Source organism: Podarcis cretensis (assembly GCF_951804945.1).
Source record: "Podarcis cretensis genome assembly, chromosome: 8".
In the NCBI taxonomy this organism is placed as follows: Eukaryota; Metazoa; Chordata; class Lepidosauria; order Squamata; family Lacertidae; genus Podarcis; species Podarcis cretensis.
The window spans coordinates 48,055,518-48,127,606 of NC_137177.1; the positions used below are offsets into that span (position 1 = coordinate 48,055,518).

The 72,089-nt window shown below is 41.7% G+C and overlaps 1 long non-coding RNA gene across 1 annotated transcript; it reads right to left on the reverse strand.

Annotated features, from left to right (window-relative positions):
- Positions 1-4,699: 4,699 nt before the first annotated feature.
- LOC307222773 lies at positions 4,700-46,768 on the reverse strand. The gene is made up of 5 exons (XR_013841871.1): positions 46,381-46,768; positions 33,558-33,740; positions 29,382-29,451; positions 8,408-8,590; positions 4,700-7,727 (listed from the first exon to the last, which is right to left on the reverse strand). It is a non-coding gene; the product is annotated as an uncharacterized lncRNA (long non-coding RNA).
- Between the last annotated feature and the right edge of the window lie 25,321 nt (positions 46,769-72,089).

Genomic DNA, 72,089 nt, shown 5'->3' on the forward strand with positions numbered 1-72,089 from the left:
GCTCAGTATTGTACACAATGACTGGCAGCAACTCACAGTCTTACTTGGAGATACCAGGGATTGAAACTGGGACCTCCTGCCATTGAGCTGACTCCTGGTGTGTGGCTACAGCCAAGTAAGCAGTGCTTGTTTGTGGCAGGAGAAGTGGAGCATAATTGCCTCTCCCTCTCCAAATCATGCTGCACATGTGTGTGCATGCAAAACCAACTGAAATCACATGTCCATCTGAAAATGGCACAGCTACCATTATATGGCATTGCAATTGTATGAGTATACAAAGCTATCACTGTGCCCATATCATCTTCTTTCAAATATGAATCATTGTGTGTTGTACTATGCTTAGTTTTTGGGTTTTCATCTGCCTCCTTCCCTTCCCTTCCCTTCCCCGCCCCATTTTTTTTTTTCATGTTGCAGCTATCCACATCCCACTGAATAGGATCCCCCACCCTCATCCAAAAAATAATAATCTGAATGGCTTTTGTTTGCACTATGCATTTGCATGTAATGGATTCTGCTTAGGTTGATTGGAAAAGTGTAATTAAAGGAGCTGTATTTAATGTGGAAATCTGGGTTTTCTGCTCTACTGGATGAGATTACATAACAAAGGAAGAACTGTGGCAGAAATTGCTCTGGCAAAAAGAAAATCAGTTTGGCCAGCACACATCAAAGAAGATATCTTTTGGCAATGGTTCAGACAAAGGAAAATAAAACGTCAAGAGAATTTGGTTTGCAGCTAAATGGTATGTATAATTAAAGAATCTGGAAACACATACCTCATAGTATCCCCTTGGCATAAGGTCCATGTCCCTTCATATAGGTTTGCAATGAGAAAGATTCACTAGCCGACAGGGATGGGGCAGAATTTTGATTCAGTTTACATTGAAAGGCAAGCTGATCTAATTTGCACTTTTGATGCGAACATGCATTAAGGAAAACCAAACCGTAACACTATCCAAAACAATATGCAAACCTGATGGCAACCATCCTTCAAGATGTGCATCTCTCTAAAGTTTGCAATGTGGTTCTCCAGTCAAGTGTTGTGTTCAAAAATGCATCTACTAGGATAATACCCATACTAGAAATGCACATATTTGTGAAGTTAACATACAAACTGCATTATATGTGGGGAAATTGATTTGCTGGGGGGGGGGTAATTAGAAAAAACTGCATATAACAGGATATAGAGAAATTTGCGCTAAAATTGTGATTAATTTTCATGAGTACTTAAAAGAAGAAAGTGCAAACTGATGAGGAAATGTGGCGAACCAAATTTAAGATTGGGAAAATGAGAAACTGAAATGGGCAGATTTGCCAATAAACGTTGAGAATTGGCACCCGTGACAGGTTCCCATTCTGCATACATGGTGGCTGTCAGCTTTCAGAACCAAAAAATCTCCACTGTTAATCATGCTAACAATCCACTTAGCAAATGGAAACAAGAATCATTAGAACACTGCCATTTGGAGAGATAATATATATATCTTCTGCATAATATTCATTAAATGGTCTATGCAAAAAAAGAAGAAGACGAAATACATTGTTGCATTAATCAGAAGAGAAATAGCTAAACCCTGCATTGTATTCCTCAATTCATGTATGACTGCTTAAGCTGATTACAACAAAATCTAACAGACTGAATATTTTTCATCTGAAGGTTAAATTCTCAATTAATTTTCCAGCATGTTGCCGTCTCTAGTAAGTGCTGCTGCTAATTGCACTGAAACAATAGCATTCTCTGTTTGAAAGGGAGTGTGTGGATTCCAGACACTGTCAGAGATCTAATGGGCCCAGAAGTGTTTCAGTGCATATAAGAATTGCTCTATAAAGCCACAATCCAAATTCCCAACCCCACTTGCTTTTAAAAGATGGCTTGTGTGGTAAGAGAGCTGTTTATTGTACATTTTCTTCTTTTTAAAACTTGAATTCAGAGCTTTAAATGACTGCTATTTACAATAATTTCTGACAAACCCTTTCTATGAAAATTACTGTGTACTGAAGCCATTCTTCTTTCTTGGAGTACAACAGAAATATGATTTCTAAAGCATTTTTTCAGTTCAAAACAATCAGGAATAGGAGCAAAAAAAAGTGTTATGTTATTTACTGGTCAGGGGTGTATTATTTTTATTTTTGTTTTATTGGAATACTTCCCGTTTTCAGTTAACAACTGTTAAAGCAAGAGTCATATTGAGAACAGAATCTCATGAGACCATTTTCATTGAGTGCATCACTTAAGGGTTATAGGCAGGGGGTTGCCATGTTTGAAATCCAGCATACTTTGATTGACATAGAAAACTAGCAGGCATTATAATAATATATTAATGAAATAATATAATATAAACACTGTGTTTGATTGTGGCCACATTTTTAACCTACCTGAAGAGAGATGCTGTTGTTTAAAATTAAAGATCATAATTTTGGGGGGAAATAAATAAAACAATTGTGTGTGTGTGTGTTGATGTTTTCTTAGTCTTCTTAAGCATATTTTTAATTTTAACAGCTTGGAAAATTATGACGGCTAGTGGGGGGAAATACAAAGGATCAATAAAATAGTATCAAAATACATTTTAGTCATCATCTTGTGAGCTGGTACATTTGGATATGAGCATTTTGATATGCAATACTTATGTTTATAATATATTTTATTATATTTTTAATACATAACAGCGTTTAATTTTGTATCATCAATGCCATTCCTTATATATGCTACATATTTGAAATAAGTCATATATATATATATATATATATATATATATATACACACACACACACACATATATACATACACACACACATATAAATATCAATAGACTATATATACACAATAAACAAATAATAAATAGCAAGTACGTCATATTTTGTATTTTCAACCACCTGAAAACCAGAGATGAGGAATATATACCCTCCAGATGTTGCTGGACTCCAGCTGTCATCATCCTCCACCACTGGCCACACTGGCTGAGTCTGGTGGGAACTGGGGTCCACTAACAACTGGAGGAGCACAAGTTTCCCCTCCCTGCTTTAAAGCATTGCAGAAGCAGATGAGCCAGCCCACCCTTCACTGTTCCAAGTTCTTTTCATACCTATTACAGCTGACCTCCATTTATTTAGTCTTTCTTTATCATCTCCCTGCAATCTAGTTTATTATTGCTAACTCGATCATTGAGATAAAATATTCTAAAAAATTTAGCACATATGTATTTAAATGGAATTTTTCAAGTGGATTTTTTTATTTTTTTTAAAAAGACACATTAATGCAGAAACAAGTATGGGATCAGTGAACAAATATGGAAGTGACACCAACTAGAAATAAACTGATTCAAACGCCTATAACCGTGGTCTCTTATCTAGTGGTGTGACACACGTCCACAGACAGCTGTGATTATACTTTCATCCTAGAAATCTTTCCATGAGGAAAGATTAAACAAAATGGGTATATTGTAGGGATGGGGAACCTCAGCCTGGAGTCATTTCTGTCTGGCCCTCAAGACTCTCCCCTGGGCCACACCCACATCCCACGTCCGATCCCTCACTAAGTTTGCTTTGCAGTCTCCTTTTGTTTACTTTGTTGGAATGGAAGCTTTCCTGATAGAAAACTTAACTTCTCTCTCTCTCTCTCTCTCTCTCTCTCTCTCTCTCTCTCTCTGTGTGTGTGTAGAAACTAGTTTATTGTACAAAGGTATAATTCACATTCATTGCTGTGCCCCCTTTTGCCCTTTTGTCTACCCACTACTGGTATGTGGCCCCTGCCCAAAAGGCTGAATAATCATATTCACTGTACCCACCCTGGTACAGTGAATATAGATGTTCTAATAATAATAATAATAATAATAATAATAATAATAATAATATATTATATTATATTATATTATATTATATTATATTCATAATAATAATAACATGGCGGGAATAAGTCCTAGTTTGCAAAAGAAAGGCAGAAAGTATGGCGAGCCGGTTGGGACTATGAAGAACATAATGGTCAAGATCCAAAGAAATGAATTACATACCAAATTCTATACCAAAGAAATGAAATTATTCCCCCTAGCAAGATTTAGAGTTTGGTTTCTCCAAAAAGAAGCTCTCCAAGTTGCATGGCATCAAAATAGAGTTCTAAATGTCATTTTTAATATGGCACTGGAAACTTTAAATGATAAAAAGTATTTTTTTAAAAAAAATGCCATAAGGAATGTGAAGCTCTCAGGTGCAAATCTTTAGATTCTGGCCAAGGAATGGAAAGGAGGGGCAGAAAATTAAACAAAAGCACTGGAACAAGCATAATGTTATAGTTGTGACTCCACGTGAACATTTCAAAATTAATTTTCTTGCTGACAGTACCCATCACTGTAATTCACATTAATTTGGAGCATTCGTTTGTCTCAGACTAGCCAATCATGGGAACAAGTGAAAGAGCATCATGATTTCCAAAAGAGTAGCAAAATATTAGTCTACATTGCCTGAAGCCTTTTTACAGATTAAACAAACACTGCTATAAATGCTATCTGGGAATCAAGTAGCATGCGTAAAATTCATGGTGGTGATTCTTAAATGAAGCCATTTTCATGCATTTGAAATGATGTCAAACTCTTATACAGGATTACACTAACTCACCTGCAACATGAAATGTACAGCCAATACATTTATTTTTTTAAAATATAGTTTAACATCTTCTTCTGGATTGCAATCCCTCCTTAGTTATGTTTCCCAACCAACTCACCCAAAAGCAAGGCACAGATGAATAAAAGGTTATGGACTAATTCAGACAAATATATAAGATAGCATCTTCTTCCACCACTGACTGACCTGTGCAATACATTAAGCAGAAGAGGTCTCGTGCATTGCCCTGGTCATAACAGAGACTAGAAGCATAGGAGCCAATTCCTACGGGCTGAGATCCCTTCAGCTGCCCCATAAAATATTTGAGGAGGCTGCCCCCCCCCAAGGTTTATGGGCATTACCATTCAAATGGTGTCCATGCACCACATCTTGTGATTGATTATGTGGCATGGGGCACCCCTGACTAGGAGGGTGATGGCATGAGACAGTAAATTCTTGGTGTTTGACCCACAACTGCTCACACCCTTCCAAGTGATTTTCAGTCTGCCCCCACTGTAGCAATATTTATGAAAAGGCTACAGACATTTTTATTTGGCCCGGCAATTGATCCACGAAGCAAATTTTTTTTCTGGGGGGGTGGGGTGGGGGGCTACAGATACAATGGTCGCTGCCTATCCTATTTGATTTGATTTTGTGGTTTTAGTATTGTTTTACTGACATATTGTGATTTTACTATTCTTGGTGTTCATTGTCCTGTGCTCCAGACTGGAGGAAGTTTGGGACAGAAAATATTCAATAAATCTATAAATCTCGAGTTAAGGTTGTTTGTGTTCCACAGTGCTTCTTCCAGAAGAAGTTCTATACTTGCCTGTAAATTTTGTCTGGGATAGGTGACAGAAAATTCTACAATAGGTAGCATGTTGTTCGTAAACCTCCATTCATCTCACAACAGCACTCTTAAACTATTCTAACTGAAACTTTTCTCACATTGTAAATGACATAAACACATTATTGTGAGTTATAAAAGAGCCTGCATGGAGGAACGTTCCAAGATAGGTAAAGATTCTAAAGGGGATGATAAATCGATGGAGAAATGCACAGCACAGTGGAAATTGCTCTTCAGCAATTTGGACCAGAAGGCTAGAAAGATTTTACTCCAAGCAGAGACTTTTATAGCAGTATTAAAGCATGTCCAGCTGTCATTGGATAGCCCCGCTCCTTGTGGCCTCAAAGACAGAGATAACATAGCCTGCCAATTGTGTTAGGTGAGTTTTTCATCCTGAGGGCCACAGTCATCATGGGCAAACTCCCAGGGGCTGCATGCCTGTGGTGGGTGGGGCCAGAGGAAAAACTGGGAGGAGCAACAGACTTGACTCTTTGTAGAGTAGGTCACATGAAAGCCAGACGTTTCTACAGGCACATCACTTCAGCTGCAAGAGGCGCTACATAGTTCAAGGACATATTCCAGCCAGGGAAAAGCAACAAAAGAGGGCTGCAGAGGGACATGGTGTGGGGAGAATCCCAAGAGCCTTACAGAGAGGTTTAGAGGGCTGTATTTATCACAAACACCCCAGCCTGAGGTTCCTCTTCAGCCTTCCAAAGAATGGTTTCCAGTCCTAGCAATGATTTCATTAAAACTTTGGCTAGGTCTCTAAAGATTATGCTTATTCCATGCTACTAGGTGCCAAAATGGGAAGCAGGGGTGTAATACTGGCAACTTTCAAGATGTGTGTTGTTTTGTGTGATTGTGGGTATTTTCCTCCTAGGCATAGATAGTATCAAAACAAGGTTTACTTTCTTTTTCTGTAGTATATACATTTTGAATAATTTTTGGACATACTCTTCCTCTAAAGTACACATTTTTGTGCATTTTTCAATGCTTCCCCCCTAACATGAGCACATTTTTGTGTCCATATTTAACTGAAACTGCAAGTTCCTGCATTTTCCCTGATCCAAGACAATCCTTTATGCATGTAAGGGAGGGGGATACACAAGTCAGGAGGAATGAAAGGCTCGATGAGGGTGTGAACTGAACTGGCCCATGATCACAACTTAAGCCATTACAATCAGAAACGGAAGCACTAATCAATGGAGAAGCGGTTTTTGAAAACTCACAAAAGAGAAATAATCAAAACCATTAAAAATGCAATCACTTCCAACTGACTGTGCCTTTGTTTGCCTTTGCTTCTCCCGTTGACCAGGTAGACTGTGTGAGAGAAAGCAGGCAAGTCAACAGACAACAAGGAAGACCCACTCACTGATATCATCTTGCCCAAGTGTTCCCCAAAACCTGAATCTGGCACCAAATTAGACCCCTCCTCTGCTGCCTACCCACTTTTAACTGGCATATAACTCCAGCAGCATAAAAGCAATTTACTTTCCAGACACTGTGCTTGGCCATCTCATTGATTAGAGCTTCCTAATTATTTTCAAGTGATGTTTAATGGAAGAAAATACTTTCAGGATTAGATTTGTCTCATTAGCAACATGTAGCATTTCAATTAAGCCCATTCACTGTATCACCAACCATACATTTTTCTCAACCGCTGCTTCTCACTTCAGCCCTCCATTCCATTTTGACCAGCTTCTCATTGCTGTGCTTCTGTGCATTTTAATTGAAGGATTTCTTAAAGCTGGATGGTTTGACACATGTACTTTATGAGATTTTATAAAATAAAAATAAAAAATAGAGGGGAGAGAGAAAGAGATAAATGCTATTGGAAGCAAAGTGGAAAGAAAAGTCATCTGGAGGTGAGAATAGAAAAAACTGCAGGGGTACGAATGATGCACGGAGCTCTCTAAGGAAAGAAAATTTGTTCATGGTGCACTTCGCAGTGTGAATCATGCTGTTTTTCAGATAAGCTGCAAAATAAAGTTTAGCAGGGCATGTTGTTTTACAAGTTGATGATGATCTTTAGGGCCGTGTGAACTTTCAGTGCAAACAATCTTCTGGCTTTGATTTGAAAACCTTTCCTTTTATTTTGCTTCGCTGTTGCATAAGATGTACTCCTACCTCTCATTTGGGGATTTATTTATTATTGTAAGATACTCAAGGTCCTGCTTCTTTTCTGAACCCCCACTTTTTGCCCACAGACATTTCCCACACATAATCTTCAATGCCAGCCCTCTTGTAGGCACACCCATCCACATGTTTTGCATCCTTCCACATAGAATGCCTGGAAGAAAATGAAAAGGAATCCTTAAATAATTCCCAGGATGATGTGTTCAATATTGCAAGAAAATTAGATGTTTCCTCATTGTAACTTATTTACATTCAAATGTTATTTTTGCCTCTCTAGGCTCAAATGTCCATTCAAGGTCACATACAATATATTGAAACCCATTATTATTTTTAATATTATTTGTTATATTTGCCTATTGTTTTTTACAAAAATCTCAAAGCAACTTCCAGATCATTAACATAGAAAATCCACAACACAGAATAAAACACAATAATAAGGATATTCATCCAGCAAGAATAAAAAGGGCAAATTCTACCCCACTAAAAATAAGCAACCAAAACACACATTGTGGTTGCTAATTCCATTTTTAACATTGGATGTGTTAGGTCATTACCTTCCCTTCTGAAATGGTGGGTGTGTAGAGAGTACAAAAGAGAAAAACAACAGCTGCCAAGATTACAGCTAGAGTATGTAGGAACATAGCAGTCATAGCTGTCAACGTTTCCCTTTTTAAAAGGGAAATTCCCTTATTCTGAATAGGATTCCTCACAAGAAAAGGGAAAAGTTAACAGCTATGATAGCAGTGATGGCTGATCCATTAGGGCAAGTGGGGTGCTTCCCCACCAACATCAGTCTTCCCTCAGCCAACCCCCAGCCCATGCCTTGTTACTTACATCCAGTCCAGGTGGTGACACCGGCTGTCAGATCCCTCCTCCGTAAGTCTCAAAGTTGCAATTAGGCAGGTGTATGGAGAGAAAGAAACAGAATTGTTTGGTTCTGCCTATCAATCACTCTGGATTCACTTCCTGTTGACTTCATTATCTTTTGTCTTACCAGCCTCAGTGGACACCAGCCACCTGTGGAACATAGGAATCTGCCTTATACCAAGTTAGCCAATTGGTACCTATAGCTCAGTGTTGTCTAGATTGACCAGCAGCAGCCCCCCAGGGTTTCACACTGGGATGTTTCCAGCCCTACCAGGAGATGTCACTGAAAACTGAACCTGGGACCTTCTGTATGCAAAGTAGATGCTTTACCATTGAGCCACACCCTTTCTCTGTAGAAAACTGCCTATTTGAGAACATAAGTGCAAAAACTATGCATATCAAGTTACTAGAACTACCTCTTTATTTTTAACAGTGCTAAAAAAAATTTTTTTTTACTAGCATCCAAGTGTCAGTGCAAACAATAAATATTGCAGACGGCTAAATGATTCACATGGGCTCAGAGTTCTCTTGAAGACAGCAGCTCATGCCTACGAAATAATTCCAGTGCTGCCTGTGTGTATTCTAAAGCCAAGGAAAATGGAGTTTAAGCCTCCATTTTGGCTCCTCTCCAGGTTTCCAATATCAAATAACTTGAGTTCAGTTTAATGCTATGCTTTCAGGATTACCTCAGGATATTTGATTTAATGGCAAACTTCTCGGGCACAACTCTCTGCCATCTTTTTTTTTTCCCCTTTGGAAAGGAGAAAGTTAGGAGGACCTATTTTATTTTTAATTAATTTTATGGGGTATCATGTTCAAGGTCTTGCACCTTGGTAGCTTTCCATGTATTCATAAGTGTTGTGCTTTAAATGGTCTCCGTAGTGAATCGTTTACTGACTTTCCCTCCATTGTCTTCTCTTTCTGTTAATTCTTTGGCACAACCTTGAAGGTTACAAACTTCCTTTATGTGTGCATCTGTGTCTTTTGTCAAAGTCTACTAATGCGATGCAACATGACGCATCAGTGCATTCATTAAAGCCACAGAGCAAACTTAAGGTTTCTTTCCCTTCCTGTTATGGTTAACAAGGTGCTCTATATTGCATTTTAATCTTGCTCATCTCTTGCCCTGCCCCTTGGCCATTGTGATTAGTGCCGAAAACACAATCCAGAATCGATCATTTGCAGTTTGCCTTATAGTGCTGGGGTCCCAGGGTCACATTCCCTTCTGTGCAACCACCTGAGGGCCACATATGCCAGCAGTGTGTTCATCCAGAGGTAACACTGGCTGGAGCAACCAATGTATAAAACATATACTGTACATATATTGCACAGTAGGGTAGGTTCTAGACACACTCACACACCCCTCTCTGTGCTCTGTCTAGGCAAGCAAGAGGCATTATCATAGTTCAATGACACATCCCAGCCAAACAAAAGCAGCAAAGAAGTTTTTGTGAATCAGGGCCAATGTGGGGTGGTGAGAGGGTGTGCAAGGAGAGTCCCAAGGGCCAGAAAGAGAAGCTTGGGGATTGCATTTGGCCCTCAGGCGTGAGGTTCTCCACCCTTACTTTTGTAAATAAATTACTAATGGAAGCTGCCTTGTGCTGGGTGAGACCATTGGTAATTCTAGAGCCCTATTGCCTACAGTGCCTCTCTCCAGGGTTTGCAGCTGAGTCTTTCCCTGTGCCCAAGGTTCCTTTTGGACCTTATACACTCAAGTTTTATTGTCAATAACTGAGCTGAGGTCCCTCCTTACATAACCAGCAGCCCTTTCTTTAGTTACACTGAGTCAAATGGCTCAGTGTAGCTCAAGAAAGGGCTATAAGTCAGATGGCTCAGGTGGTGAACTGTGGGGGGCAGAAGATTGCATGCCTCTAGAGCTAGCCGCTATACAACCCATCCACCTTATCATTACTGTACTTCTATCACTCACCTCCTACTCTTCTTCTTGCTGCTCCTCTTTTCTCCTTCACTCTGAGGAAAGGGTGTGAGCTTGGTGATTGGTCACCAAGAGAATCCCAAGTACCATCCTCACTTCCCTGTGGTGGCAGCAAGTTACTTTTTTAAAAAAAAAACAACTTGTGACAGGGGCAGGGAATAAAAGAAGCAGTGGTTGAAGAGGAGGATGAAGAGGAAAAGCAGAAGTGTCAGGGAGGAGGAGAAAGTCATGGAGAGCAGGGGGAGGTGGCATAGTCTACTCAACTTAGGTGGCGCCATGTACAGCACCAGCTCTACTTTCCCCAATATGCACTAAATGGCTGCCGTGTTTTTTAATCAACCAATTAATATGTTACAAATTGAAAAAGTTTACAGCAAAGTTTACAGGAATGGGAACCTGTGAGTCTTCAGATGTTGCTGAATTACAACTCCCACCATTCCTGATCATTGGCCATGCTGGCTGGGACTGATGGGAATTGGAGTCTAGCTGCTTCTGAGGGGCCAAAGGCTCCTCATTCCTGGCTTTACACGATGTGCAAATCCCAGAGTGGAAACTGTAGCTTTGGTAGGACAATAGGGGTCTCCCAACAACTTTCAGCACCTTTAACTACAATTCCCAGGCTTCTTTGGGAGGAAGCCGTGCCTGCACAATCATACCGCTTTAAATGCATAGCGCAGATGGTGCCTAAGTTTATATAGTTGCCTTTTTTATTGCATTCCTCCATGCACACCTGGTATGTATTTGCCAGATTGGAAGTCAATCACATATGGAAATAAATACCCACTTCTGTTCATAACTTTTCAGGAGAGAGGTTTTGGGCTTCCAATATGCATAGAAAGCAGAGCACCAGCTGTGTGTGTGTGTGTGTGTGTGTAGCCTGCTTTTCCTTCTTGTTCTCCTTTTGATAGGGTGCTGCAAAATTTATAAGCCATATATGAGGCTATGTTAAGGGTTTCCTCTGTAGTTTATGATTCTATTACAATTGAGACTTCACATACGCCATAATCCTCTATTTGATAGACTTGGCCAGCTGTACACCTTAATCAAAGAGGCATATATGACATTCAGGAGTGTGCTTAGAATTTGAGTGCAGTTGTTGGGGGACAGAGACAAAGGGAAAAAAGCTGGAGATTTGAAGACTGCATCAGCAATAAAATACTGAAACAATAGGACTCTGGCGATGTTCTGTCAGGGTTAAAATGATATGTGAAAGAAGCACCTGGCTTGACAGTAGTACATGTGAAGAGGATCTAGGAGTCTTAGTAGACCACAAACCTAACATGAGTCAACAGCATTATGCAGCAGGAAGAAAATGGTAATGCTAAACTTGGTTGTATCAACAGAAGTATAGTGTACAGATCAGGGGAAGTAATACCACCACTCTAGAGTGCCTTGGTCAGACCACACTTGGGACAATGTGTCCAGTTCTGAGCATTACAGTTTAAGAATGATATTGACAAACTGGAACATGTGCAGAGGAGGGCAACCAAGATGATCAAGGGTTCGGAAACCATGCCTTATGAGCAACAGTCGAGGGAGTTGGATATGTTTAGCCTGAAGTAGAGAAGACTGAGAGGTGATATGCTAGCCCTCTTCAAAGATCTGAAGGGCTGTCATGTGGAAGATGGATCAAGCTTGTTTTTTCCTGCTCCAAGAGAGTAGGACCTGAACCAAAGAATTCAAATGACAATAAAGGAGATTCTGACTAAACATTAGGAAGGAATTTTAGATGGTAAGATCTGCTCTACGGTGGAATTAGCTGTCTCGGAAGGTAGTAGAGACTTCTTCACTGGTGACTTTTAAATGGATGTTGGATTGCCATCTGTCAGTGATTCATTAGCAAGGGGGTGGAGTATGATAGCTGTATGTACAACAATAGACTCATAGAAATGGAGAGTTGGACGGAATCCTGAAGGTCATCTAGGCAAAGCATGTCTTTCTAACTGCTCACAGTTCAACCATTTAATTATCTGTTCTGGGACATTTCCTGGCATCGACGTCAAGCTGACTGGTCAATTGTTACCTGGGTCTTCTCTCCCCACCACCACCTTTTTGAAAATGGGCACAACATTTGCCCACCTCCAGACTGTAGGGACCTCGCTTGTTCTACTAAAATTCTCACAACTCTGTGAGGCAGGTTAAACTGAGAGACAAAGTAGCCCAAAGTCACCCAGTTAGCTTCATGGCTGAGTGGGGATTTGAACCCTGATGTCCCAGATCCTAGTCTGACCCTCACACCTAGGAATTGGGAACTGTTGGCCCACTATACATTGTTGAACTATGTCTCCCATCAGCCCCAGCATGCATGGCCATTGGCCAATGGGCATGGGGTGTTGGGAGTTGTAGCTCAGGAACACCTGTAGGGTCAAAGGTTCCCTACATCTTCTCTAACCACTACACACACTGGCTATATACATCAGATCGAACATGCAGAAATTGGGTGGCTGTGAATCCCATGTTACAAAGAACAGTGTTTTGTTTGATGGGGTCTCAGAGGACAAAGATCTATTTGACAGAGCCCTCTATTTGAAGTATTGTCTGCTCCAAGTCCAATTTAAAGATAAACAACTCTCAGGAGAGCAGTTGCTTTGAATTTTCCCACCAACAGCTAGCAACTGGACAGCAAACTTAGCAGGCACAAAGGTCAGGGGGCCACAGTCTTCTCCAGTATGACAAGATGTTTTATCAAAACAAAATAAAAAAAATCCTTCCAGTAGCACCTTAAAGACCAACTAAGTTAGTTCTTGGTATGAGCTTTCGTGTGCATGCACACTTCTTCAGATACACAGAAGAAGTGTGCATGCACACGAAAGCTCATACCAAGAACTAACTTAGTTGGTCTTTAAGCTGCTACTGGAAGGAATTTTTTTATTTTGTTTTGACTATGGCAGACCAACACGGCTACCTATCTGTAAGATGTTTTATATTTCTAACAAAATTGTAGCCGCAATTTCTAAGCTTACATCTGTATATGAGAATATGCAAATTTTAGGCAAATTATTGCCCTCTCTCTTGACGATGTGTAAATGGCCACCTTGTATGACAAAGGGGCCCTGCTCTCCTTTAAGGTACTCAGATTCTCATGCAATTTAGGGCATGAGTTGGTTGGTTGATTTGGCACCTCACTGCTGCAACTGGCACCTACATTTATGCTTTGGAAGACCGCCGAGGCGATACTTTAGCCAGGAACTGAAACATGTGTGGGTCAGTGGCTCTCTGCCTAATGCAGCCTCACTTTATTGGTGCACTGTAAAAATGACTGGGGTCATTCTGTTAAAAAAAAAAAAAAAAGCCCAAATTGATACCAAGTTCTTCTTCTCCTGGAAACTGCTATAAAACACATAAAACAATGTGAAATAAATCTATCCTTTTCTGCAAAGCAGTATGTTGCTTTTTGAACGCCAGCTTTATGTAGCAACATGACATCTACTCATCAACAATATTTTAGGAGCTCGTTGAAATAATGAAATAGCTTCCATTAGATCCATTAAATTTTTTATAAATTATACCTGCAGTTTAGTCCATTAAAGTGAGAAGTGATGAGTTGCTCTTAGAATATCAGCTAGACCTTCCCAGAGAACATTTAATTATTCAATTCAAGAGTTTGTTTATTTTATTTTTATTTTTATTATTTTGCATAGCTCTGTATACTTCTACTTAGTTCTTTAATCTGAATGAGTGTGACTCTTCCTTATAAACCAAGAGTGAGCAACCTTTTATCTGTTGAAGGCCACATTAAGGGAAAACCTGTCACGGGCCACATGGCAACAGTCATGACATGATAGCAGGAGATAGAACCTAAGATGACAAAGGTGTTCTGGATTAGGAGTAGGATTGCAGAGGCAACCCTTCATGGGCTATGCAGTCAGAGACTCAGTTTGCGCAAACTATGGCTTAACATGACTATGTGAGTTCCCAGAGAGGCTGCTGAGTTCCTCCCACAGTCCTTCAGCTGCTGCACCAACCAGGGTTATGTCATGGTTTGGCTCAACCCATCATCTCCTCCAGACAAACCATATGCTGTAAACTAAGAACAAACTTTCAGATTTTTGGACCCATCGCCACCAGTCAACGTGGCCAATGATCAGGTATGATGGGGGTTGTAGTCCAAAGCACCAGGTTAGGAAAGTTTGGCCTATGGTGATCCATTCCAACCTTCTCCTTTCAGGGACTGGCTGGGTGAGGAAGAGTGGTGTGTGCTGCCTGCCCAAGCACCCTCCAGGCACGACTCAGAGGAAGAAGACTTAGACCCAGGAGAGTGGTAGTAGGATGCTGGAGACCAGTAGGAGGAGGGAACAAGCTGGGAGGTGGTAGAAGCAGGAAGCATGAGTGATCATGGGGAGTCAGAAGAAGAAAGCCATTCAAGGACAGTGGGGTTGCTGGGGGTCTTATTGTGAGCACAGACTCTGAAAGAGAGGACAGAGAGGAGCCAGGGACTGTTTCAGTTTCACAGCAATGGGCTGGTCACTCTAGAGCAGCAGCTCTCAACGTGTGGGTCCCCACATGTTGTTGGACTACAACTCCCATCATCCCTGAGCTCTGGCCTTGCTAGCTAGGGGTGATGGGAGTTGTAGTCCAACAACATCTGGGGACCTACAGGTTGAGAAAGGCTGCTCTAGAGCGAGTTCTCCTCCCCTCACACTGAGAACACAAGAGCATTGCGCATTGCTGAGCAATGCTCACTGTAGCTTACACCTGCCTGCGAGGTTTAGTCTATTTGAACTCTGTTGTGTTCTGACTTTTTTAAATGAAAAAGTTGGTTGTACCTTGAGTCTCAATCTTCCCTTTGACCTGTGCCTTCCTCACAGCCCTGACATCTCCCCTCTTACCAACCCAGGAAAATTCTGAAGAAATGGACCAAGGGTGCATCCATCCACTTTAGCTAGCCTTAAATTTCCATTTCCACAAGTTTGTTTCAATACATCCAAGTGAACAAATAGGGTAATTATAATCTATTAAGAAATGTGCTTGCAAAACATTATTGGCTAATTCATTTTTCTTTTCTTTTTTATAGGCAATCAAGTGAGAAACTAGAAATAATTTAATATATTATTGTAAGGTTAGTCGCACTCCCATAAACAGTTGTACAGAAGACTGCAAAATCAATTGCAGAAATAAACGCATTTGCAATTAAAGTTTAGAAGAGTACGTAAAACAAGCTCTTTTACTCCTCACAACTCTTTAAATCAAACTGACTCACGCTATGGGTAAGGAGAGAAACCTTCATTTGTCCTCAATGGTGGGTTTGGCCTCAGATATGTTATTCCCCAGCCCAGCCCCCTGCCTAGGTAGAGTCTGGGGAAAGTCTGAGGGAAATGCTATTTTTGCATGTTTCAGTCATCCTTTAGAATATGGTAGTTAATGAAGTGCCCTCCACATGTTGCTGAACTCCCATAAAGTCCAGCCAGGGTTGGGTGAATTTCTCAATTTCAGTTTGTCTGAGTTACACATTTTTGCAATATTCAGTTACCTATATTTTCACACCAGTTAGCTTTAATGAACGAACAAACAAACCAGTCCTCTTGACAATTTAGCAGCATTTTATGTGAATTTCTTCTGTCAACATTTTTATATGCAATTCCCAGTAACATACACATTTTTACAAAGTACCTTCCTACTATATAATGCATTTTAGTATGTTATTTTCACCAATATGTGCATTTTATACCCTAGTATATACTTTTTTTCTTTTTAAGCACTGCTGGCTGGCCAACTGAATTGCAAAATTTGGCAAAGTGCAAATTTTGAAGGATGTCTGTGCATTGTTTCAGGAAGTGAAAATTAGATATGTTAACCTTTACAAGTGAAGTAAATTGAATCCACCACCCACATTCCTAAGCATGGTCAATCATCAGAGTTGATGGGAATTGTAGTCCACATCATCTGCAGCAGCTCTAACTGCTTTAGAAAATCTGATGACCCTTGGGGTTCCTTGCAACTCTACAGTTCTGTGATTCTTGGTCTTTATGACTGATATCTTTTTTAAAAAATTCTCACCTTAGTTAACTTAAACACAGCAGAGTTGTTGTGGAATAGAGGAGTACTCAAGCCACAATGCCAAGGGCTATTGTTGCTGATTCATGAGCTCTGGGACTGGGATCAAGCTTGAGGAGATACACAGGGGAACCAATTGAAGTGCTGTTTTTCCTTTTTTATATATACATATTTATTAAAGTTTTTGAATACAAATGCATAAATAATAAACAACATTACTTATATCATAACATAATTTCATCACTTCTTTGGACTCCCTCACGTCTCCCGCTCACACTTACATCGTTACAAAAAAAAAAATTTCCAAGCAAATTACCCTCTTGTTTGCAATCTTATCTCCACTCATTTAAATAAAAACCTAGCAATTCTCCAAAAGGTTTGTATTTTCCTTAATCTCACTTCTCGTCAAATTCAGATCTAATTCAGTGGTAGGCAATTATTTATGATCTAGCATCCTTCTTAACATTCAACCAAATTACAATATTTTTGTAAATAAATCTTGAATTTCCTCCAGTCTTCCTCAACCCTCTCCTGTCCCAGGTCTCGGATTCTACCAGTCATCTCGGCCAGTTGCATATAGTCCATCAGCTGCTTCTGCCACTCTTCCAGTGTGGGTAGATCTTGAGTTTTCCAGCTCTTAGCGATGAGTATCCTTGCTGCCGTTGTTGCATACATAAAAAATGTTCGGTCCTCCTTTAACACCTTCTGGCCGACAATACCCAGAAGGAAGGCCTCTGGTTTCTTAGTAAAGGTATACTTAAATACCTTTTTCAACTCATTATATATCATTTCCCAGAAGGCCTTCACTTTAGGGCAGGTCCACCAGAGGTGAAAGAATGTTCCTTCGTGTTCTTTACATTTCCAACATTTATTATCAGACAAATGGTATATTTTGGCAAGTTTAACTGGGGTCATGTACCATCTATATATCATTTTCATTACATTTTCCTTCAGAGCATTACATGCAGTGAAGTTCAGCCCAGTGGTCCACAACCTTTCCCAGTCCTCAAACATAATATTATACCCAATGTCCTGAGCCCACTTTATCATAACCGATTTAACCATTTCGTCTTGTGTATTCCATTTTAACAGCAAGTTATACATTCTTGATAATACCTTAGTCTTTGGTTCTAACAATTCTGTTTCCAACTTCGATTTCTCCACCTGGAACCCTACCTTTTTATCGTTTTTAAAGACTTCTTTAATCTGAGCGTAATGTAACCAGTCTCGCACTTTATCCTTCATTTTCTCCAAACTCTGCAATTTCCAATTGTCTCCATCTTTTTCTAATATTTCCCAATATTTTGGCCATTTGGCCTCCATATTGGGTCTTTTTCGGGCCTTAGCTTCCAGAGGTGAAAGCCACCTCGGAGTTTTGTTTTCCAATAAGTCTTTGTATTTTGTCCAGACATTAAATACTGCTTTCCTGACAATATGGTTCTTAAAGACCTAACTGCTGTTTTTCCTTAGCAGCTTGTTGGACCAGGCCAACCCTTCCCCCAATTCCCTTTCATTTTCCCCCAATAAGTTTCCAGCAAAGAGGAGGTGGTACTTATCAATGAGAATGCCTGGAAGAGAAAGTTGCCACTGTAATTTTTAAAAAGTGTCAATCACGTCAAGCTTCTATTCTCCCCAGGATAAACACAGATCTATCAGAATAATGGTGGGTTTGGTATTTTGTCTGCTGTGTTTACAGAGTACATGTGTCATTCTTAGCTTATCAGATAAAGGTTACTGCTAGGAACAAGGTTAGCTGTCCAGAGACAGAGGGAAGAGCTATGCTGAAAATAGAACAAATGAAAAATTAGAATTCATAATAAGTCTCATTATTGTGACAATGATTTTTTTTTATTCGTACATCTTTTTAGGTTGATACTTTTCATAGCATAGAACTACTTCCGACTGAAAAAGAAAACTCTGATTACAAGAAAGTACAAGTCTTGAACCAAAGCTCAAAATTACTCAGATTAAAATGTTCCTCAAACAAGCCTATTTCAAAACTCCTATGGGGTCAAAAATCTCTATTTTCTGCATTATTTTACTGTCTATTGCAGTCCTTTGACACACACACAATTTTAAAAGCTTTTAAAAGCTTTTATTTCTTCCCCCTTTAAATCTGAGTCATGTAGTCTTTTAGACACTATTCTGTGCAAAAAATATCTACCAGTTTTTTTCAAGTTCTACAGACAGAAGTCAAGGCCAAAGTCAATACAACCTATTTATTCATTATGAATCTATTTGTTGCATTTCTATCCCAATTTTTCTCCAAGGAGTTCAAGGTGGCTTGCATGTGTCTACCCCTCATTGTTTGACCCCACAGCAATGCTTTGAGGTAGGGTAGGTTGAGTCACTAACTGGCCCCAGGTAATTCAATGAGCTTCATGGCTGAGGATTTGAACCCAGGTCTCCCAAGTCCTAGTCCGACACACTAACCACTATGCCACACTGGCTTTCTACACATAGGGAGACTCACAGGAGTGTTATTCATATGACAAGTTGAACTGCTGATTAAAAAATACTTGCAACTTAAGGGATATAGGTAGCACTTAGGAAAAGATGCTGCAGTACAGGGTGCTTTGTTTCCATGTGTCTGCCAGCCAGCCAGCCAGCCAGCCAGCCAGCCATGCCTTCTTTCAGGATACTCCATTCCATTCCTCCCTAGTTTACCACCACCACTCCAAATGTGCATGTTCAGTTCTCACTGGGCTCAGTTTTGGTCCACCCCTTCCCCACCAGCAAAGAATGTTTGTACTTTGTCAAACCCTCTAAGTTTGTGGTTATCTTTCATTTGTGTGTAGATGATATCATTTTGGCAACAAAGCCACGTTTCGTTAATGTGTCTGCTATTAGCATATGAGTTTTACACAGGAAAAGTGCAAATGTGCACGCAGACATACAAAGTTTACAGAGTCCTTGATGAGCTATCTTGCCTGGCTGATGGCGGGCAGGACTGCCTTTCAGCAACTCTATGATGTAGGTCATTATTACTATCCTATACTACAGGTGGAAGTCAGAAGCTGAGAAATAGTGCCTTGCCAAAGGCAACTTGGCAAGTTCTTGTCAGAGGTAAGAGAAATGAACCCAGGACACATTTCAGCTCATAGCAGACGACTCTTTGTGTACAGCTGCTGTAGCACTCTACAGCAGTTAAAATGGTACAAAAAAAAGGTATAATGGAAATCTCTCTGCTAATATACTAACATTAGGAGTTTAGGATGCAATGAAATAGCCATCAGAAGTGACATGAAGGCAATGGAATCAATCAGGCTTACTACCCTAGGCAAGCTCAGAGGCAGTGCCAGTGATCTGAGCTGAAACAATGAAGTTTTGTGACTAGAATATTACTGATTTAAACTGCCCAGGGATCTCTTGTGGGCTTCTGTTGCCAGTAATCCAATATAAGTTTTACTGGCTCATTACTGCCAATTAGATTAGCCTTTTACTTTAAATAAATTATTGAGAGCTGACAGTGAACAATGCAAACTTTTACAAAGTGGAGCATTAATTAGGTGTCTCACTCTTTGTAAACCTCTCATTTTGAAGAGGGCTCAAATAGTCCCATTTTCTCTCATTTTAGAAAAGCATTGCAGTAACAAGACAATCACTGTTGTAGAAGAAGAAAACCATTTGATTTAAGTTACTCTTTCAAATTGCCTCTTCTTGCTTAAAATTCCTCTTTGGGAATGTAGGATGGACTAAACTGGCGGGGGGGGGGTGGATTAAAAGGTTATGTCATATTAGCTTAGGTTCTAAATAGATGCACACATTCTTAAATCAAATGATGTTCTTTTTTAAAATGTCTCTTGGGAAACTGGCCATGCCAAGTTGGGCATGCCAAATCTATTCTTTACGGAAACTGTATTTTGTAATGTTGGTAGTGCCATCTCTCTCACACTCCCTCCCTCACTAAGGGTCAAACTACTCATATTCTCTGGGAGTGTCTTTATGGTATAGCATAAAGAAAGTTCTGTGTTCAAAACTTCTCGGTAGCAAGTGATGTGACAGACTTCTGACTTAGACCATTGATTGTTTTATTGGGGCTTGGGTTATTCAACAAAAGAGGTCAATTGAGTAGGGGAAACTCAGGTCCAGTCAGGTTAGTCCACGTATGTCATGTTAAGTTCTGGCCAAGACAAATGGGTTCCCTACAGCAGATTCTGATGAGCAGCGATCAGGACCATAGATAGCTCCAAAGCATCCTGTTAGCTGAGCTGTAGAAATATATGTTTATAATATATTGAAAATCAATTTTAAAAATTTTATTTAAAAACAAAAAAAAAATGTTTGGTGCCTCAGGTAGCGCTTGACCTTCCAGTTACTCCACCTCCCCGGGACTCACTACCATCTTTAAAGGGCCTATGGATGATCCTGTAGTCATATGCTCCTGCATGGCTGTGGAGCAGAAGAAGCTACAGGTAAGTTCTCCCCCAGAATCTGAGGACCATGGGACAGCTACATCCTCAGACTAGGACGGTGTAAAAGGGGATGGTGAAGGTTCCTTCCAGAGAGGGGGACCCGTAATTCTTCCAGATTTGAATTCTATTTGAAGCAATGCTGGGACTTGAATGCAAGGAACATGACATTAGAGAGCCACTGGTAGCTGGATAAATAGTCTCATCTACTTTGCATGCAGAAACCCCAAGGTTCAATCCATGGCATCTCCAGGTAGGGCTTGGAGAGAATGCTGGCTCAATTACTGGATAGCCACTGCCAGTCAGACAATATTGAGCTAGATGGACCAATGATCTGACTCACAATAAGGCAGCTTCCTGTGTCCCTATGTTGCATGATTTATTTATTAATATTTTTTAAAAAGGAAAGTAATATGTATACTAATCTGGAGACAAAGTTCTTTTGCACTTTTTAAAATGCAATTTTATTTCCATGAGCGACTTGGGGCGGGGGGCGGGGAGGTGAGTTATAAATTTGAAAAAGCAAATAAATGTTCCTTAAAATCACTCCTTCCTACCGTATACCATCCCATCACCTATGCTGAAAGCAAATCCCAAAAACTTGGATAGGGTGTTCCCCCCTTTTTTTCTCGCTCTCTCTCTCCCTCCCTCCACCCCCCACCCCCGTCTCTCTCTCTCTCACTCACACACACACACACACACACACAAAATTTTAAGCTCTCAATTAATACACTTCTAGGCTGCAAATCTTATCATGCTTATCTTAATTAACCTGCCAAAAAAAACACCTTGCAAAGATCTTTGTTTTAGATCATCTAACAGTTCAGCTCTTGAATCGCTTATCCAGCACGTCCAAGTTCATAGAAGATTCTTTAGCAAAGAATTCACTGCTTTTTAAGACTACAGATAACACTAACTTGTGCATCAGCAAAATGTGGTGATGAATACTTGTTATGCTGCTTTGATTTAAGTGGATATTTTATGCACACATTCATGTTTTAATGTCCTTTCTCCTGGCTGGAATCTTCAGGAGCAGATGAGGTGGGGGGAAGTCACATACAATTTGCAAAAGTCCCCCACATCAATATGATCCACATTTTCAAGCTTAACACAGTGAGGTTTTGTTTTTGTTTTTCATTTTTTAAGCAGAATAAAAAGTCAGAGGAACAACAACTTCCCACCCCTGCAAATAATCCCTAAAGGTATAAAGTCTGCTGACGTTTTACATGCCAGGCCACATCCACTAGAGGATTCCTATAAAAAGTGTTTATATGTTTTCTTTGTCATTCCCATAATTATGAACTCCAGAGCCTGGAAGTCACTCACCAGGGGATGCTATAGACTGCCTGCCTGCAAGGAGTCATTTTTTTAAAGTTGGGTTTAGGCTGGGAAAAGTTTAATAATGACTCATTAAAGTGGGGTTATAAAATGGAGGTGGTAAGAGAGCAGTAAAGCACAAGTAGGAGGAAAATAATGGGAGTGTGATGAAGAGCTACATTGCAGTGCAGAGTAGATTGGGTACTTTAAGGCTCATTCCAGTTGTTTACTGAGGAAGTTTTTTATTTTTTAAAAAATCACTGTTAATTGCAGATGGATGCAGAGTGCATAAGTAACAGTGGTTGTGCTGAGGTGTGTATGTTTGTAGATAATTACTTCCAGTATTGCACTGTCACATATAGAAATTATATACTCTTTCCAGCCCAAGGTCTGCACTGATGGTCAACCACCCTTCCAAGAGTCACATGCCAGCAGGGGCCAATTTATATGCAGTTACACAATCTCTCTCTCTCTCTTTCTCTCATGAACATACAGCAAACATAGACATACACACAACCAACATTTCCAGCTCTCTCCATTGGGGTGGCAGTGGTGTGGGCATAAAGCGTGTTCTCCCTCATGGAGAGCACGTGTTGCGGTGGGGTTTACCAGGCCACCCCTCTGTTGCCAGGCAGGATTCCTATGGAAGCCTGTGGCAACGATTGGATGGCTGGGTTGCTGGCGTAAATTCTATGTTGCAACTGGTGGGAGGGATCGGATGTTTTAAATCCTGTGCTCGTAGCCTGAGTGTTCTCTTTCGCTGCGAGCTACGGAACACCCACAACCCGCCCTAATTTTATGGGTTTGCATTGACTTTGCTATGCCTGTCATGGGGTCGTCTGCTGTTGGGGCAGGGGCCTGGTAGGAATTTTGTCCATCTGGCCGATTGGCTGGGCCACTTGGTTTTTGCCTACTGCATAGCAAATCGTCACAACTTGTAAGGTTGCGGTTAGGCATTGGTTATCAATTGGTTGGAGGAGGGGTTAGGATTGGCTGGGCCTGCCCCTCCATGGTTGCTGCGGAAAGGGAAATTCCGTTAAAGGAATCCAGGGGCTTGCCATCTTTTCGTCCGAATCCCTGGAATGGGGCTAGGGCCGGCAAGCCCTGGGGAGCATGCGGGGAGAAGCTGAGGGTCTGTGACTCAGCTCCATTTCTCCCCAATATTGTTTTCCCTTACTGGCTTTTGGTAGTGCCCGGAAGTCAGTTCTGTCCCCAGGCAGGGGGAAAGATAGTCTTAACCAATGCCTAAGCAACTACTCACATTTATGTATTTCAATAAAGTTGTGGCCAAAATTATGCCAAAAACCTTAAACAAAAATTATGTGTGTGTTGTGAGTTATTTGGGGGGTGGCTTGGGGACCTCGACACACAACTAGAAATGTTGCTTTTTACTTTAAGCAGGTAATTCTTGACTAATTCAGGAAAGAGACATTAGCTGAGGAAACAATTGCATTAAAAAGGTGCATATTTGTACATTTTAATACATTTTTAAAAACAAAAATACCCTGCCAGTGCTGCTAATTGTATTTCTTTCTCCTCCTCAATTTATTTGAATTCTCCAATGAAGCTGCTTCCACGTGCAAAACATTCAACAATAATTTTCCTGTCTTTATGCATCAGTAATAGGGAGCCTGTGGCTCTCCAGATGTTGTGGGACTATAACTCTCATAAACTCTGGCCACAGGGTAAAGTGGCTGGGGCTGCTGGGTCCTGGGGTCCAGCAGTTTATGGAGGGCCACAGGTCCCCCACCCCCATTGTACACTGTGCAGAATCTAGTTACCACAGTGAGCTCATTTACCAGTGTTGCTAGCATTACAAAGATTTCCATGGAAACAGATTCTAAAAAACCATTATTATGGCACGCATTTTGGATCAATGGTTACAGAATGGAGAATTACGAGGAAAACACATATTCCTGCTCAGATGTGGTCAATAGACTTCACAGCACTATCTAAAGGAAACACACAAATGCTAGGCAGAAGTAGCATTTTACAGCATTGATTTTACTTAAAGGACAGGAACACATATCCATGACTGCATTGGATGCTCATTTACCATGTGAAAGTCTATGCTTTTGTGTGTGTTATGGTGCTCCCACCACCTATGCAAACATATACTTGAAACACCCATTTCTACTACTCTGAAAAATAACACATCACCCAAAAGCTCACCATGTTCTGAAATAGTATATTCTACCTGTTACACATGTATCTGAAAAGAGAAGATTGGGATGTGAGGCTTATCATGCCAGTGTTGCAAAGTGGTTAGTGTGCCAGACTAAGGCCTGTGAAACCAAGGTTCAAAACCCTATTTAGTCATGAATTTCACTGACCAATCTTGGACCAATGTAGGAAAGTTTTGTTTCTGCACAACAGAAAACATTGCATTCTGACTCGTTCTTAGTCTGACCTGTTCTTAGTGCTTGGCTGACCACATCTATGGAACAAGTTTTGCTATATTAATCACTAGTAATAGTTTAACAAGGAGGTTTTCACGCCTGCCCAATTCCGTGTTCCCTTTCCCAGCCTTTGGTCTATTGATGATTAATGCCTATATGCAACCCTTGTATTGTATTTGTGTTGACCAATCAGCAATAAGCACATATGTGGCAATGCTGTAATATTCAATAAAAGAGACTCCTCGAGACATGCTCAAGAGGACGCTTCTCACATGACACCCACTACTCGTCTGTCGTGATTTTCATCCCAACAGATCAATTATTAACTCTCAACCTATCCGACCTCACAGGGTTGTTCTGAGGATAATAGAGTGGGAGAGCCATATATGACACCTTTACCCTTTTATGGGGAGAGGAGAAGGGTGCGATATAAATGCCATAAATTTAAAAAATCCACTTAGTGAATTAAGCATGACGGAGTGCATTTTTGAAAGCGATCTTACAAAACAATCCTGTGCATAGGAGAAAGTTCCATTCAGTACATATGGGACATATGCTCAGATCAAGTGCATATAGTATATGGGGTCTGCATAATGTTGCCCTTCCAGCTGCACTTCTATGGGACCTCTAGGGTGTTGCTATTTATGGACCTTAAGGTCCTCCGTGGGGCATACTGGGAGAGGCGGTCCCATAGGTACGAGGGTCCTAGGCCATGAAGGACTTTAAAGGTCAATACCAGCACCTTGAATCTGACCCTGTACTCCACCGGGAGCAAGTGCAACTGGAAAAGCACTGGGTGAATATGCTTCCATGGCAGAGACCCCGTGAGGGTCACTGCAGCATTCTGCACCCTCTGGAGTTTCTGGGACAGCTTCAATGGCAGCCCTGTGTAGAGCAAATTACAGAAGTCAAGCCTGGAGGTGACCGTCGCATTGATCACTGTGGTCAGATCAGGGCGGGAAAGGTAAGGGACCAACTGCTTGATGCAGTGAAGGTGGGAAAATGTCGCCTTGGCTGTTGCTGTAACCTGCGCTTCCATGGAAAGGGAGGCGTCAAGGATTACACCCAAACTCTTAACAGAAGGCAATGGCACTAATTGGGCCCCCGCAAGAGAAGGGAGTTGGTCCCTCATCCCCATAACATCCCAACCCAGCCAGAGGACCTCTGTCTTCGAAGGATTTAGTTTGAATAGGCTCCCATGAAACCATCCAGCCACAGCTTCCAAGTATCTGGTCAGTGTGTCCGGGGCTGAGTCCGTGTGGCCATCCACATCTGTTGTTAACCTTGTGCTGCTTCAGACTGCAGAGGAGATTGCATGTTTGAATATTCCTAAATATTAGAATCTAGAAGGTACTAGAAGGTAAAAGTAACCTAGACCTTTTTTGTTTTCCATCTATAGGGTTTTAAAAAGAGAGAAAGAGAGAACGTCTGATCATGATTTCCTGCTTTCAGTCCAAATTGGTATTGTCCAGAAACATTTTACCAACATGATGAGCTATTTGTCTAGACTGGGCCTTGTGAAATACAATTGGCCTATGGTCGCTTTAGTAATCACAAGCCAAGTTTGTCCTTCCTTGAACTGAGAAAATAATGTCCAAGCCAAAAGAGCAGAGGCAGAGGAGGTGGCAGCTGGCTACTTAGTACCACCTGCAAGGTTAGTGCTGGGGATCACATTTCCCATCTGTCTCATGAACACAGAAAACAGATATTTTACATCCAAACTATCCTGACAGATTTCCCCTTTTATGGCTGAAAGGAAAGCCAAATCACCACTTCAGCCAATACTCTTTTTAAAAAAACACACAGCAACTGTAGCTTTTTTTAAAAAAAAATCTTAATGAATCAATATGGGGGTGATACAAAGGATCTCCCTCCCCTTGACCCCATACAGAGAAACTTGGATAACATCAATATCTCCTGGGAGTTCAAATTATAGAAGAAGCTCCCCATCATCTCCAAAATTTAAAGCAAATTGTACTCACATTTGTGTCATCAGAGAAATTGTGCTGTGAGATTTAACAGGGCTGCTATGAAAGCAGCCTCCAAAACACGAAAGACAATTAAATTCTGTGTGTTTACAAGTGGAAATCTGCTGTAAATAACCATGTCAATTGGATCCTACTGTGAGAAGCTTGGATCAGAATATTGATATGCAGTGACTGTGAAGAAAAAGAACAGGGGAGGAACTGGTGGAAAGAACTTACGGAAAAGAGTAGGAAGGGGCGGGGGATAGGCTAAACTGAGTTCTAGAAATAATGTTCAAGCTAGATCTGGAAAATTAATTTGCTTCCAAAATTTCACCTCTAGATTTTTCTTTGTGAATGTTATTACCAAATAGATGGTGATTGTTATTGTTGTTATCATTATTATTACAATGATTGTAATTGTTGTTACAATTGTTATTATTACCCACCCTTCACCCTAAGATTCTAAGGCAGGTTAATCCCCACTTGTTGGCTGTCAAACAAGGGGCAAACCCTGTTTGCTTTGACTGTGGGCACCTGTTAGAATTAATGAATCATAGAGTTGGAAGGGACCCCAAGGATCACCTAGACAAACCCCCTGCAACACAGGAATCTCATCTAAAGCATCCATGACAGGCCATCCAACCTCTGCTTAGAAACCCCCAATGAAGAAGAGTCTACACCCTCCCAAGGGAGTCCATTCCACTGTCAAACAGCTCTTACTGTCAGAAAGTTCTTCCTGATGTTTTGTTAGGATCTCCTTTCTTGTAACAAGGAAGTCATTGGTTCAAGCCCTACCCTCCAGAGCAGGAGGGAACAAGTTTGCTCCTTACTTCAAACATTCCACATCTGAACCCAACTTGAAATTTCACAATTTAAGATTTGAATGGAAAAACCAGGATTTTCATGCCATTTGCAACTGGCTGCAAGATAGTGGGGAATGTGTTGGTACTCATCAGGAAATTAGGGCAACAGAATAGACACTGAATAGAAACTGTGGGGTGGATAAAAAATATACAGAGGACATCACAGGGAAATGGACCTTAAGTGCTGTGTTTATATGACATTCTTTACCAAGCATCTGTGATTTCTCTTTGTGCACAAGAATGTGGAGTCCCTTTCTGTTCTCATTGCTTAAGATAAGCAAAGTTGGAAATATTTTCAATAAATTCTCCACTCGGCTCTATTTGACTAGGAGTGGCTGGAAAACTGTCCTTCATTAGCAATGGCACCAGAGTTTCATAGCTTTCAAAGTAAATATTTGCATAATTCCCATAGTATTAAACAATGACATTTCTTGAATTGTCTTGTATGTGAAAATAACCAACACTTAGGCAAGAGACTATTCCACCACCACAACAGACACATTTCAGGAATATTCTAAAAGCAGCTCAGTAGCTAAGTTTAAACCCAACTTTTTCAAGTTGGCTTCAGGTTTGATTCTAATTTCTCTCTACTCATCAGTCCTTCCCATCACTATGGCTTGTCACAACTGCCTGAGTGATGCCCCTAGTTGTCCTAGGTGTGGTTGAAGGGCAGAAGTTCTCCTCTTTCCTCTCCAGCACCACAAGGCAGCAAATAGTCCCTGAAGAAAACATGGCTTAAAGAGATGGCAAAGAGCACAGATTGGAGGAGAATTTTTCTCCAGTTTGGATAGAAATCTGAACCAGATAATAATTTGGGAGCTGTTGATATTCATCCTTTAGTTGAACTGCGTATTATCAGTTGTGTACTTGTGGGCATGGTGCTCACTGGCATAAAGTTATAAGTACTTCCATTATCTGATAAATGTCGATCTATTTACTTGAAATATTTCTATCCTGGCTACAAACAAGTAGCTCTGTAGGCTGCTTATGGAATATAAGACATCAAAGCTAGATATAAATTACACAGAGAATAGTCAGTCTCTGCTTGCTTGAATGTTTTCTAACTAGACAATAAAAGGTAAAGGTAAAGGTACCCCTGCCCGTACGGGCCAGTCTTGACAGACTCTGGGGTTGTGCGCCCATCTCACTTAAGAGGCCAGGGGCCAGCGCTGTCCGGAGACACTTCCGGGTCACGTGGCCAGCGTGACATCGCTGCTCTGGCGAGCCAGAGCCGCACACGGAAACGCCGTTTACCTTCCCGCTGGTAAGCGGTCCCTATTTATCTACTTGCACCCGGAGGTGCTTTCGAACTGCTAGGTTGGCAGGCGCTGGGACCGAGCAGCGGGAGCGCACCCCGCCGCAGGGATTCGAACCGCCGACCTTTCGATCGGCAAGCCCTAGGCACTGAGGCTTTAACCCACAGCGCCACCTGCGTCCCCTAACTAGACAATACTTGACATCAAAATTTGCAAAAGATAACACCAATGTGAAGTTTTAGAGGGAAATTTATTTGAGCTTAAAGCTGGTGTATGCTATTCTTGGAGCACAGTTGCCCTGTTTAAATAACCCATTAATAATCACAATATCAATATTACTTGTGTAAATACATCCATCTTCTCCTCCCCCCAATATTATGTGAAAAGTTCAAACAAACCTCAGTTTACAGCATATTTACACTTGCACTAATATATGAATTCTAGCTATTGGAAATTTCATTTTCCTTTTATTCCCCCCAACACACTTTGAATAGCTGCAGCAGCAATTACTTAACAATCTTTACTAAAGAGGCTTCATTTCAAAAAAGCAATGAACTAAGGCAAAAGCCTATTATTTACCAACCAATTCAGCAATAAATATAGATAAGAAAAGACTGCTTGGCTGATATTCATTTATGATTACAACTCAGCTATAAAAGCAGATGCCATTCAAAAAAAAAAAGAGAGCATCCCGTTTCGCTGTGTGGCTCCAGGTCTTGCGGAAGAGCAGGCAGAGCCAGAAGCCAAACCCTTGAAGGGTAATCAAATGTGATTGAGTTTGAAAAGCAATACATTACCTGGAGGAGGTGAAAGTTCAGGTGGCTCATTCATGCATCAGAGGAAGGCTTGCTCAGACAAAAGAGGCATCTGCATTAGAAACAGAGGCTGCATTTCGAGTCTTTCTGGCTTGGCTTTGGCAAGATGATCTTGAGCATTTCTAAACTGGATCCGCATAATAACTAACATCTCAAAAGTGGAGATTACTACTACTTTTGAAACATCTCACCCTTTTCACCCAAAGTTTAAAAGGTTCAGACCCTGGGTGTCAAAGAGGAGACAAAACTCCTCTTTGAGAAGAATGTCAGGATTTTTCTTTATTTAACAGGCTTTTTACACCACTTCTAAGCAGTTTATGCAAAATGTAAATTAACTTTACTAGTAAAATAAACAAACAAGCCTATTTTTCCCCCAAATGATAAATAAAATCAGCGGTTTTTAAAAATACATTACGAAGGTTGGGCTTTCGGCAAGGAAAGATGGCAACTGCCATGGGCTTGGTGAGCTGTCTCCGTTTCATAGCTGTTAAAGTATTGGTCTCTTTCATAGAGACAGTCTGCTTTGGCCAATATAAACAGCAGGAGAGCATTGAATTAAGGATGAAGAGGATGGTGAAAGGGGGACACGAGGATTCTACCAGCAATGGGCAGGCATGGTGACTGAGATTCCAGTTTAATTCACTATATTTATCCATACACATTTTGTTTGTCATGCTATGATGCGCTTCAGCGGCACAATTTAATCCCTTCCAAGTCCAGGACAGTTCTGAACATGGTAAATCAGGTGTTACTCCAATTCCCAGCCATGCCTGGCACAGATGCCACGGATGAGACGGGAGCTAAACTCACAGTAAATTGAGATTAATGTTTGGTGTGGTGCCAGCTGAGGGAGGTTTTAGCATGTTTTATATGCGCCTGTAGGGAAAATATGAAACAGCCTTTTCTCTTTTAATTCTGTCAATCACAATTCTACTCGGTGGAGACTAACAGAGCTGTTCCACAGAAACCATGCTGGCTTCTCTGCTCAAGGAAAAAAAATAACACATCTCATTGCTATTGAAAGAAACTTCAGCATGTTGAAAGTTTTTGTTTTCTTATGCATTTTTTTCTTAACCAGTGCAAGCCACTACCCAAGTCTGAGGAAGAACTTATGAAGAGCCTTGTTGGTTCAAATGAAAGGCCTAATTAATTGAGCATTAATAGTTTCCACAGAAGCCAACCAGATGGGAGGCCCACTAGCTGCCCATGAGCATTCTCCCATATATGTTCCCCAGCAACTTGTATTTAGAACCATGCTTCCCCTGATCTTGAACAAATATGCAGCCTTTATAACTAGGAACCACTGATAGCCTTGTTCTCCATGAAATTGTCTAGACCCTTTGAAAAGTCATCACTACATCTTCTGGTAGCAAATTCCATACTTTTCTATGTGGTTCATTGTTTCCTGTCCTTTCAGCTTCATTGCAGGACCCTTCATTAAGCAGGGGAACTTCTCTTTATACACTCTCTCCATGCCGTGTAAAAATTTGTATTCCTCTATCAAGCCCCTTCCCATTTACCCTTCACTTCGTTGGACAGCCAAGGCCACAGTGCAACCTGCAGGGATGTAAGAAGGCATTGATCTTCATTCAGTCCTGTTTTCGTCCCGTGCAGTCCTGTTTTTGCAACATTGCAGTTCAGCTTCTGGCAAAAAAACCTGCATTATTTGCTTCACTGTCTGCATAATTTTACACAATTAATTACACAATTGTTTCACACCATTCATTCCAATGCAAAGAAAGCACAATCCAAATGGAGGGGGAGTCGTGATTATGAATCATTTGCAGACTACAAAAAACAAGCACCACAAATATTAATTGTATTCAATAGATCGATTTTCCATTCCAAATATGGGATGAGTAAGTGAAGATTAGTAATTTACACTCCTGTTTCTGTCAGCATTCTCTGATATCCCTAGCGACTCAGAAGATTGGGGAGTCCCTGATCTGACTTGCGAAGAATGCGATCTGGCATGGCAACATGACAGCCTTCCCTGGATCACCACGATTCATTTCTTAGTTCCACTATCTCCACTTCACATGGCTGTTTTTTAAGGGACATGCCTGTCACTCATCGATCAGGTCCATTGGACTTACAACCCTGTTCAGAGTTCAAACAGATTGCAGTCTCAGATAACAACATCCAACTAACCAGAATTCATGCTATATTTATAGGGCAACTGAGGTGGGTGGTGGGTTAGGGATTTGACTGTTGTCTCTATTTTAGTACTGCATACCACAGAACAAAGGCACCATTTCATGTATTTTTAAAAATGGCAAGCTGCCACCCCCTGTGTTGTCAGAAGCCCTAGCCCTGTCTTACTAACAAATAAAATCCCAGGCCTTGCTTTGCCTGAAATGAGATATTCATGTATACTCAATTCAGGCAGGATAATGCCCCTCCAGCCAAATGGCTTTCACTTTCTTCCTCATGAAATTTAAATGGCTCTGCGACCCCCGTGCTAGGCCAGCCTACACATTCACAAACAGCCAGATTAAAAATCAAAGCCTAGGTAGGGTTTTTTGTTTTTGTTTTTTTGTTAAAAGTAATGCTATGGTTTTCCCTTGCATGACAATATTTTGCACTGCTCAGGATAGACTCTTAACACGTGTGGGAGGAAAATTGCAAAGTTATTTCTCCTATAGACAGGATGATATATTTCCTAATGAGCAGCTTTCAGCAAGAGGCCTACTCTGGGTTTTTAAATGGCATTTAACCCAGAATGTTCAACAATGTGTGTGTATGTGTGTGCCTAAATCTTCTTAAAACAGGCTTCCGTTGCTGGGGTTTAGTAATCACCGAGGGATGTTTATGATAACAACTCACTCAGTAATTAAAACTGAATGCGGTGGCTGTTCATGAATGCCCAGACTTCACGATGGCTGAGAACAATTAGCAATGGATACTCAAGCCACAATAATTACACTGAGCTTGCAATCAACATTTTTGAATAGCATGTTTTTATGTGAAATTCACTTTGTCTCCATGTAGGATTCTGGGACTATGTGTTTGGTTCTCTTGAGGCTCTTTGCACTGAGAGACTTGGAAAGTTTTGTGTGTTTTTTCCCAGCTTTACTGTTGCATTCTTAACAAACAAACTCCAAGGTTTAATGCAATTGCACCAGGATGTCAAAACCAGAAAGCAAATGTATCCAAAAGAATCCTGATTATTCTAATGTCTCGTGGGACAGAACATATAAATAGCTGCATTCATGCAAATTCTAAAATGCCCAGAATATTTCAAAGGCTCTTTCTAAACAAGAACATATGGCAGAGTTTCCAGAAACTTTCCAATTTAGGGATTGGAACTGGGATTCTCTAGGAAGGCAGTTCCAAAGAAATGGAGCTGCTATCAGGTCTCCATCCTCTCACTGTCTCTCCTCTGGTGGCATTTAGTAACATAAATGTATGTAAGGATACCACTAACTCTTTTCAGTCCTTCAGAAGATGGGGAGAGGGGGTCAAACTAGGAAAGGGGTATATATTCATAAGCCCCCACTCTCAACATCCTTGCATACATTGGCCTCATTTTCTCCTCTCTCAACCTTCGTGCATTCCATGACAAAGCCAGCAGGAATATTCTAACCATATTCTCCTCAATGCAGAGCACTGATTGGGAACACTGATTGCACTGTGCTGCTGATTGTGGGAAGGATTCAGCTGCAATGCAGTCAGGTCTTTGCTTTGAACGCACCAAGGACAGGAGAGGAGAGATGGGCTTGCGGGCGGCACATGATGCACCCATGCCACGACACAATATGAGCTCTCCAGGATGCTGTTGAACACTGAAAGAGGGCTACTGCGTTGTGCATTTCTCATTTGCTGCACCAAAAAATGCATTGGGATTGGCAGCACAGCCAATGAAAACTGTGGATGGTAGCTAACTAAGTTCTACTCAGAGTGGACCCATTAAAATTAATGGCTATACCTAATTTAGATACATTAATTCCAGCAGGTCTATGTAGAATAAAACTTAGTTGGATACAACCCTCTATTTCTAGATGAAATGAGCAAGCTTTTTCCTAAGCCCATTTTTTTTTCCCTGGAGCAGGCAAACTTATGAAGTGAACTTCATGGTTGAGGAGAGATTTGAACTCTGGTCTTGGTCTGACACTCTTAGTTCTATGCTGCATTGGCTGTTATGATGAGGACAAGTACCTTGCAATGATAGGAAATGGAGAGCTGGTCCCCCTTTGCTCTGCTGGATGTTCACTATGTCCATAGCAGGAGTGACAACGGTAGAACTGGGCTTGACTCTGCACCTGGTACTGGATTCTTCCTAAGTCAGGAGTAGTCAACATGGTGCTCTCAATGTGGTTGGACAACAACTCTCAGCAGCCCCTGCCAGCATGGGAAATGATCAGGGATTATAGAAGTTGTAGTCAAGAATGTATGGAGAACACTGTTACTCCTATGCTTTGGGTTACTCCTGTCCTATGTCACTTCAGGAAAGACCACTGTTCTCCTATATTTTTATGAAACTGCATGAGATAGATTTTTTTTTAGCTTGGCAAGCTATTTATCTAAGAAAAGGCTTCTGAAAGCACAAGTTTTAATCATTTCCAAATTGACCTCACTTATTTTTCGGGAATTGAAATTAGCTTCCACCAGAAATAAATTTAGCTTCTTACTAGCATTTTTTTAAAAGTTATTATTAGCTCACTATAATTTTACCATAAATATATTATTACAAATAAAATTATTATGAAGTTGTAGGCTGATCAGGAAAGACTCTGAAAATTTATATTGATTTGCAAACATTCAATTATGATACGGATAAGTGGCTCTCTAGACTACTCTGAAGCCAGTGAGAGTGAGGCTACTTTAAATGTTTAGTATAATATAATCCAAATAGCTACAAACTACATTTAATGAAATTCTCCAGAATGGAAACAGCCTATTGACTCCTAAAGCTATTTCATAATGGGCTCTCACTATCCATACAACACTGCACCATAACGATGATTAAAAATCCATCTGGGATTCAGCAACCATAAGCAGCTGTCCTCCGAGGCCAAGTCATCTGACCCAAGTAGAAAAATATATAAATCCTTCTAAAGAATAAGACCACTGTCAACCCATTGAGCAGAGGAAGTGCAGTTTCTAAGGAGTAAACTTCATAGAGCTCAGTGGTACTTGCTGCTGAGAAAACCAGCTTGGATTGTATTGTGCATTTCAGAGTCAGAGGTGGGGAGCCACTGAAGGATTAAGTTATTTCCCCAAAAGAAATATGGGAATTTGTATTATTCAGATGTACAATAAATCCAAATGTTAGCTGATATCTTCCTTTCTGTAGCCATGGGCCAGGTCTACAAACTTGCAGTGCACCAAACCAGACCTTATCCATCAATCATCTGTTGTGGCCTATCAGATACTTGACAAAACCACCATTTTTGAAGCCACAGCAAACTAAGCAGCTTTTTGAGCCTCCTGCAGCCCCAGTACATCCAAGCTTCCCTTTGGTTTGTGGTTCATAAGCAAGCAGACTTGTTCCACAGAAGAGTTTTAAGCTGCTTATGTTGTATTTTTTTTTAAAAAAATTACTTACTCCGTCTATCAGCTCTGCAGTAACAATAAAGCATGTTCTCCATAACAGAGAGCACATGTTGCGGTGGGGGCCTGCAGCCACCCCACTGTTGTTTGGTTAAAGGCCACTTTTGCCCAATCACGAGCTGTGATTGGGCAAAAGTGTGTTGCTGGGAGTTTGTTATGTTGCAAATTGGTGGGAGGGGTCAGAGGGCTTAAATACAGGGCACGCGGTTTGGGGCTTTCTCTTGGGCTGCGTGCACCAGATCACCCACCCACCCTCCCTGAAAAGGGGGGGTTCATTGCTCTCTGACCTTGCTATGCCTGTCATGGGCTCTGCTTTTGAGGCAGGGGCCTGGTAGGAATTTTGTCCATTTGGCTGATTGGCTGTTGCCATTTGGTTTTTTGCGTAGCAAATCACCACAACTTGTAAGGTTGGCAGTTAGGCATTGGTTAAAATTGGTTGGTGGAGGGGTAAGTGCCTACCCCTCCAATGGTGGTGCTGCATAGGGAATTCCGTTAAAGGAATCTAGGGGCTTGACATCCTTTCATCCTAGTCCCTGGCATCGGACTTGGGCCGTGCAAGCCCCCGAGGGCATGAGGGTGAGAAATGAGGGACTGATGCCCAGCTTCTTTTCTTCCCAATATTGTTTTCCATGACTGGCTTCCGCTGGAATCCGGAAGTCAGTTCTGTCCCTGGGGCAAGGACAGATAGTCAGAACCAATGCCTAAGCAACCACTCACGTGTGTGTATTTAGATAAAGTTGTGGCCAAATTCATGCCAAAAACCTTAAACAAAAATTGATGTGTGTGGTGTGAGTTATTGGGGTGGCTTGGGGACCTTGACGCGCAACAAGCAAACTCACAACCACACCCCATACCAGAGAGGCCATTTGCACACAGTTTTGCACTGATAAATTTTGTAACCAAAACTTTTCCCTGGGTTATTAGCTTTTACTGTGCCATGCACTTTGATATGGTGAAGGAGAGGATGGAATTGTTCAGGCATCCACCTTCACTCTGAAATGATGGTGGTTCCAGGCCTGGCAGATCAGGGTTTTGTTTTTGCTTTCTGAATATGTAGACTGAATTGACCATTCTCACAGGAGAGAATGTAAAGATCCATGCAAGAATGTGATTGACATGGCAGGGCCAGCTTTTTCATTAGGCAGAGTAAGACAGCTGCCCCCCAAAAAACAGTTTTGGGTTTCCTGAAAGGATAGCAAATGGTCTCTTCCTTTATTTATTACTGTTAGATTTTTACTGCTAGGGAAATGGAGAGGCAGTTGTGTGATTTTCTGCACCAGACACAACTGTTTATGTACCTTGAGTTGTGGGGGTTGAACTGATGGGGCAATTCCACCTCAGGGAGCAAAATGTCTTAGACCAGACTTGTGGAATGCGACAGTCGGCTTTAAGTACCTGAGTATCACTAATACAGTAGTAATCAATAAATCCATGTACATATTTAAAAGATGAAATTCCTGAAAAGTGTCCCAGAGACACATCACGTGGAAATTTTCTTCCAAAGCAACTCTCCATATGCATTGACTGGGTCATACCTGGGGCTGCCATACATCTGGATTTTCCTGGACTTTACCGGTTTTCAAAGGCAGAATTGACTTCCAGGGGGGATTTCCAAAAGTCTGGATCTTAGGCAAGTCAATTGAAAAATTGTGTTTTTTGGTGTGTGTGGTTTTTTGGGGGGACTCAATAATTTTGGGAGTGTCCTTGTTTTTACTTTTTGAAATATGTTATACCCCTTTAACTAAACATCTTTTCTAGAGCACAAATATACCAGCCTGTTGATCCATACTGCACTTCAAGATTGCCATATTCAATTTCTGTTGAAATACTGCCTTTTCCTTTGGTATTTGACAAGCTTTTTTCATTCAGCCTTTGTCCCAGAGGCTTAGGTATTAAAACAGAATGGGCAATGCAATGTATGCATGTATGTCAACAGCAAGGAAGACTTACAGAGCTTTATAAATCATGTGGACTGCTATCAAAGTCTTGATTTTAAAAAAGGGAGAACCATGATTGTAGTTCTAGGAGCTTTTGTCAGGTATCTCAGCTCAACATTATTTGCAGTTTGACTGTACAATGAACAAAGCTTGCTAGTGTGCAAGAAAGCTCACGTATACACTGAGACACAGTATTACTAAATGAGATAAGGTGTTTCTACAAAACATTCGCATTCATTTTTTCAATTAGCTGCATTTTGCAAACTGGAAATGAGAAGCGGAGGCCTATGAAATTTAATTGAAAGGACTCAATGCTATATACTCCATATGTAGCATTTAGCTTACTTTTCTGCAGATGGTAACATGGGGGGAAATGGATGGCAGAAAGAGAGGAAATGGGGGAGAGAAGAGAGACGATGGGATGGGATGGGATAAAAAGTAAAAAGGGGTGGTGCCAACATCCTTTGCTCTGCCTCCACCCATTTTGGGGTATAACCTCCTGATGTTGTGAATCAAACCTTAGATTTTCATAAAGCAGGCCCCCAGCCATGTCATGTTCATGGCCTGTTGTTGTTGTTGTTGTTGTTGTTGTTAGTAAATCAATACTGTTATTATGATCTAAGCCAAAGGATCACAAACAGTACCAAAGAAAGCATCCCTAATTTGTCAAGTGAGTGATTTTGACAGTGTAGTGCCCCCTTTTTTGGGGGGGGGGGGAACCCAAACAAACACCATCCTTTCTTGAGGAATGTCAACATCAATTTACCAACTCATGTTCTCAGTTGACACAATCCATTCTTGGTAATCTAATTGGCCATGTGTCACTCCCATCCCACTGGCTGTATCTCCCATGGGACTGACACACACACACACACATTTAATTGGCTACTTAATTGTCTTACCATCTATGATCCCTCCTTCACTGCAGTCAACTATGAGCTAATCCAGAAAGGGAAAAGAACAAACCAAAAGGAAAACATGTTGCGTAATAGCAGCCAGGACAAGTCAAACAGAATCAAAATAAAGAAGGTCTTTGTTTCATAACACCAAAACTGTGTTGTTGTTTTTAACTTGCAATTTGAAACTGGAAAACATAATTGCAGTTCAGCTTTTTGAGTTGCATCATTTCGTTTCGTTTCATTTCATTTAATGTGCCTTTCCAGATTAAGCATGTTATTCTAAATCCTTAAAGTCACTATAAAGGACCATTACTCCACCACTGCTAATTAGCAGGATTCTAGGCAACTTTTTTTTTTTACAGTTTAAACCAAACCTTACCTGGCCTTTCCTACTAATTCCTTATCAGCATTCTGTACATCCCAGGGCTGAGCTCATATTGATTTGTTCTACTTAAAGGAACCATGCCAATCAAATGTCCCAAAAGAATATGGTCGGGGGGGGGGGTGTGGTGAAGAAAACCTAGTAAAGTGAGAAAGCTGTAATACAGGGCAAGAGAAATAGCCTCAGCATTTTAATCTCTCCGGTACAGTGGTATAATATCAGAGTGGTATAATAACTTAGCATTAAATGACAGATCTTTGTTAGGAAAGCACCTACTCCCTGAAAGAGTGCTTGCAATACAATGTGCTGAAATTCTGCCTCTTTTCAGTGGCGGATCTTGGGGTCTCAAATTTCAGCAGTTTCCCATGTGATGCCAAAATTCAGTGCCCCCACATCTCATGCCACATTCTAAATAATAATTGTGGTTCCCCCCTGCAGCACTCCTAAGGCTCCATGCCCAGTGCCGCCAAGCAGTTGCATCCCCCTGCATCTGCTCCTTTAGACTTGCCAGCTGGCCCTGGAGATCCTGCCTGTACCTTGGAAGAATTTGACATATTATGGCTGTCTCACCAGTTCCTTCCAAACCTTCTTTCCTACCTTCTGTGAACCCTCCTTTGCCAAGATAATCTCCTGGGTGAAACACTGCATTGTTGTAGTCATAGAATGGGAGACATAGTGGCTTTGGCTACTTCTGACAATCTTCTGGTTAACATCTTGTACTCCTTAATCCACCTTCCCAATTCAGAAGTCAATGAGAGATGTGTGAGCAACCTCTGCTTCAAAACTGGACACCCCCCTCGCACTCTGCCCTTTCATGCACCTACGGCGAAGGCTCAGCCCTGAGTGATTGGCTTATCTTGACAGGTAGGAACCCTAGGCTCAAATCAGGGAGGTTTCTTTTTTGAGGGGAGAGCAGCTTATTCAGAACTATTTCTGCTTCTATGACAAAACTATAGAACCTGAAATGTCAACAGTCAATTACAGAGAGGGTTCCAATAAGGCCAGGAACTAATCAGGTTTCATTCACAATAGTCTTATATGTTGCTATACCTTGGGGATTATGGGGGCTGTAATTCCCTTGACCCTTGGATGCTTCTGATATACTGCACATGCTTAGCAATATCCAAAACAATTGAGAAACCTAAGGACTTACATAAGAACATTAGAACAGCCCTGCTGGATGAGGCCAATGACAAAGCTGAAAATAGGCATTCATAGCTACAGAGGTCACGTGAGCCTCAAGTGACAAGGTTGGCACAAAGAGTACCTCCAAACAGTGAACCTGCTTCTTCAGAATGAGTGCAACCCCATCCTTATCTTCTCAGTACAAGAGCCACCCACCCACAAGGAATCTGCCTTCCCAGGGTTCAGACACAGGATATCGTTCCTCATCAGATACATTGTTCACGCACAGCAGCCACATCTTAGGCCTTCATTAAACTTCACCTTGCACTCATCCTGACCAGATAGGACCTTGATGCCCCACCTCTGATAAGGAATGCAAAGCGTTGGAGGCACATGTTTCAGCCATGCTTCCAGGCCCCATCACATTCCCAAATACATCACTGTGAATTCAATAGAACTGATTCAGAATGGGTTAAGTTTTAACCTGAATTAATTTAGGGCATCCAATGTAAGATGCTCTCCAAGGTAACTGGAATAAGTACCCCCATTCCAAATCAGATAGTGGGCATCAGCCTACTGTTAGCTGTAATCTATTTACAAACCGCCAGAAATCTTTATACAAAAATGTTCTCCCTTTGTAGAAGCTTTTATTCTTTTGCATGAAAGTCGGGTGTTCCAGGAACTTGGACTCATATGTATGCCCTTCACGTTGTGTTTTTAAATAAAGTTCTTCAGAGTGACACGGTTGTACAGTCTGGAGTTTTGCCAGATGAAGCTTCATTGATCTTTTAGTCAACCTCTGTTTATTCAGCACCTGATATTCTGGACAGTTGTGAAGGAGAATAGAAAGAGCCATAAGCAGGGAAGTGGATTTATTTGTAGAACTGTCCTAACGGAGAAGCCTCAAGGGACACCAGAGTAAGAGATGAGTTTCCGACAGCAGGAGCAAAAATGGCTAAACCGTTTCCAGACATCTCCTCTGTGGACTTGAATGAATTTCTCAGTTTTCAAAGGGAGTATCTAATAGGCGTGTACACTGGTCACAACAATTCAATCTGTATCTCTAACTTTGGAAAGTGGCCAAGTCCTAAGGCTCAGATAGGGATGTATGGAGAACAGCATTTGGCCCCTGAGTGTGATATTCCCAACCCCTGCAAAAGGAGGATTGTACATAGGGCCAGCCTACTCTTACTCAATACTATTGCACTGCCACATTCTGACTCATAGAATGTAGCATTGTAGAACTGGAAGGTACCCCCAAAGGTACCTCATCTAATCCCCTGCAATGCAGGAATCGCAGCTAAAGAATCCCTGTCAGATTCAACCTCTGCTTAAAACCTCCCATCAAGGATAGTCCGCCACTTTCCAAAGTAGTCCATTCCACTGCTGAACAGTTCAGCAGACTCTATGGCAGAATTCCCAGAGCAACCAGAATCTCCCCCATTCCATTGGAGCAAAAGATTGCTGGAGTGGATCAGGGCCCTTTACCTGAAGAGGCGCCTTTTAATAAAAGCAGAGCTTACAACTGAGACAGACCTGATATTCCTATATAAGGCTGCCTATTGCTCAAGAGTTCTTTTCAACAGAGGGCAGCCCAGGGCTTCAAATGTCTCTGGTATAGCATATCTCTGGAGAAGTGTGGAAAGTTAAAAAGGCAGCCCTTGGGATCATAGTAGGAAATCAAGATGGCTGCTGCCTAGTCACTCAGTGCCAAGTGTTATAAAAAATAAAAAAGGGGAAATGGTGGTGAGCACTGTTGGGGTGTGATACATCATTTTAATTATATTGCAGAAACAGGTTTTTAAAAACAACAACCATGTTTCTTAATTTGAATATCATATCTGCTCGAAGATGCACAAAGCCCCCCCCCCCCGTAAAATTTTCTTGTGAACAGGTCAGACCCAAGGGTCTTGTGTTTTCAGCTGGATCCTATTCCCTTGAAAGGAAGTTGGTTAAACAGGGATGGCAAGAATGTATGGTGTTTAAGCAACATCCCTTTGCATGCCATCTCCATTCCTAGCAGGAAGTGGCTGCCAAGCTGCCCTCAAGCATAGCGCTGGAGCTGTGGTCTGTCAAACACAGCAGGCTCAGCATATTATGTCTCTAGTGGGCTGTGGTCCGAAGCAGATGATTAATCTGTCAGGTCTTACTGGAATGCTTAGGAAACCTGGCTGGCAAAGGCAGGAAGAAAGGTCAAAGCGTAAATTACACTTGCAGTGGGTTTAAAGCAGCCCCGTATATTAACCAAGCTATTCCCAAGTGAACACCTCCCTGCTTCCCTTGCACTTAACACTTTCCCTCTAATTTGATCACAAAAAAGTCTCTAATGGAGATGCAGCTTATTATTATGACTCAGCCTTTCTTTACTGTGCTTTTTTTTGGCCTAGAGGATAGATAAATAGATGGGTAGATGATGGATAGAACCCAGCCAGTGTTAAGCATGCTTAAGTTCTACTGATTTCATTTAGAAAATTAAGTAGGTGGTGAAATTTTACCCAAAAGTATGAATGAGATCACTGAAACATCCGGTCCAATATTGTCTATCCTGGAAGAAAATCTCCTGGATTTGTCACACTGGTCTTTCCCAGGAATGCTGCCCAATCCTTTGAGCTACAGATTGAACTTGGGACCTTCTGCTTGTGAATTATGTGTTTTGCATGTGAGCCACAACCAAGGGATGGAGGAAGAATCTCAAGAGCCACAATTCTGAAGTGGAGCACTTCAACCAGTTTGTCCAGACTAGGGCTGGAGGAGAAATTTGATACAGGTCTCATTTAAATCCAAATCTTTCAAATGCACACTTTTCAAAAATAATATGCAAAACAAAATTGGCACTTCTCCAAATTTTATCAAGAATTTCGCAAACCAAACACTGTTTACAAAAATGCATATGTTAGGGGAAAGATTCGTGGTGCGACCTTGGCACTAAGCTTCATTCTGAATGGTGCTCACCACAAATGTATAATTCCCAGAATGCTTTGCCATGTCATCTCATTACTATTTTCCAGAAAGATTTCAGGACTTTAAAAAGTTTGCTGTACTTGCTGTTCTTGACACACACAAAAGGATGCAGTACCCACCAAGTGCTGCATTTTCTAGTGAAATTTCACTGCAGGTTCTCAGACCTACTGTGTTTAAAACAGTCAAACAGAAATTACCATAATTTCAAGGCAAGGGGAGGGAGATAAAAACACTGATGACATATATATATATATGATACATATATATATATATGAAAGAACACGAAATGGTAAGAACAGTTTTGACTCAGCCTCATATTAATACGCAACCTTACAAGACGGCGCTTCCTAGCACTTACTTTACAGGTTCTAATTACATTTCCATCTAAACTTCTCCTGAAAAGAATATCTCCTGTGTATCCGACTGTGGGATTTGCAATGCTAATGAAGTCAACACCTGGCACAGTGCACAGCTGACACGACTCCCATCTTCTCTCCCCACCACACATATTTTTGTCGTCTTCTTTTGGCAATTTCAAATCTGCTGCTGTTTCATCTTAGTGTAATACAGGAGCGGGGAACTTCAGGGCGGAAGGCCAAATGTAGCACCCCTGGCTTCTCTTACATGGCCTTCAGGATTCTCCCAAGACCATGCACCTGCCCAAGTAACACCCCTCACCTGTCCTGCTTTCCTTGTGGCTTTTTGCACAGCTGTAATGTGTCACTGAACTCTGATAATGCTTCTTTCTCACTTGGAAGGGGGACGGGGGGGGTATGTCTCTCTGTGTGTGGAAACTAGCCCACTGCGTTAAAGGTAAATTCAGAGGGGAAACCCCCAACAAAGATGATTTGATGCATGTTAGAGAACATAACTGTGCCTACTGAATTGTCATGAAAGCAGTGAGGGGAGCATCCTTGAGTAACCACCCAGCAGAGCTCTTCAAAGTGATCAATAAGCTGTTGGCACCTATATTGGTTAGATAGGGTCTGGGACAACTCAGAGAACCTTTCTGAATTGCTTACTGGGCACTTTCGAGAAAAAACTGTTCATCTTCATTGTGAACTAGTTCTCTGAGTGAGCTTTGTGCTTTGTGGGATCAGATTCCATTTTTGCAGCCTGGTGGCATGGACAAAGTGCTTGCAAGTATATGCCCAACAGCATGCTCTGTTGACCCTTGCCCTTCATGCCCGATAAAGGCTAGCTGGAGATATGACTCTGTGTGTTCAAAGTGTGGTGAACGAGGCGGTGCCTGCCCCCTTGACATTGCAGCCACTGTTGGGGGGCACCCTGGACCCAACAGAATTTAAGAAGTACTGCCCAGTTAAATTTATTCCACTTTGAGGCAAGATGCTTGACAAGGTCGTGATGGGGTGCCTGCAGGATTTAGCACTAAAGAGTGGGTTTTCTGGGGGAAGGCAAAACTGCTCAGATCAGACCTGTGCCTAGAAAGCACAAGCAGAAAATTGCTCAGACAAGTGGAAGAACCCTCACATCTAGAGACAGTTTCACAAAGCCCTTTCCGAGCATGGAGAGGAGAGGACGTTGCGAGCAGGACCCTCCCACATTCGCGGGGGCTTCCCTTGCCCCCCGCGAGAGTTGGGGAATCCCTGGGCGTGCCTGCAACCCAGCCCGCCAATCGGCGGGCGAGGGGAGGCGCGGCCTGGGCTACTTAAGGCCAGGCACGCCCAGGGACCGCCTCTTTTCCCCTCGCCCCAACAGCTGAGCGGTTTTCCCATCCCACCCACCCTTAGGTTTAGCTAGAATTGGCCTTGCTATGGACTTCGGTTGGTCGCCGCAAGGGGCCTGGTAGGAATTTTTCCAAATTGGCGCACTTCCTGCCAGTTGGTTTTTTCGCCTACCTCGTAGCAATCGTCACAACTTTCACGGTGTTGGCGGTTAGGCATTGGCATGGGGCAAATTATAGGAAAAAGGAAGGGGGAAGGGAGCGCCATCACCTTCCCCCAATGAGAAGGGGTAGTCCGGTAGAGGACTCCCAGGGGGGGCGTGGCCTTGTCCGAAGCCTGGAGAGGTAGGGCCTCCGGCACGCCCCCGAGCGGTGACACCCGTGGGACCCTAGTTGGCGTACTTCAACAGGACTCCTGCGGTGTGTTCAACCCTCCCCGGTCACCATGCCGGGTAGTCGATAGAAGCCAATGCCTAAGGCCAATACCTTCAATTCCGTAATCAATAAAGTTGTGGCCTTTCACGCCCATTAACCTTAAAGCAACGTGTCCGTGTCTTCATTTCAACTGGGGGAGGAAACTTGCCACGCAAGGTCTGGCCAATGGTCAAAGATGATGGGAGTTATATTCCAACAACAGCTGGAGGGCCACAGATTTCCCAACCCTACTTTACAGTCCTTCTTGATCAAAGCTATCCAATAGCCAATCTCTGGGTGCGCTGAGCAACTCTAAAATCTTATTGCCCCAGACCCATGGGTTTCCAGTTTAAGTCCCATTTGGAGGACAATTTCAATTCAGTTCACATTTCATAGAATCATAGGGTTGGAAGGGACCCTGAGGGTCATCTAGTCCAACCCCCTGCAATGCAAGGATCTCAAAAGGCCGTCCCCCATCCAATTTGAAACCATAGTGGACCCTGCTTAGCTTTGCAACTGTGCTAGCAGTTTTATTGCCGCTCCACTAAATTACCACTTTCCAAAGCAATATATGAATCGACACACAGCCAGCTTTCAACATTTTTACTTCTCTGAATTTTGAAATGCAGTTTGCCTGCCAAGGGATGTGCACAAAGATGCACATGCAAAGGCGAAGTATGAATACAAATGCATGAATTAGCAAAAATAACATGTAAAAATGCATTGTATTAGGGAACTTGCTTTGCAAAAATGTTAGAAAAATTGAATGCATTGAATTGAAAGGGTTTTTTGTAAAGGAAGGAAGGGAAAAAAGAACTTGCAAACTGATGTAGAAATGTGAGGAACTGAAGACTGAAAAAAATGAGAGAAACAAAAATTGATATAGTTACCTCCTCACAATGTCAGATCATGATCATACCAATTTCAGGATTTCCCCTGCCTTCTAACACATTTAAGAATTGGGGCCAAAGTCTTCCAGGTACAGCCATTTATGTCACAGGAGGGTATGACTCTTCTGAAATGAGCCACAGGTCCATTGCCTGAAATATACTTTTTAGCACTAGCTGATTCAAGCCAAATAACATCAGAAAGCAAAGTCAAGATCTATTTTAGACCTGAAGTATTAGAAGAGAGTGAGTCATAAATGTTGGGGAAATGCATGAGATAATAATTGTAAATTGTTTAGATATATCATGGCTGGTGGGCAGAAACATCAAAACAAGACGTATTGTCACAAACGTGTTATTAAGAATGTGGGGGAGCACCTAGAATTTTCTTTAAGAGCCATTAGAAAATCTCCAACAATGCTGAAGCTGGGGTTTTTGAAATACCACCATCCATCTTTCCTAATTATTTGCTCTCTTTGCATGTCACTTTCCCCATCTGTTAGTATTTCACTTCTAAGCAGATAAAAATATTCTCTACATGTTATGTATGCAAAACTGAGAATATGATTTAGACCCCCCAGAAAACTGTTAAGGAATTCCCCTACCTCCATCTTTTTTAGGAGGGGGGCACTTCTTCTTTTTCAAACACCTTTTTGGATTCCAAGAGTAGAGCAATGAATTTTATAAGCTAGGGGAGGGGTAGTACATCTGGTGGGGGACTTGTCAGGCCCCTTCTGGGGTAGTAGTAATAATAATAATAATAATAATAATAATAATAATAATAATAATGTATTTAAACCCTGCCCATCTGGCTGGGCTTCCTCGGCCACTCTGGGCGGCTTCCAACAAAATATTAAAATACAGTAATGCATCAAACATTAAAAGCTTCCCTAAACAGAGCTGCCTTCAGATGTCTTCATCTAGTTCATCCAACTTTGTTCCCACCCTGCATTCACTTCTCACCTGTGGCTTCTAGAGGCTGTCAGCATGCGACAGTGACCACACCCCAGGAATGGTTCTGACTACATCAGGTGGGGGTAGCAGATTGTGGCATTTGCCCATTCTTTTGAAAATGTCTGTACAGGGGTAAAGAAAGTGTTAATAGGTAGACCAATAGAAAAGCCAGATGTGGAGCCTACTTGTTTATAAAAGGGCTTAGCCCGAGGGTTAGTTGGTTGGTTGCTTGGTTAGGAAAAGGCAGTTGGGAAAGCAGTTGGCAGACAGATTGAAAGAGAGAGACAGTTAGTGCAGTTGGTTCTTGTGTGAGGGGAGGTAGAAGTTAGAGACAGAATAAAATAAGCCTAAGAGGGTAAAGGGTAACAGCGTTTTGAATGCATTTAAAGTTTATTTGTGTTTGCAATAAACTACAATCTTCATTGTTAACTTAAGAACCTGACTGAGACTAAGTGATTTACCGAGGAGGACCTTATTGGTGGCAGTGGATTAGTGATGTACGAGTCAATAGTCCATGAGACAGACGGGGGCTCCGTATGAATGCCACACACACAGATGAATCTCAATCCCTCAGTGAAGACAGGCTCCAGTGGATTGAGCAGTGGTCCAATGGTCAAGAAGGCAGTTTCTGCATGTGCTGTAGGAGGAAGTGATGGGCAGATGGGGATCATCAACCTGGGAAGAAAAAATATCCTGCCTTGCAAGACATCTTGGGGATAAGAAAAAGCCAAGGAGTAAACCCTACACAAATGCCGAGTTGAGTCCCCAAGACAGTGGAATGGTGTTGTGGTACTCATCTTGCTTTTCAGGTCAAGGGAGCCAGCATTTGTCCACAAACAGCTTTCCGGCTTATGTGGCTAGCATGACTAAACCGCTTCTAGTGCAATGGAGCCAGAGCGCATGGAAACGCCGTTTACCTTCCTACCGCAGCGGTATCTATTTATCTACTTGCACTAGTGTGCTTTCGAACTGCTAGGTTGTCACAAGCTGGGACAGAGCAATGGGAGCTCACCCCGTTGCGGTGATTTGAATTGCCAACCTTCTGATCGGCAAGCTCAAGGGGCTCAGTGGTTTAGACCACAGCGCCACCCTGCGTGCCTCCTTCTGGCAACTCCTGCAGCCAAGCTGGTGCCAAATGTATTGCTCTGCTTTCATTTGCAGCACAAATCAGCCAGCCCGAGGGAGGGGTCTTGTCATCTGGGCAGCCTAAGACCTCCATACACACTGCCCAGCCTTATGCCCAAGGGAGGTCACTGCAAACACAACGGTTTGACTTCACCTCCAGAAATGCACTCCATTGTCTCTTAAGCCAGACAGATGCCAACAACAAAGCTCTCACCTTGATTGTTTCATGAAAAACATTGTTTTATCTTTTTGACCATGTTATGTTATTCCTTTGTGTCAAAGATAAAGGAAACCTAGGGATTTAGTATATGAATAATTTTCTTTCTTTCTTTTTAAACTTCCTTTCCTTTACCCACAGGTTTCAGTGAGAGTCCTGCCGCTTTTATTTCCCCCCCACATTTGATTAAGAAATAAATATGATGTGCTGCCTTTTGTAGTTGAGTGAAGAGCTTTTGAAATGTGGAACCTTGCTGATGCTTAAGGAAATGAAAGTTGTGTAAGGATCGTAAGAGAGGTTTGATTTCAAAACGTAATGAGAGAAGAAAAGCACCTTGCAGGTTGAACTGACAGATGAATTAGCTCTTTAGGAGTCTCATTTTGAAGGTTTGATCAAAGTGATTTGGACCACAAAGTTATGCAGTATGCTGGCTGTCGAGGCAAGTGCAGTGATCCATGCAAGCAGAGGCTTCCCCACTCTCTTCAGTGTTGCGAAATGAGTTGGGAATATTTTCTGGTTGCTAGAGGGATGTTTTTAAATTTCTTCTCCAAAATTTCCCCCCAGATTTTGAGGCTCCAAATTACCTAGTCTTGTTTTCAAATTGGAATGGATGCATTATTTATTAATTATGTTTCTTACACACATTTGGGACGCGGGTGGCACTGTGGGTTAACCACAGAGCCTAGGACTTGCCTATCAGAAGGTCAGAGGTTCGAATCACCGTGATGGGGTGAGTTCCCATTGCTCGGTCCCTGCTCCTGCCAACCTAGCAGTTCGGAAGCACACCAGTTGAAGTAGATAGATAGATACTGTTGTGGCAGGAAGGTAAATGGCGTTTCTGTGTGCTTTGGTTTCCATCACAGTGTTCTGTTGTGCCAGAAGCAGTTTAGTCATGCTGGCCACATGACCCAGAAAGCTGTCTGTGGACAAATGGTGGTTCTCTTCGCCTGGAACAAGATGGACGCCGCAACCTCATTACTGGACTCAACTGTCCAGGGGTCCTTTACCTTTACCTAATTCAGAACTAGAAATGGTTTTAAACAAACAAAGAAAATGACTTTACGCGAGGGAAATGATAATTTTTCTTTAAAAATAGGAGCCAAGCAACACCCCCAAAATGCTGTTAATTAGGCACAGCAGCAGCAACAAGAGCAACCAGCCACAACGGCCAGCTGAAAACACTGCCACAGCAGCAACCATCACCAACAACAACACATCTTCATGTCAGATCTATTTTGGCCCTTATTTGGAATGAATTTGCATATCATGTTTAACCTTGGACTTGACACAATTCAATTTTGGACATATGAAATTCAGGAAAAGAGACAGAGAAGTTGGACTATCTGATCGAACTGGAGCCAAACCTAAGTCTTAAGCCTGTTGGGATTTGTCTGGTTCTTTACTGGGAGGAAAATGTGAATAAAGGTTATATTGTAGTAGAAGGGAAAAATCTTGAGCTGTTTTTACTTAAAATGTGTACATTTAGCAAGACAAGGCAGACATATAAACAGTGTGTTCCTGCATCCTAAATGTCTAGACAGTGCAGAAAATGTTAATAATTGGAGAAATGTTTTAATGGGCCTTTTCCCTCCTAAGGAGAACATAGCATGTCAGGGTTGAAAGTGCCAGCATTGCAACTATCGTATTACTTGAACTTGATGCAAGTGATTTCCTATCCAAGTTTTGAAATATAAGTCCTGAAGTTATAAGGGAATAAGCTTCCAAAAATCTCTCAAGTTATGGTTAGCAAGACCTCTGAGTTAAACAATTGAGAGGTGTGAAATCCATGCATCCTTTTAGTTTTGCACTGTTTTTCTACACGGCATACATTTTAAAATACAGTGGTACCTCGGATTACAAACTTAATTCATTCCGGAGGTCTGTTCTTAACCTGAAACTATTCTTAACCTGAGGCGCACTTTCACTAATGGGGCCTCCTGCTGCCACCACACACGATTTCCATTCTCATCCTGGTTCAAAGTTCACAACCTGGAGCAACTACTTCCGGGTTAGCGGAGTTTGTAACCCGAAGAGTTTGTAACCCGAGGTACCACTGTAGTCACTTTTTTGCATTTCGTACCAAGCTGCCTTTACAACAGTGGTGGGAAACCTTTGCATTCCTTCGCTGGGAACTTTATGGGAGCCGTATGGCCAAAAAGTAGGTAGAGGAATGGAAGTGACTTACTTTTTCCCAGTTGGATACATTTATTATTTTAAAGCTGAACAAAAGTATACTTTTTCATTTATGATATGAAATCTTTGTTCCTTTTAATTTGATCAGAGATTGAACATTAAACCCATTACTGCAATGCAGCAAGATTACCAAGCTGCTGCTTGATAGCCCAGAGAACCTAAACTCATTACAGTTTTCCTTAGCTTACATATTGTTAGGGACTTTCCATAATACATACCAGGATACCTTATCCTTGGGGTCCCTTCCAACTCAACAATACTGTGATTCTGTGAACATGAAGAGATGTGCTCATAAAATCCAGTCTTTGCCTCAGCAATCAAGTTATCTGGAAATTTCCTCTTTCTTTGTCTAGTTGGTTGGTTTCAGGTACATATTCCCAAAACCAAAATATGTCCCAGAGGGAGGGTTGCATGAAGCATTTCCTTATTTCATCCTTCAGAAGTACATTCCAAGAGAACTTACCTCAGAGGATGAATTCCCCTGTTCTATCTCTTCCAGCCCAACAAGCCCTACCTCTCTTGGGGGGGGGGGTGTGAAAAGCAACCCTTCCAGCTCTACCCCAAATCTCAAATGGCACTTTGGCTCCCAAGTCCCAAGACTGCATACTACCTTTCAATTCCCTGATGTTCCCTTCAAGCTATGTGATCCCCCTTTTACCTTTAAGTTACCTCTCCGTGTCTCCTTTTATATGACAGCCTTAGGAATTTATAAGTGAATGTTCTATTGGCTGCATCGCTCTTTCTGAGCCATATACTTGCTATGTTTACTTTCGGCACAACTGAGGTGCACCTTGTGTTGACCCTACATGTCACTCAGTTCTTTTTCGATGCATTTGCCAAAGGGACTAAGTTGAAGCCATTGGTTAACTGCTCTCCTGTTGCTCCAACCACATCAGGTCAGGGCCACCCTACCATTAGGCAAAGTGAAGCAACCACCTCAGATAGCAGATGCTGGGGAAGAGTGAAAACAGACTCCTAGCTTTTCTCCCTAAGTACCAGGGCCATTCGCCTCTGTTGGAGATCATAGTCATGCATGCAAAGAACTACTGAAATAACAACTAAATATGGGGAACATGTGGGTCAGACTGAATATATTATGATGCTCACTTATGAAATGAGTCGAGTTGCAGCCATCCTGTCCCTTGGCATCATGGATAATGGCCACTGATGGTAGGTCCTCTATCAATGACTGCTGAAGTCAACTGAAAAGACTCCTGTGATTTAATTTGACATTTTGAGCAGCCCATTAATGTTCAGAAAGGTCAAGATCAACCTGGTGTCTCTCTGTCCCTTGGTTGTACTTGTCTTCCATTGTATGAAACCATCCTGTCCCCCATGAATTGTCTGCACATAGGACATTTTTATCTGGACAATGGGTTGCAATGAATCTCTGCTTGCTCAGGGATTCATTTTTCTCACATTTCCATCAGCTATGATGCTGCTGTCACAAGGGTGAGTTGTAATAAATTCTTAAAAATAGACCCCCATCTTTCCATCAGCAGTCTCCAGGGTAGCTTACATACACAATTTCAAGAATACAAGAACAAAATACAAAATAAATCAAGCTAGAACCAAGCATAAAAGCAGTGTGTTATAAGCACAATATCACAAAGAGTCACATAATTAAATCCATGCAAAAGGTGCTGGATAATGTGGCTGGTTTCACCTGGTATCTGAAGGAGGGGTGAGCAATCTGCAGCCCCATAGCCCCCATGGATCTGTGACCCTTGATTTCATTTTAGGGAGGAGGAAGACCTGACAGTGTGAAGCAGGGGCAGTGGGGACTGCAGACAGGGGAGGGTTCCAAAGGCAGCGGTGGAGCGTATGTTACTGCCATCCGGGGTGGACACATAGCACTCAGGGCATGTGGGGGGCTAGGCACAGAGGCAGCCCACTGTGGCTGCACCAGCCCCCCTTCCCCCAATGCCAAGTCACTGTCCGAAGGCTAGATGAAAGGCCTGGAAGATTAGATTTGGCCTGCATTTCTGAGGTTCTCCAACCCTGATCTACTGACATCTAGGCAGGGTAGATCCAGAAATTGGTCTCTTAGTCGTATGAAGTGGAGCTGCCCAGTTGTAAGCTTTTGTTCAGGTGAAATGAAGAAGAAGAAGAAGAAGAAGAAGAAGAAGAAGAAGAAGAAGAAGAAGAAGGAGGAGGAGGAGGAGGAGGAGGAGGAGGAGGAGGAGGAGGAGGAGGAGAAGGTGGTGGTGGTGGTGGTTCTGGAAACCTCAGTACATTTCAAAGATACACATATTTTAGCCCACTTCTGACCCTCATGTTTAGGGTTTATGACCAGACCATGAACAAATGAGTCATGTGTGCATTATGGACAACAAAATACATGATGTTCCAGCACTTGGATGAAGAAGTCATTGGCCTTTCGTAAAACAAGGGATTAGCAATTTGCACTCCCTGTCCTTATCTGAACTGGCAGTATATTGACAAAAGTGCAAAGAAGAAAAATATGTGAACATTAGCTCAGCTTTTCTTGAGACTTTGACATTGCAGTCGGCAGGGTAGTTTGTTTTTCTTTCCAATTTATATGGTTAAAACATCTCATCCATGTTGTTTACTTTTGTAAGTCAGTGGTAGAGAATCTGCTTGGCATACGGAAGTTCCCAAGTTCATTCCCTATCATTTCCAGGTAGAAATGGGAAAGATACCTTTGCCAAGATCCTGGAGAGCCACTTCCAGTCATTGTAGACAATAGTGAGGTAGATGGACCAAGGGTTTGACTCAGTGTAAGGCCACTACTAATATGTATTTTTGTTTGAATGTCGCTTTATTTGATTTATTCAAAGCATCCTAATAAACAACCCTTCAGGTCTGTTTAACACACACACACACATGTACACACATACTCTAGAAGTCAGTTAGTGGAATGTTCAAGTCAAACACTTTAAAAAATGAAAGGGGATTTTTTTTTTTTTTTTTGGAGCATTTCACTTGAACACTGAAGCAGCTGACTCCTTCCTGCATCTAACACCCTTCCAGTTCACATCCTTACCTCAAGAAAGGAGAGAGCAACTGGAGACCACACAAATGGAACAGGCAGCTCCATCTACTCCAGGAAATGCCACCTGCCGTATATCCCCTGACCGCAATTGACAAAAGTGCTGTTGAGATCCTGAGGTCACTGATTGCAGATGGGAATCATGGGGTGTGCCAGCTATGCAATCTCCAGCTACAATCTTTGAGAATCCCATAACACCTTACCTGGGCTGCATGGAGCTTTCATTTTGCAGCCAAGGATCAAGGGGCTAGCAAGCTCCACAATTCACAGCTATAAATACTTGAGAGCACTGTGTGGCATCTCTCACAGGCAGAGATCACATGGCACCACAATCTCCACTGCAATCTTTGTATACTGCAAGCAGAGATCATGGGTCATTGCAACTGCTCCTAGGCTGCTCTGAACTGACACAAGCTACACACCAAAGTGTGGTGCAGTCAGCTGCAGCTGTTGGTGTTTGGGCTGTCACATAGTCTGAATTATTTGGGACTCCATGAAGCCTCTCCTGGACAGTTGAGGATCATTTCACTGGGAAATCCTCAATTTCTGTCTGCAAATGTTTGTGGAGGTGGAGTGTGAGAACCAAATCAAATCAAACTCAAAGGGGATGTTCACCTTGAACTGGGACCTCTAATTTGTGTGTGGGTGTTCATGTCTGCCACCCAGGAATACAGTGTTAGAATATCTGTGTGTATGTGTTTGGATTCAAACCTCTTCCTCCAACTGGAGCATTTCTTCCCCTGCAGATGTCTGTAGGGATGGGGGGAATGTTCCATATGAAGGAAGTAGCGCAAGACACCTTCCTAAATCACTTGGATGTTTGTTTTTACAATCAAGCAGCATATAAATTTTATAAAATAAATAAACATAGGGCTAATTTATCTGCAGAATGGAAAATGGTGCGTTTGGAAGGAATGTATCTGATTCAAACCATTCCCTTGAAACAACTCTGAAGGGACTCCTTATAAAGGCTGATCAAAGGTTGCCTCTCAGTACCAATCAACTGATGCTGAAAGCACACCTTCAAAGGATTTTTCTGGAACCACGGATCAGCTGTGACCTCCTTTGATGGGCAGATGAATGGTCCCACTTACCTATCAAAATTGGCATGCAAGAAGTGGGGGCTTGCTGGCTGGATCCAGTTCCCCACCACTAATTTAGCTTAACACTTTTACGCTCTTATGGATGGGGAAAGACTTCATTTGGACCAATATTCACAATGGACTGACCCAAGCCAACCCTCCCAAACTTTCTTGTGGATTAGAATGGAGCTCTTTGTCAAATTCTGCACTTCTCCAGATTTTACAATGCCATTTTGGTGCACAAAACCTATGCTCAAAAGTATGTGCAAAGTGTAGAAAATGTACATTTTAAGGAGAAATGTATTGTAAACCACTGAAAATGTGCAGGCAAAACAGAAATGGGACAGAATTAGGCCACAGAATTCTCCTCAGGTAGAATTCTTTTCCTATCCCATCCCCTGATATCCTTTAACTGGGGATGCCTAGAGTGGAATCCCATAATGTAGCCACTGAAGCTTTGCGACAATGACTAGAAACTCAGCCTCTGAGATTTTACCACACGCTTTCAAATATACCTTGAAAAACTTGGGAACTAGATACTCTGCTCATTACTAAACAAAAACAAAACAGACTAGAAGAGAAACCCTACAAGAAGAAAGAGCTGAAAGAACAACTCAGCAAATATTCCCTGCTGACGGAACTGTGACTTCTTCTTTTCTATTGCCCTGTGAACTACCACTGTCAACAATATTAGTTCCATTGACTTTAAAGTACCCCGAAAATATTCTGTTGTGCTTTATTACCTTGACGATAATTGTATGGTACCTCAGCAACAAACTGTGTCAGTACACAGCTCATTTGAATTTCTCGGAGGGGCTTTCCGTGCCTGCCTTTCTGTTTGCATTCTCTCCAGACCTCTGCTAATTCATATTTTATGCCTTCTGCAAGATTCCATTATCAATTTAAGTTTAAAAAATGTCACACAAAATGGCAAAGAGGATCATAAAACTGAATCCATTCAGCTCACATTACAATTTGCCTTCTTTCCAAGAGCAGTCCTATGGAGATCATTCATCTCTGAGGTTTCACACACCATCAAGTCAGGAATGAGCTAAAAGGGTGTGTGTTGCTTTTTATGAGCATTTTCTGTAGGTGCAAGAAGTTCCCTTTCAGAAACTTTTCAGGGACTGTGACAAAAGTGTTCTCCCATTCAGAGTTAAAGCAATCAGGAATCCCCCTTGACTGGCCTCGAGAGGAATCCAGGAGATGTGATACTCATCCACAGTCACTTTTGTTTGCCTTCAGTGATATAGTCACACACACAAAACATTCTTTCCTACATAACACTGTGATTATTATTTACTCTACAAGTGGCTTCATGCTCCCTGACTGGATGAGGGTCATGCAGCAAGAGAAAGAAGTTACATCCAAGTGGAGGGAATGTATCAAAGCAGTAACATATCAAAGGAACAAAAGCTGTGAATGAGTGTGAAAAAAGTAAAAGTTCTTCAATTGGAAAAAAAGTTTAGAGGAACATTATCTTGCATTCCCAAAATACCGATTTTGTCCCCAAACTGTTGAATATTTTATTGACTTGAAATATTGACATAATTTGTTTTGCAATTTTCATAGGACTGTTAGTTTTAGGTTATTTACATAACATTTATTGTTAACTAAAATTGCTATTATGCATTCAATAGCTTTACTTTGAGCACTGGATGAAAATACCCATTTAGCACTGAACAAAGAATACTCATTTGTAGGTGCTGAACTGAAGGACATTTTGGTGGGAGATTTTTGGGGAGGGAGCTATTTAAAGGTTGTTGGGGTTTTTTAAGACATTGGGCATGCCACTGTGTTGGCAGTAGTGGTCTTTTTTAAAAGAAAAGAAAAACCACATTACTTTTTAACACTGTTTTAGTCTGTGGCCTCTTTTTTAATGGCTGCTACTTGACACCCCCCTTTATTTTTACCCAGCATGCCACAGAACTTAGCAACATCACAGGGCAATAGGGGGTGTGTGGCTGCTACAGGTGGGCTGCCAACCCACCCCTTAAAAACACTGTATTCTAATTACAACTGGGGCATGGGGGGGGGGATAGCCTTAAAGAGTTTTGGCAAGACAAACATATTTAAGAACTACATGCAGCACTGGCCACCACTAACAAGGCCTCCCCCCCAAAAAAAACCCCCCAGGATTTCCCCTCATCCTTACCTCATAGCACACAAGCCCACTTTTGTCCCCAAGAACTCCTCAAAACCTCTCCCCTGAAATCTCCCCCCTTTTCCGAGCTCCAAGTTCTCATTTGAGAACTTTCTGATAGTTATACATAATGCTGCAACTTTTATAAATAAATGCAACTTGTATAAAGCCAATACTGAAACAACTTGTCAAATGGATATTAATCACAGTTCTAAATAAAGTTATAAACAATGATGGAGGGATTTCTAAGTTTCAGATTTCAAAATTCATACAGGTGCCACTGTTGCACTTTCTACCTCTTTCAAAAGTCACCTCTGCATTCCAGTCCAAGAAAGATGTCTGGGGGGCTGCAAAGTGTCTTGTGTCTGCAAGTGAAACACCTAAATCAAGAGCTCAGCAACCTTGCGCATTTAAATAACAGGAAGCGTGTTCAATGGCCAGGGATGGTGGGAGTTGTAGTTCTGGTGCATCTGGAGGGCTAAAGGTTCCCTAAACCTGCTTTAAAACTAAGCCGCCGCCCAAAAAAGGGAGGGGGAAAGAATTGAAGGAGATCCCTGTTGGATCAGGCCAAAGACTCACCTAGTCTTGCATCCTGTTCCTCACACTGGCCAACCATATGCCTATGGGAAACCTGCAAGCCGGTCCTGGGCACCACAACACTCTCCCCATCTGTGATTCCCAGCAACTGATATTCAGAGGCATTCTGCCTCGGACAGTGGAGGTAGAGCATAGCCATTAAGCACTGAAAGCCATATCCTCCGTAAGGAATTTGCTTGACTTCTGGGTGTGTTTTATTCCCTCTACACAACCTTGCAAATCAGTGAATTAAGCTTAAACATACTCATCTACTTTCTGCAGTGATGTAGGCTTCTATACATTGAGTGAGTGTCCAGTAGTACTATGATTATTGCTGGTTATACTTGAGTTACTATTCCAATATATGCTTTCTTTTCCCTGCTGTCTGCTCTCCCCCCCCCGCCCCTTCTACAAACAAACAACAAAAATTCTTTTGCTGGCACCTTCTGCCTTTCCTATTTCGATAAATGAAACCCCTACTGTCTCTAATGCCAGTTTCCATTCAAGCCACTTTGCAGGTCCTGAGTGTGGCTGACATGACTTGATGGCCTCCCTCGCCTAGTTCCGTCCCCTGCATGCTACTTCTGTCTGCCTCTTTCACCCTCTTTTCCTTGCTGTTATCATGACACAAATGCATTCTCTCTCTCTCTCTCTCTCTCTCTCTCTCTCTCTCTCACACACACACACACAAATTGCTTTCAAAACCAATAATTTTGCTTCCTTTTGTGCTTAAAGTAATTATAACCTACTTCCCTCTCTCATTTACCAGCACAGCATTCCTCTTGTTTATTGGAGCCTGTATTGCTATGTTCACCACCACAGCAGCAGTGCAATTTGACACTCCACCCAGAACTTTGGTTTCCCCTTGCAGCTTCAGTCCTCTTATTCATTGCAGGGATGATTGCTTTGGCTTCTTGCACAGGAGAGCAGTACCAAAAAAAAACAAAAAAAAAAAACAACCCTTCAGGAACAGAGCTAGAGAGCTCCATATCCAGAAAGAGAATGAGGGTATTTACAATGCTGTTGTTTTTGACTTTGCTCTGGTGCAAATTCAGGCCAGAGAGGAAGACTTCTTTCTGCCTGAAGGCTACATTGCCCTCTGGGGGCCACATGCAAGTGGTGGCCAAAATAGGTGGTGCATCTGATTTTAAAGTGAATGTTGCTTTTTGCACTAGGCTAGTTTCAAAACACACACACTCCCTCTATCCAGGGAAGCAAGTGTCATTATCAGAGTTCAAGGGCGCATTCCAGGCAGGCAAAAACACTAAATAAGGGTGTGAAGCAAGGGCAGTGAGGAGCATGGCCCAGGGAGAGAAGGTGTGGCCTGAGGAGAGACCCAAGGGGCCTGGTGGCCACGTTTGACATCCAGAGTTGAGGTTCACCACCACAGCTTTAGGAAACCCTCCAATTACCATGACATAGCATGAGATAGCCATCTTAGGCAGGAGATGGTAAGGAATAAGAATGGTGGCAATGTGTTAGAGGACAAAACTGTGTTCCCTGTGTGGCCTGCCCTGCACCCTGTAAACTAGACTGCTACCTTCAAGTATAGCACAGTAGACTGTTCCATCGTCAGTCTGATCAGCTTCTGTACTTGTAACCTGGGCAAGGACACTTTCCTGTCCTTTGTGCCTCAGGCGGCAAAATATATTGGGCTAGCCCAGCACATTGGCACTGGGCTGCCCAAAGCCCAAAGCACAAGCTGACCAAAGGAAGGGTCAAACATGGTTCCATGCTAGATATTCAATGTTGCTTCAAGCTAGAGTGACTGCAGGAAATGGAATCACAATGCTACAGTCACCAACACAGTCATGTCAAAAGAGAACAAATAAAAGGTAGACAAAAGAGTAAGCAGAAGGGAGACAGAGGAATCCCTGGAACTTTGGTTGGGAAGGGGGAAGGCAATGGACCTAAAGAGCTTTAAAAATAGAACCCCATGGAACTGCTTAGTCTAATTCCATTTACAGATGCAAATAATAGAATCCAGAACTGGCCATCGGTGAAACTTATTTGTGGGAGATTTAGGACATACAATAGGAAGTACTTCTTCACCTAGCATTCAGTTAGCGGCATGCAGTTGCAAGATGGGCAATTGTCACTAGCTTGGATGGTTGTAAAAGGAGAGATGAATTCATAAATGATGTCAATGGCTGCAAGTCATGGTGGTCATATGCTGCCTCAAAGTGCAGAGATTGCTTCTGAATTTCCCATCACTGGGGAACAGGTGTGGATTATTGCGCTTGTGTCCTGCTTGTGGGCTTCCCAAAGGCATTAGTTTGCCCACTGTGGGGCTAGACAAACCTTTGGTCTGGTCCAGCAGGACTCATCTTAGAGTTGCTAGTAGTTGAATGCAGATCATATGTTGATAAAAAGCCAGTCAATTCATAAATACATTTTCATAGCTCTGCCTAAGAACCTGGTACGATGAATACCTTATTAATGAACTTTCATACACTAACAATAATTGATAGATATCATCCATATTAACAAAATTGTATATGTGGCAGTCTTCCAGTACATCCCCAAATGTGCCTCTGGGGTCAAAGAATGTTGTCAGAAAACCCAAAGCTCATACGATTTCAGGTGCCATAAGAATCACCATGAGAAATGATCAAAAGATGTTTGAAGTAAGTCATTTCCTGGAGCTAATATGTTAAAGTAGTTGCTATGAATGAATTGGTGGATTTTTTAAAAAGTTTGGCCAACCAACTTGATCAAACTACATATTTCTACCGTCTGGAATATCTACTTTCCCTCTGCTTCTTTATATCTGTTTGCATCTCTGGGCTGATTAATACTTTTCTCTAAACAAGTATAGATGGAAGAAAGGAAATCTAATGAGAATCTTTCAATAGGATCTGATAAAAAAAAAAATTCAGCTGGAACATGAATAGATCAGCACATTCTTACCAATTTAAAAAGTTCCAATTACCACTACCTAATCTTCACCTCTCAGAGTAAAGGGGGAAAGTGTTAGAGACTTCCTCAGTAGATCATCAAGAGAACTTTCATCCATAACAAACAGAAGTGATCAGTTTTATCTAAGTCTGTAAACAAGAACACTCTTTAGAAATCACACACACAAACATAGCACAAACATCTCTTGCTGCAATCTCTCAAGAATGTCAGCTTTTCAACAAAAAAAAGGTCTCTTAGAATTTCTCGTTCATTTCTTCTGGGACTTGAAAACACGCAGGGCTAATAGAGCCATGAAACCATAGCAACTTCGGATACACCACATGAGAGCAACTTATGAATGAAATCTCTATATGTGCTAAGTTAATTAAGTAGGAAAAGTACACAAGACATGGTACCACAGCTGCTAGTTCTGAGAGACAATGTAAAGAATGGAAAGAGAAATATAATGGGGAGGACAATAGCCCAGTCATGACACTGCCTACAATATTTTTTGGAATTTTTGATGCTTTTAATTGTGAAATGTTTTGAGAATCCAAAAGGGTTATTAAGTGGGGTGAAAATAATACCGATAAGGGCTTATCCACACTTTCTTTTGTGCTGCATTTTTATGCACAGTTCTGGGATTTCTTTTCCAGCTGAAGTTTCTGAACAGTCTTCAGAGGCAGCCCCACATATAATGCGCTACAGTAATCTAACCTAGCGGTTACCAGAGCATAATTGTCCCTCTACACCTTTGAAGCCTTTCCCAACCAGATGGCCCCCATATGTTTCGGAATACCATCAGCCTCAGCAAAAAGGGAACACTACACTATTTACTGCTATAGCATGACATCCATTCCCACAACTCATATCTAGGTCACAGGGCTGGGGACCTGTGGTCTTTCAGATGTTTCAGACTATAACTTCCATCATGTCCAGCCATCATGGCCAGGAGTCGGGCATAATGGAAGTTGTAGTTCAATGACATCTGCAGGGCCACCTGTTCCCCAATCCTACCACACTAGAAAAGAACATACAGAGAAGATGAATACACAGAATGGTTTGTGGGTTCATATCCCAGTTCCATTATGAAACTCAACTGTGTGACTCTCAGCCTAGCCTAACACACTGAGTAGTTATAAGAATGAAATGTGAGGAGAAAGACTTTTTTTATGTCAGTAAATAAAGTCAGCAAAAGTTGAGTAGACAGCAAGAACCTCCAGTGATTTTGGACGGGCTACAACTTGGTCTTAATTTATTTATTTATTTATTGTAGACATCTATCACGATTGGTAGCAACATCTCTCTGAAGGCTTAACCATTGTCAGAAAGTCCGCATGTGTTTTCACAAATTAAAATGAAAAAAGGAGCCTGGAAAAAATACTTTTAATTAACACTGATTAAAATTTAAAGCATGAAGCAGGGACATGAATATGAATTATAATTGTTATGGGGACCAAAAAAAGCATTCTTTGCCAAGCACAGCATCACTTTTTTCCCTTTCTCTCTCTCTCTCTCTCTCTCTCTCTCTCTCTCTCTCTCTCTCTCTCTCTCTCTTTTGAAAATCATTATGTGGCAAATACATACCGCAGAGTAAAGGACATGAAAGTAACCTCTTTTAGTTGTTATGTGTTCCTAATTCAATTAAATGGGAACAAAACTAAAAAGAGGGATTACACTTGCAAAACCACTTAGCATTGCTAGTGGGAGCCTGCTGGAGACCATTTGCTTACACAGAAATTTCCAGTGATCCCTTATCAGTCCTCTTCATATCTGAAATAATAGCAAAATCCACAAAGGCAACATTCCAAGCCACCAGCTATTTTTCAATCCTATGACTTGAGGAATCTGACAACATGATCACCTTTCTTTAAGGTGATCGTTGGCAATGGCAATTCCACCAGTATATCAAATCTGCAATGGCCTATGGCAACAAACTATAAATATTTATTGAATTGATATATCAAAAATACAAAAGTGTGCATGACTAGGTATCAATGATTTTGTCAATTTCTATTTCTCTCAGGATCCATTTTTTTCAGTCATAAGTTCATTTCGCCACATTTCCACGTCAGTTTCAGATTTTTTTAAAAACAAAAAGCTCTCATGAAAATTAATCAGCAACATATTGAGAAATTATCCTAATTTACACATTTTAATGTGATTTCCCCTACTACAATGCATTTGTGTATTTATTTTCATTAATACATGTATTTCTTTGCACATTTTATCCTAGTGTGTCCTTTTTTGCACTTTGTTTCTTCGGAGAACAGCATCAAAAATTTGAGGAAGTGCAAGTTGAGTAAGATAGCTGGGTATCAGTTTGAGTATAATTTTGGGATGTGTGAATTAGGTACGTTCACATTGAAATTTGAACCAAGCCATCCCCCATCCAGTCCCTAGTAGAGATTAGGTATGGCCCAGGGCACATGAGCCTCACACATATGTATTATTCATGGCCATCTAAACAGAACTTCACTGGGTAGAAGCTGTGTGTTAGCCACAAAGATAAGTGTGTCAGAGAAATAATCACATTTTATCTGAAACAAAGGGGTTTCTTCCACACTGGGCATTTGATGTGGAATAGCCATGATTTGCTCACTCACTTTTTACGGAACATCTGCAGGATGTGGTGAGCAAGACTTTTCCTCCCACATCTTCCCTGTTCATCCCCCATTTTTTTGAGAGCTCAAAAAAAAAATCTGACTTATTCTGCATAATGAAACAGCTGTACTATTTCCATAGGTGTTGATGAGATATCACACAGCTATTCTGGACTATGTGCACCATTAATATGCTCTAGCCATTTCTCTCTCTATGGTCTGCTGTCCCTCTCTGGAAATCGACTCTTACCACTTTCACCCTGCCCTTTAAAAATAATGTTTTCTTTATATCCTTTTCTTTTCTCCCCTCCCTATATTGTGGCAGGGGAATTGTGGTTGTGCAGTCAACTCCCCCCTGGCCGCGACCCCACTCTTTTCCGAAATAAAATTGTGTGTGTGTGTGCACGTGCACACACACAAAATATTTGGGACTGAGGAGAAAAGGGACTGATCATTTAACTACATCATGCTATTTGGATTCCAGAAGTCCAGAGCAGAGCAAGCCTCTGCTTCCTAATTGGAGCCTCTGCAGCTGCAGCTTTAATGCCAGCTTTAATCTCGTTGTTTAACCAAAGGAAACTGTAAACTGGCCGTGTATTGCCATTAACAGAGGCTACATGTCAAGGAATGAGATGGCTGTGCTAAGCATAATGTATGCAGCCGAGCTTCTAACAAGTTGTTTCTGACCTCTTGGAGAACAATATGTTGCCGTCTCCCCTCCCCTTCTCCCCGCCAGTCCCCTCCCTCTCCCCCCGCCCCTTTGCAAATGTCTGTCCTTTTACCACTCATTCACTGAAGGCATTTGTCTGCTGCAGAAATCGAGGCTGACAGGGAAGGTCATTGTGACCAATTGTAAGTCTCAGCATACAAATGTGCCTTTTAGCTGTTGGCTCTGCAAACAGTGACCGTGTCATATTATTGATAAATCCTTGAAAAGGCTCTAATGTATCTTCATTTCAGGAGATGTTGCGGGTGGGGCTGGGGAGAAAAAGAGAACCAACCTCAAAATGAGCACCTTCAAGGTTGCTCTGAGAAAAGAAAAAAAGAGCGCAAGTGAGGCAAAGTATTCGAGAGAGCGAGAGAAACAGGAGAAAGTTGCCATTCTCCTGAAGATTAAAAGATAATAACGCTTCTATCAGAACCACTCGGCTACACTGTATTGATCTCATCAGGGAGGCCACCGCAGGTCTAATACGAACAGAGCCATTTTGGAATTAATCACGGGGGGTTTATTATGGTTCATAGGGCTTCTCATTCAAATGGCGTTGTTTGCAATATTTATGGCCTAGATTGGTTGCCATTATTAAGTGTGAACGTGCCACATGGAGATGGGCCCGCTGAGTTTCCAACACAAAGCCATTTTTCAAAAGTAAATCTTATCTAAACTATGCACAAAAAGCCAATTACTTTTTGATTTACATTTTAATTTCACATTCTTTGCTCTACTCCCCCCGCTCCACGTCTATACAGATGCTTCTCTCAATCATTTTGTTTGGATTAACGGGGGGTAGCATGAAGGCCACGATCCCCTCACATCTTTAAGCAGACCATGCTAATGCACATAGATTTAAGGGCGGGGAAAGAACACCTATTTCTTTACCAAAAAGTGTGTGTGTGTGTGTGTATATATATATATATATATATATATATATATATATGGTGAAATCTGAACTGTAAATTCTCTGCTGGAGAAGCAAATGAAGGAAGGTAAGAAATACAATCTCCCAGGAAGGTTATTGACCATCTGCTGAGCTGGAAGATAAAATTGCACCATTAGGGATTCCATTTGGGGAGCGAAGTAGGCATTTTGCTGTGTCGTTATCGTCCCCCCTGGGTCAGCCACAGTTAATTGCTGTTTAAGTTTCACATTCTCTCCTTCCCTCTTTTTACTCACTTTGTTTATGCCAAAATCTATTAGACTTCCCTTGTCATTCCTCCAAAAGAATTTGCTGCTCATATGAACTCTGCTGAAAAATCAGGTTTCCAAATCAAACCCCCATAATTCCTTTCCTCTTAGAAATTCAGGCTTTCTGGAAAACAAGGTGATAGCTGTCTGAGAAAGCAAAGTGGACTGTACCACTTCCAGGATGGCATTTTTTACTTACTAGAAAATACGATTTGCTGGTTGTGCTGGTTTATAGAGCAGCTTCCTCTAGTACATGCTTTTTCTCTGGACCTTCCTGTCAGCAGTGATGATATAGTGAAAAAAAGCTTTTTACCATTAATGCAGTGTGTGTGTGCAGTGGCGTAGCGTGGGGGGTGCAGGGGGGCCGGCCGCACCGGGCGCAACATCGGGGGGGGGGCGCTCGGACTCGCAGCTCTCTGCCCCTACCGGGTTAGGGGGCGTAAATTACTTGCCTTGCCCCGGGTGCTGACAACCCACGCTATGCCACTGTGTGTGTGTGTGTGTGTGTGTGTGTGTGTGGCACCAGAGACAGCCCAGCCATTAGTCAGGGTGAGGCTGCAGTGTCAGGTGGCAAAAGCACCCCAGCGGCACACCCAGAGGTGCCACACCACTTTGCCAGCGGCACAGAAGCACCACTGCCAGCAGCACCCATTTCGGGCAAGATCGCATACATTTTGAGTGAGATCTCACCCGAAATTAGCATGAACTTGCCCAAAATCAGTACCATCGGCAGTGCCGCTTCTCCGCCAGTGGCAGGAACAGGTGGCTGACGGCATTGCAAAGTAGCACTTCCTGTTCCACCTCAAGCAGCAAAATGAGACACACTGCCCCTATTTATCACCATCTATGGCATGTTACAGTTTATCGCAGGACAGGTCTCTTCTCCAAGAAGCCTAAGAGTCATGAGAATGAACAGGTTCTAAATTGGGGCCACATCCATACCGTACATTTAAAGCCTTACTACACCACCTGGACAGTCATGTCTTTTCCTAAAATATCCTATCAGCTGTTGTTAAGGTTGCTGAGAGTTTCTCGGAGACCCTTATTCTACCCACAGGGCTACAATTCCTATAGTTTCATGGGAAGAGAGATTGATTGTTAAACCTCTGAGAATTGTAGCTCTGTGGTGGAATTAGGAATCTCTTAACAACTCAGCATCCTTAACAAACTACACTTCCTAGAACCCTTGTGGAGAAGCCATAAGTGTTTAAAATGGTATAATACTGCTTTAAATGTATGCTGCAGATATGGCCTGGCATACATTTGTTGTATGGATATGACCACTAGACCTTCTGCCTATATGTGTCTACTCCATCCCATCTAGCTGGAATCCATTGTCATAGCGAATGAGTTGTGTTTTCTGAATTTTCCAAGTATTTATATTTCATTTTGTTGTCCTCTGAATTACAATATAGCTGTTAGCTGTCATTACTCCAGTATAAAAGCATGCCCTGGGCATGTGAATCTCCCATTAGGATTAATGGGGCTGTGGCTGCATATTCAAAATGCCAATGTCCTAAAATAATGATGGTGATGATGATGGGTTACAGATCGCCACACCCTTTCATTATGATTAGTTTTGGCATTTCATCAATTCCATTCCAGTAATGACTATCCAGTGTATGGCACTGCAGCTGTGACAAAAGTTTATGGCTCATCTAATTTTTGGAGGTTTCACGCACATGATCAGACATATAGATACTTTACAATGTAAAGATTCCTCTGAATTATTATATTGTATCTAAAAAAAATTTAAGCAAAGGCAGCACTGGCAACAGCTCAACAGCAAGCTGATGACCCAAATAATCAATCCATTTGCTTTGCTAGTCTATTCAGATCTATTCAGACTATTCAGTCACAAATTTCCCATAAACGTGACCAAGAATTTTCAGAGATTTACAATAAGAAAGGCAAAGAATTGGAGTTCGCATTTGATTCACAAGGGCACACTAAGAAATTCAGTAAGCTGCAGAAATCAATCAATTTCAACCAGACAAAGGTTTCCAGATGTCTGTGAGATGGAGAGGAGGGCTATAAAGTTTGGTCTGAGGTCATGGCTTGGAGACCAGACATAGCTGGATTCTCACATTCTTGTGGGTCTGAGAGCGAGTTGATGAGAGGAAGAAAATGACCTTGTCTCACATTATGTCTCATTTCACATGAGATCTTAGACTCTAACCTACATCTCAGCCTGATTTACCCTGTGTTAACAGTGGGGAACTTACAGCCTTTGGGCCTAATTAGGTCCCAATTTGGCCCACAGGGTCATTTCCCCCAAACCACACTGACATCATCTGTTGGCCAAGGAAGGATATAGCTACAAAAGAACAATCAGGAGCTTAAAGTGAGCTCTCCACTTCTCCTTTGAAAAGTGATCACAGCTGATCAGCAGTGACAGGTGGAACCATAGAGATCTGCTATAGTAGGAAGTTCTCTAGTGCATCTGAGGGGGCTCTGTTTTGAAGCAGTTTGCATTGAAGTGGTTTGCTAAAACAGAGTGTTTGTTCCCTCTGCAGGGGGTCAACAGTCTCCTTCCTTCATTTTCCCTTCCCTGAAGACTGTGCTGCAAATGATAGGCTATTTTTACAATGCAGGAGTCACCCAATAACAGAAAATTCAGAACCACACATTTTAAAATGGAGAGACAGCTGTCCATAGAATCTCAAAAAATAACCCCACAATGTTTTTTGTTGTTTTCTCCAGTTCTCTCTTTTACACTATAATAAAAAATAAAATAAAGGTTCACTATGATAGATAGATCTGCTATTATGCCTAACTCATGGCAGCAATATATAATTATTCCAATCTTTTAAAAGGGTGACAAAAAGCTGCCGTCCAACTATCGGCCAACAAGTCTACTGTCAAACACTGGGAAATTGTATGCCAAACATCTGTTAAATAAACTAACTACTTGGCTTGATGAGAATAACATCATAGGTCCAGAGCAGTGCAAATTTCTCCTAATGTATGCATTTTTATATGCAGTGTTGCATAATACTGTACACACAAGTCCACAGACCATTTCACCCATATAAAATGCATTTTGTAGGTTACTTTCACCAATATATCAATTTAAATGTGCATTTTAATATATGTAATTGTGTACACATCACTGCAATGAACTGCAATGCAAAATTCAGAGAAGTGTGAATTTCAAAGGATGGCTATGCTGCAATTAACTCTTTTTCAGAAAGTGCAAATTAGGTAGATTAACCTTTAAATGTGGACTGATTCAGATTTCTCCCTCATCACTAGGAAGGAAAATGTTGCATATATTCTGGACCCAGAACCAGGGTTCCCAATCAAAGGGTGGAGTTGCATTCAACTAACTATAACTAGAGTGCACCCATTGAAATTCATGCCCATTACCAACTTCCGTCCATTAAATTCAATGTTTCTACTCTGAATACAAGTTGGTTGGTTACAACCTAGGGATTCTAACCATGTTCAGTTTAATGTGGTTAGATTTTCCTTGCAGACATTAGTGCTAAACATGCACAGGTAAGGGATGGAAGGTGAGGTCAGCACATCCCCCCAATCCACTTTGAGATCTCTAACATTCGTTTAACTACCTGAAGAGCCGAATTGGTAGATGGATTATTGCAGCAGCACACAAGGATGCATGTAAAGAAGGATCCTTTTGCCTTCTGGCTGCCAACTGAAGTTTTATTTACTGCAAGATTTGCAGATAGTACTTTCAAAAATTGCACTCCTTATTTGTATACTCCATGTGGGTGCTGGTTAGGGAATGTTCTGATGGCCCTGGTGGCAACTGAGTTAGAAAATGTGTGTGGCTCTTATTACTTTTTTATCTTCTCAGAACTGCTGAAAGCATAGCTCCTGACAACACTGCAAGTGCAAAAATGCATTTTGGGAAATCCCCACAGTAGAGGCAGTCACACATGAAATGGCAACCTTTCAACTTGCATCAGTTTAACGGCCAGCTGAGAAGTTCTAAACTTACCCAAAGTGAGATGGGGGAGGGGGAAACTGGTTTCTGTCTTTATAATTGAAGAGCCATGCATGTAAATCTGCTCAAAAGAACAACCTTTTTCAGGAGTTTGAACAAACATGTGAGAGAATAAACTGGTGAGGTTGAGGTGGCATGCATTCAAGCTCTCCCGCCATCTTATTGTTAGATATATGGGTGGTATCCAACTAAGTTTTACTCAGAATAGACCAAGGAAATTAACAGCCCTAACTTAGCTATATTCATTAATTTCAGTGGGTCTAATTAAAATGAGTAAATATAGTTGAATACCACCCTGTGTTTACAGTTGTACCCGGTGAAATGAGTAGGTAATAACACATTGTGAGATAGGTCAGATAGGATATTTATTTATTAGACCCCGTAGGCCCCATCTGTACTATAAATGTAAAGCATCATCATACCACTTTAAACGACCATGGCTTTCCCCGAATTCTGGTAGTTGCAGTTAGTTAAGAATGCTGAGCATGGTTAGGAGACCCCTCTTCCCCTCAAAAAGGGGGCTACAATTCTCAGAGTGGTTTAACAATCCATCCCTCTTCCCAGGGAACTCTGAATTATAACTATGGGGAAAGGAGGATAGGGGTCTCTTAAGAACTGTCCACACACATATCAAACACCTTATGATTCTTGGCACCCAAGAGTGATACCTCCATGTCTTCATGTAACAATGGACTAGGCTAGGTCACTGGAGGAGAACCTCCAACCTGCAGACAAGCAACAGCCCTCCAGCCCCTGCTATCTTTCCATTCCTTTCCCCTCCTCCTAGGCTATTGCCCTCTCCACACTCTCAAATACTTTTTGCCTGGCTTGAATTGCAGGCTCTAGCCCCACCCACCATCACTGCCATCTGAACCACAGAAGGTTGTCCACTGCTAGGGTTGCCATACATCTGGAACTGCCAGGACATAGCCGGCAATCGGTTGTTGGAAACTGTGTCCAGGCGGAAATTGCTTAAACGTCCGGGAAAACCCGGACATATGGCAACCCTTGTCGGCAGTGTCATTTTTGGCGATTTCCCTTAAAAATCTTAAATTTTTAAAGAGTTTTTGCACACACACACACCTGCTCAAAAAAACTCTTGTGTCTGGATTTTCACTTTTTGAAATATGGCAACCCTATCCAGTGTAAATGTAGCCCTCAGACAAGAAAAGTTCCTTCATCCCTGAGCTAAAAGCTGTTAAGAAGAGCACAACTGAGAGACCTCTATGTGAGACTCTGTAGCTATATATACTGTATATATTAAAGGATTAAATATCCATTTGTCTTTGTGTGAGAAAGTCAATGTGTGAAGTTAATATTGCTAGGCCTTTAGCCATCCTCAATTCCAAACATGTCTCTGAAAAATTAGCTGCCAGCTGAAGAGTTAAGGTTGCTTTCTATTACTAGAGTGCTGTTATTCACTAATCCCATATGGAAAAAAGTTTGTGGCCATTAAGCCAAGTATAAACCTGTAAGCACAACAATGCTGCCTTCTTATAACTTAAAGACCTTTACATGTTTAGAAATAGGCCTAAATGATGAAAAGTCTGAGGAGCACTTAAATGGTTTTTTAAGTGCTCCAACAATCCTATTTGGTTTTTGAGTTTAAGGAAAACTATTGTCTGCTGCTTACTCACCCACTTATAAATGAATTAATCAACAGTTATTTACAAGGATTGAGAACTGAAGGGTTGTAAGAAGTCTGAAGGAAAGTGGTCACAACCTTTTTTTATTTTTTTCAGTCACAGGGAAAAGTTAATGAAATTTTAACAAGTGCTACACAGTGATACTTCGGGTTAAGAACTTAATTTGTTCTGGAGGTCCGTTCTTTACCTGAAACTGTTCTTAACCTGAGGTACCACTTCAGCTAATGGGGCCTCCCACTAGCACCGCACCGCCACCGCCCAATTTCTGTTCTCATCCTGAAGCAAAGTTCTTAACCCGAGGTACTATTTCTGGGTTAGCGGAATCTGTAACCTGAAGTGTCTGTAACCTAAAGCATCTGTAACCCGAGGTACCACTGTATAGTGATGGAGGAAAGGCCACCATTTGAAAAAGAACAAAGTGTTTACTTTAAAACTGTAGAGAATTGTTTTGCCATAACTAGATAAGCAACATTTCTTTATTTATTTCTAACTTCCTTCTTCACATTTTCAATTCTCTCATTCTATTTGATTAAATATGTATTTTCCAGATGAGTCAATTGCATCAGGTACATGTATGTAACCCCCTGCCCATTATTTATTTGTTGCTTTTGTCTTATTTTGTATCGGTTTCTCTTTTTTATATATTGTATTGCAGTACTGAAAACCTTAATAAAAATGATTACAGCAAAAAATGTGCACCTGGCAAATTTCTCCTTCTCTGTCAGTTGTGCATTGAGAGAGAGATTTTATCTCAGTCCTACTGAGAGTCAACCCACTGAAATGAATGAACCTAAGTTAGTCAAGTTTATTAATTTCAATGAATCTACTCTGTGTAGAGCTCACTGGAAGGACAGATCGTGAAGCTGAGGCTCCAGTATTTTGGCCACCTAATGAGAAGAGAAGACTCACTGGAAAAGACCCTGATGTTGGGAAAGATGGAGGGCACAAAGAGAAGGGGACGACAGAGGACGAGATGGTTGGATAGTGTTCTTGAAGCTACCAGCATGAGTTTGACCAAACTGCAGGAGGCAGTGGAAGACAGGAGTGCCTGGCGTGCTCTGGTCCATGGGGTCACGAAGAGTCGGGCACAACTAAACGACTAAACAACAACAACTCTGTGTAGAACTTTGACAACACCCCTTTGCAAAAAAGAAAGAAAGAAAAGAAAATCAAAGAGGACATAGGAAATAATTCCTATGTATAGACACAAAATTCAGAAGTAATCGAAATGCAGTGCTTCTCACCATAGTAGGGAAAGCACCAGGGAGCATGTGTGCTTGCTCACTCTGCTGATCAGGTATTTCTAACTGTTGATGGGAGACTTCAAGACTCCTGCTTTCGTTTCTTATGACTTCTAAGCTTTACACCAGACCTGGATTGGAATAGCCCTCAGACAGAGGACACTTTCAGATTCAAACAAGGACTGTCCTCTGTTAAGTAGGATACACAGCCACATAATCTGTTTGCATAACTAAGCCCCCACCACTGAATCATTGCTCTGCACAGGCAGATGAGGGCATGCTTGTGCTTGAATGGTGATGTATCTCATAGGCTTCTCACATATCGGAAGTAATGCTCAACTTCTTGGGCCCTAGCAAGTAATAAAAAGAAGAAGAAAGTGAATCTCAGCATGTGCAGAGGCTATGAAGCTTTGCAGCATGGAGTGAGCAGGAGGCTATGAGGATCTGATTGATCCAGAAGGAGGAGATATTTATGGATCAATTCCCCCGCCCTGGGGTGAACTCAAAAAGGTGGCACTTTTGTGTCATGCCAAGACATACCTTTTTAAAACATTCATTCATTTCAATAATGAAATACCATGATGTATCTCAATGTGAAATGATGATGGTTATTTTAGGAAACTTAAGCTGTGCATTGAAAATGTCCAGAATTCTGAAAGAATTTTTAACACTAAATCCCACCAGCATAAATCTCCAACAGACTTTTAAACGTGTAAATTAAGGAGAGTTTATTTAATCACATAAATGTGTTCAAGGACACGTTCCAGCCTGGCAAAAGAACTCAATAGGGATGTGGAACAGGGCCATAGTATGGTCTGGTCCATGGAGGAGGAATGGGCTGTGGACAGTCCTAAGGCCAAACAGAGAAACAGGTAAACTAGCTGAAGCAAAAGATACAGGTGCTCTCAGGTGTTAAGGTCAACAAAGCCCTCCTTCCCCTGTGCAATAGCTCTACCATCATCAGAAGCTAAGGGGGGTGGCAGCCCAGAAGAGGGCATTCTCTGTGGCAGCCCCTAAGTTGTGGAATTCCTTCCCTTCAGAGGCACACCTAGCAACTTCACTTTACAGCTTTCACTCCTGACGCTGTAATTTGTCTTTACTGTTTTTAATTCTGAATTTTATTTTGTTATAACCTGTCCTGGCACCTGCTGGTGAAGGATAGGTAACTTAAAAAAATATTAACATTAATTAGCATATTTGTGTTTGCTCTGTTAATTTAATGAAAATGAAGGCAAGCTGGCTTCCTGTTCTGGTCACATCAACCAACTATATTACCTGGAC